Here is a 72,089-nt window from a genome sequence, read left to right on the forward strand (position 1 = left end):
GATAAAATGAAAGAGAAATACCCGGAGCTTTTCGCTGGAAACAAGTAAATTTCGGGACGAAATTTCTGTTAAGGTGGGTAGAATGTAACACCCGTACTTTTTAAAGTACTAATTTAATGTATATCACGAAATAATTAATAAAATTATTTCGAATTATGATGCTTCTCGATAAATGTGCTCTCGGAGAATTATGGTTATTGTGGTTAATGTGAAAAGAAGCGTGCATGTTTATATTTAATTGTGAACGTTGGAGACACGTTTAAGGTCTCGTTGAAAGATCGATGATGAAATTGCTATTCTTGAGCAAACAAAGGAATGTAGTGGGAAGGAATATATGTTTTTATGGATAACGACGCGCGTAAATCGAGGAATGGTTGAAGGAATATTATATTTGGAATAACACCAAATATAAGTTATGCCGGTAAACGTACATTAATTTTGGTTGTGAAGAACGAGATAACAAAATAAATAAAGACCCGTGAATTTTAATTAACGAGGGAAAATGCGGAAAAAATAAACTATGAATTTATTTTGGACTTTTCAAAATAAATTTGAAGTCCAATTAAAAATAAGATAATTTGGATTTTAATTACTCTTTAAAATCCATCAAGTAGTAGTTTTTTTTTCTTGGGCTTGCAACTTATTTATTTCTTTAGCCCAATGGAAATTAAATCATGGAAGCCCAAGTGGATTTTAATTTTAGTGGATCAAGCCCAAGTCTTTTTCCTTTTCTTTTCCTTTTTCTTTCTTTTTCTTCTTCTTTCCTCCTCATGGCCGACGGCCCTATTCTTCATGGGAGACTCTCCAAGTTCTCACCCTTCCATCTCCCACCATCCCAAGAGTCACCACCACTCCTTCATTACCCTCCTCACTAACTCCTCTCATCATTCACACTTCAAGAAAAAAAAAAGAGAGAGAGAGAAGGGCCGAGAGAAGTCGACGGGAAGGAGAGGGGAGAAGAAGGAGTTGGTTTCATTTTTTTGTTCAACCACATCAAGTTTAAGCTCTTGAGGTATACCATTTCTTCCATCCTCAAAGCATGAATTGTTTACTAACTTTGCATGCATATAGCCTTCATTTTATTTTCATAACCAAGCTATGAATAATCCGTAAGAATCAACCAAACGATCGCCGCGCGTAACCGAAACTAAGAAAGAACATAACTTTATAAACATAACGTATGTTGCGGGATGTTTCGGAGTCGTTTCGGAAGAGGAGAAGCCGCCGCCGGCGACGGGCAGCGGCGGACAGCCGTTTGACGTCTTCCCGACGGCAGGCATCTCAAGTTGCGACGGGAGGCAGCAGCGGCAGTGGCGCGACGGCGAGACAGCAGCTCCCGGAGTGGCGAGGCAGCAGCTCCAGCCGCACGGCAGCGGCGACGTGGACTCTCCTCCGCGGCAGCAGCTCCCGCCGGCGAGCAGCGAAGACAGCAGCCTCCTCGGCGGCTCCAGCTGCGGCGGCAGGCGGCTCCAGCCGCGACGGTGGCGAGCCGGAGGGAGAACGACGGCGACGGCAGCTCCACGGCTGTTGTGTGATTGCCGAGAGAGAGAAAGAAGGAAGAGAGAGAGAGTATGTTGGAGAGGGAGATGAGTTTGGGCCAACATTTTATTAAGTTTGGGCCATATATTCTTTTAATTGTTGGGCCTTTTACTAATTAATTGGAACTTTAATTAAATTGATGTTGGGCTTTTCTTTTAATTGATGGGCTCACTAATTGTTTTTTTTTTAGGAATAAGGTGGGCTAAGTTTAGTCTCTTGGGCCGATAATTAAAATTTAATCGGGGAAAATTATTTAATTAATTCCCGGAAGACTTTTGAAGAATGAATAATTTACCTAAGTATGAATTAATACTTTTTCAACGGTAAATAAATACAGAAATTAAAGTATGCGCTTAAATAATTTTTTTAGAAATTATTTTCGACGATTATGGAAAAAATATGAGGAGCCAACGAAGGAAAGAACGAGCGTAAGCGGCCGACCGGCGTCGCACGCGACGCCTTGGGCGGCCGCCGAATAACCGAAAATACACGGAAATCGAGAAAGAAGATTTAAAAGAATTTAATTAGAGTGCATGCATTCTAATTATCATCGTTACCGAATTTTGATATGAATTTTATGTAATTTGCGAAAAGGTGGTTCGCACGCACGCTAAAAGTCGGAACGAGGATTGTTACGGAAAACCTAAGCTTTTGAGGTGGGCTTTATTCTTTAAAAGTTTATTCTTAAATTGATATATTTATGGTGTGATAAGGATGATTTTACAAGTATGTCATGCCGTGTTTATGTTTTGAAACTGCCTATCTGATTGTCTACTAGAATAACACTCTACTAGACTTTGATGGTTAACGAATTCGGGTCTGACTAGGGAGTGAGTCCCTACTCGGACTAGTGCACTGATGGGGATCGTGAGCCGTCCCCCAGGTCGGCCGGTCCAGTGATCGAGTTTGTGGCCACATTCTCGTTTCACATGATGGTTCAGATATGGTATATGATGGAGGATGATGTTAGTCCGCGCGGACACTATTTTATGGAAATGGATTTATGTGCTTCTCGGTCTCTTTAAAAGAAAAACCCGGGATTCACACGATGATGGCTTGACATAACTTAAATGATAAATGTATTTCGGGCATGAGTTCACTGGGTGCATCAAGTACTCAGCCCCTGCATAAGTTTTCTCTATGTGCAGGTTGAGCGAGGTCGGAAGGCGGAGGATGTTGAGTGATGTTATCAAGAATTGGTCCGGTTACTATTACGTCTTCATACGTAGTAGTAACTACACTCTCAAATTGCTTCCGCTATTCAATGTCTTAAGAAACTCTGTTATTTCCGTTATTGTTGAACTCTGTTATCTTTCATTATGAGACTTGGGTTTTGAAACGTTGATTGATTTAAATGGAATTTCCTCTTTGATTGTTAAGTTGTATTGCCTTGAATTGTTTTCCCCCTTCTTCCCCGCTTCTTAAATCCCCCACGAGTCACGATTTCCCGTGCCTCCTATCCTTAGGAAGTGCGGTCGTGACACAAGACCTATGGCCTTTCATCTTAGGTAACCCCCAAATGCATAATGAGGTACCTTTATGCCGAGACCTCTCGTGTGGTCACTCCTATCCTATAAATAGGTGTGAGTTTGAGAGATGAAGGACACACTACAACAAGCATTCTCTCTTCTCTAGCTCTCTACATCCTAGTTCACATTCTATGAGCATTGCATAGCTCGATTCTCGGAACTCCATCAAGTTCGCCGGTGCCTAGCGGGTTTGAGGTGCTTCTACACGCTAGGAGGAAGTCGTTTTATCTTTGGGGGCAATACGCCATTCCGTGAGCACTAGCCGGGGCGTAATTTGTCTTGCGGAAAGAGGGCTTTCCTCGACTCGACTTATAAATTTGGTTTGCTTTATTTCCATTGTAATTTTCATTCCTCTTTTTATTGCAAAGTTTCCTTTCGATTGTAATAGTTAGAGTACCGCCTGTACACGGCTTGGGAATTCCTTCCCATTATTTCTAACATAGAGTTCATCCCAGCCGTCGCCGTGTTACCCAACGGTCGACGTGCATGAGCCAGCGGCCCGCATCAGAACAAGCCAGAATGCGAGAAAGGGCTAGCGACCGCCAAGCCATGTGCCACGAGACCTGAGAGCAGTCTGTGGTCCACACTTGATGTCAGCGATCACCTGAGATTAAGCGGCGAAGCTGTTTAGCAATAATTCAAGTCAATTCCTACTTTGTCGGACTCCAATTGTTACCAAATTAGAGGATGTCTATAAATACTTCCTTTCCATTGAAGAGGATCTAGCTTTAAACACTCAAATTCATAATTCACTTTCATATTTTTCCGTTGTACAAGTTCAGAGCAGTGATCGAGGCAAGAAAAACTAAAGACTTCAAGATTCAACCTCAGGTTTATTCATGTTTAGATCTTTAATTGTTGTATTAGTTACTTTATCAATGAGTAGCTATACAATACTCCATCTGTCTCACTATCATTCTCTTCACATCTCTTACTAGACCAATTGTGTATTAATTCCTGGAACTTTCAAATGCTCATATTTTTATGGAACCGAGGTCACCGTCTATGAAATATTGTCAAAGTTTGACTCGGCACAAATATTAAGAAATGTGAAGAAAAGTGATGTCACACCTAAACCCCTCTGACGTATACTCTTTTAATAAATAAATCCCTTATCATAAAAGCAATCAATACACGTGTCTAATTCCTAGAACACCCATATTATATAAGTTCAAACCAACACTTATCCGATACATATTTCAAAATATCCTGTAAAGTAGTGGAACCCTCTCACCACTCTATATACTATTCATTTATCTACATGCAAAAAGATGAGAAGGAGAAGGTTGCCAATATGCGTCAGCCGCCGAACCTGATTACATGTGGAGTTCCTATGACCCACGTCAGTCAAAACTTTACTGCTATCTTATTCCTGAAAAATTTAGTTGTTTATATGAGCCACAACTCAGTATATATAAATTTCCACCTTTAATCTCACATGAGACAAACATCAAGCATATTCTTTTATGAATACCTATAATCAGAAACAATATATAACATAATTTAAAAACAAACCATTTCATATTCATATGCATATGCCACTCTATTCAGTTTATTATTCTGTAACAGTCAAGCCTGGTATCTGCCCGGGATTTCCAATATGATTGACCCGTAGGTCCCATTATGATTTGACCTGAAGGTCCCACTGTAATTTGACCCGAAAGTCCCAATATGTTTGACCCGAAGGTCCCAATATGATTGACCCGGAGGTCCCACTATGATTTGACCCGAAGGTCCCAATATATCCACTGTGATTTCAGATCCAGGGCAAAACCATCACAGATCCTCTTTAATCCAATGATTCATATAATTGGTATCATAAACATATCATATAATTGGTATCATAAACATATCATTTGCACCAGTAACATATCCATATCATATTCCATCAAATTATCCAATATATCTAAACAAAAATGTCAATTTCAGCAATCAAATATTCATATCATATTCGACCATCAAAATCAAATAATTCATAATCATATCAATTTCACACCATATAATCCAATAATTCACTCCAATTTAACATATAACAATCAACCACATAACACATGTAAAACTAAAAGTGTGATTTATACACACCTTATCACGACAAGTAATCTAACCGAGCACCTGTTCCTGCTTCCCGGCCTACAACACTCGATCCTATAAAATTAAATACATTTAGATTTATACGACTGTTTACAAATACGTTTAACTAACATCTACGTGTAATCAAATATACACTATTATATATATAATATAAATGAAATAATACCTATGATTAAAAACCTCAAAAGAGCTTAAATAATTCTCCCGTACTTGTGGTGGTGAGCGTTCTCTTCCTACTTATTTTTATGTTCTTTCCCCCTATTTTTTCAATAACAATCTCTTATGTGTCGAAAAGAAGTTGCCTTAGCCATTAGTCACCCTTTTTTGTTTTTAAGCAAACACATAAGCATAAAGGTCATGCAATTCCTTTCCTTCTTACACGTGTAGTACCTATTTTCCATGCACAAGACTAAATATTTCTCTATATATGTGTTGTGTCCCATGCACACCCACTCCCATAATATTACACATACTATTAAATATACACACACATTATTATTACACATACTAATTTATAACTATAATTAGTTGTGCATGGCTATACGTAGCCATATACACACATTGATATTGTACACATACTTAGGGATGTCAATCGGGCTGGCTCATCGGGTTTCGGGCCAACCCTACTCGGGTGCGGGTCAATCGGGTTGTGATTTCTTTTGGGTTATAAAAGCTCATCCCTAACCCTAAAAGCTCGGGTTTCGGGCTAGCCCAGCGGGTTAATCGGGTTGCTACCGATAATATTAACATGCGATCAATCAAATAAATAATGATTAAAATTACTAATATTCATACAATGTAAAACATTTAATTATGATATATTTGAGATATATGCTTAAACTCAATCATAAACATGATCAAATACTAATATTTGAGATATTTCGTAGAATTTTAATGCATGTTTTAGAAATTTAAATATTTTTTTGTGAATTTAAAGTTTTAAATTTATTTATCAATTATTATATTAATAAAAATTCAATATATAATTTTTATATTTAATATAAAATTGAAAGTTATTTTTTAGTTAATATTAATCAATGAAATGTCGAATTAGGAGTAAAAAAATAGAATAATAGAAATTTTATCTGGTTTTCGGGCCAGCCCATCGGGTTTTCGGGTCTGACCCTAATGGGTTGCGGGTTAATCGGGGGCGGGCTAATCGGGTTTTGATTTTATCGGCCTAGAAATTTCCAACCCTAACCCTATAAATTTGGCGGGCTATTCGGGTCAGCCCATGGGTTATGGGCTACATTGACATCCCTACACATACTTATTTATATATATTATATACTACTACTTTAAATCCCATGCACAGACTACTACTTTAATTCAATGATTTAATATACTAAACAAATTTATATTATACATAATATATTCATTATTTATTTTGAAATACGGAATAAAATATGCAGTGATGCAAAATGATGTGCGTTTCGGGTTAGGGATGTCACAATTCTTCCCCTCTTAAAGTATTTTGTCCGCAAAATTCGCTTTCCCCATAAACTAATGCATCTAATAAAATCACTAACCCGTAAACAAATGTGGATAGTTCTTTCTCATTTTTTCCTCAATTTCCCAAGTAGCCTCTTCGACCATGTGATTCCGCCAACTAACTTTGACCATTGGGATCTCTTTTCTTCGCAGTTGTTTAACCTGTCGGTCTACAATATTATCTGGTTCCTCTATGTAGCCTAAATTCTCAGAAATCTGTATATCAGGACCTTTCAGAACATGTGACGGATCAGATCGATAACGTCGAAGCATGCTGACGTGGAAAACATTATGAATCTGCTCTAACTCTGGAGGTAATGCTAACCTATACGCCAACGGTCCAACTCTTTCGACAATATCATACGACCCAATATAACGAGGACTCAGCTTACCTTTACGTCCAAATCGCATTACTCCTTACAGGTGAAACTCGCAAGAAAACTTTGTCTCCAACCTCGTATTCCATTTCTTTCCGATGTTGATCATAATAACTCTTCTGTCTATCTTGTGCCGCCTTCAATCTGTTTTTAATGATGTCAATCTTGGAAATAGTTTCTTGAACAATCTCTGGCCCTTCTAGAATCTCCAAGCCTTCTTTATCCCAATAGACCGGACTTCTACATTTTCTGCCATATAATGTTTCATACGATGCCATTCCAATACTGCTGTGATATTGGTTGTTGTAAGCAAACTCCATCAGCGGAATATACTTATCCCATGAACCCTGAAAATCAATAACACAAGCACGAAGAATTTCTTCTAATGTCTGAATAGTTCTTTCTAACTGACCATCTGTCTGGGGATGAAAAGCAGTACTAAAATGTAGTCGGGTTCCCATGGCTGTCTGAAAACTTTCCCAAAATCGGGAAATGAATCGCGGATCTCTGTCTAATACAATGGATATCGGAATACCATGCAAGCGTACTACTTTCTTCACGTACATTTCAGCCAACTGGTCTAACGAACAACCCCATCGTATAGGCAAGAAATGTGTTGATTTAGTTAATCTGTCTACAATAATCCACCTAGCATCATTCCCTTTCCGTGTCCTCGGTAAACCCGTTACAAAATCCATCGTGATACGCTCCCATTTCCAAACTGGAATAGATAAAGGTTTCAATAAACCAACAGGTGCTTGATGTTCTGCTTTTACCTGTTGACACGTCAAAAACTTTGAAACAAATTCTGCCACTTCTTTCTTCATCTTTGGCCACCAATAATGTTGTCTCATAGTATGATACATCTTTGTTATTCTTGGGTGCATTGCATAAGGAGCATTATGTGCCTCATCTAGAATCTGTCTCCGAAGATTATCAACATCTGGTACACACAATCTAGTGCCAAACATCAATGTATCATCTAATAGAATGAACGGTGTGTCTTTACCTTTTCGTACCTCATTAATAAACTCTACAAACTTTTCATCTTTCATTTGAGCACCTTGAATTTGTTGTCTCAACACTGGTCGGATTTCAAGAGTCGCTATTAACCATTCACTCGTATCTAGTTATAATCTTACATTCAAACTTCGAAGATGCATGTGTGCTACCATACTGCTTGACTTCTGACTTAACGCGTCCGCAACAACGTTTGCCTTCCCCGGATGGTATTCAATGGTACAATCATAATCTTTAAGCAAGTACATCCACTGTCTTTGTCTCATATTCAACTCCTTCTGACTCATTAAATATTTTAAACTCTTGTGATCTGTCAAGATTCGAAAAGTTTCTCCATATAAATGATGACACCAAATCTTCAAAAGCAAAAACAACAGCTGCCAATTCCAGATCATGAACAGGATATGAAACTTCAGAGCATCCACAACCGTGCTCTTGCAAGGGAGCACGGTTGTGGGCCCGGCGCCACTATTCATGCCTGCTCTCTGGCAAGAGCACAACACCCACAGCTGTGCTCTTCCGCAAGGACGAGCACAATTCAATTTAAAATTCAATTAAACAAAAACATTTCCATAATATTAAAATTCATTAAAAACCACAATAAATATTACAAATTACAAATAAAATAAAAAAGACATAATTAAAATCCTAAAAATTAAAAATTACATAATTAAAATACTAAAAATTAAAAATTACATAATTAAACTCCTAAAAATTAAAAATTACATAATTATTGGCTAATATTACCCGAGGAAGACTACTCATCCGGCGGCACTAACCCCAATTGTTTTTAGAGACCCAATATCATGGTCCCGTGCGTTTGAAGTTGTGTGGGGGTCATAGTTGACCTATCGGCCATATTGAGTTGGCCTAAGAGCATCCACAGCGAGTTGTTCGGGGGTGGAGGTGGCGCAAAGGGAGCGGGGGCAGATGAAGTCGCGGCGCGACGGCGGTCAGCCGCCGCCTTCTTCCTTCCTTGCGGTCGGCGTCGGGAACCACTTGGTCAGGCGTCGGGGCTACCCAAGTTAGCTCCGGCGAGTTGGCTAGCCACTTCTTCGGAGCCGGCGTCGGATAGGGATACCGACCTTGACCGTTTGGAGGAACCGCTAGATGAGGATGTTAAGCCTCCCATATACTTTGGGTGCGTCCGCGTGTCCTGCCAAACGTTGAGGTACTTGAACGACTTGCCGTTCATGGATTGGTAGGTGCTCAGCGCGAAAGTGATGATGTCGACCTCGCTCCGGCCGCTCCCGGCATTCCGCGTCTCCTGGAGGAAATAGCCATTGAACTTGCCAATTTCTTCGTTGGCTCGGCCGATGGAGTTGCGCACCATACTCTCGTTGTGCTTGATCGTTCCCGGCGGCCGGTTTTCATTGAACCGACGAGAGACGCGCCACCAAAAGTGATCGCCGGATTGGTTCGTGCCAACCACCGCATCTTCGGAGATTTCCAAGTAGGCATTGAAATATTTATCCATCTCCGCCGGAGTGTACGGTGTGCGGACACCGCGAGTAGGAAGTGGTGGAGTTTGGGAGGGGGCGGTCGGCCTAGGCTCCGGTGTCCACCCGTATCGCCCTTCGGAGGCACCTTGGTCGTCGATTGGGTATGGCCGGTAGCCACCCGGAACGCCCGAATCTTGGGTTTGAGGAGGGGCCTAATATTCCGTTTCCGGACTAGGAAACAATTGTAAACCGAACCATTCGGGGTTCCAACCGTGATAGGGCGGGTGGTCATCACCTTGGCCGGACATTGTTATGTTGTAGGGTATGAGAGAATGAAGATGAAAATGGATATGGAGAATGAAGATGAGAATGGATATGGGAGAATGAAGATGAGAATTGTGTAGTTTGATGTGAATTTTTCGGTGTGAAAGTGGGGGTATTTATAGATGAAAGTGTGTATTTTTGGGGGAAAAAAAATTAAAAAGTGGTAAAAACGATAATAAACGGATATATATTTTCGGGAAGTGAATTTTTTTTATTTTTAATCGGTTTTTTAATTAAAAACCGATTTTTAATTAAATAAATAAAAATTCAAAGCCGTTGCCCAATCGCCGCGCGCCACGTGTCCTGCTCGCTGGCACGGCGCTGCTCGATTCCGTGCCAGCGGCGCGGACGGACGCGGGTTGGGCCACCACCGTTGTGGATGCTCTCATGTAATCTTAGCTGTCGTGACGCATAAGCAACAACCTTTCCATTTTGCATCAAAACACAAACAAGTCCTTGCCGAGAAGCATCACTGTACACAACGAATCCTCCTATACCTGTCGAAATAGTCAATATGGGTGTTGTAGTCAATCGATGCTTCAACTCATCAAAACTCTTCTGACATTCTTCACTCCATATGAAAGGGGCATTCTTCCATAACAATTTTGTCATTGATCCCGCAATAATCGAGAATCCTTCCACAAAACGTCTATAGTATCCAGCCATACCCAGGAAGCTTCGAACCTCTGTGACTGTAGTTGGCACTTTCCAGTTGACAATTGCTTCAATTTTCTGTGGATCCACTTCTATTCCTCGACCTGACACTACGTGTCCCAAAAATACCACATGATCTAACCAAAACTCACATTTACTCAACTTTGCATAAAGCTGTTTATCTCGTAGAACTTGTAATACTGACTGCAAGTGATTAACATGATCCTCTGTACTTCGCAAGTAGACCAATATGTCGTCGATAAAAACAATCACAAATTGATCCAGAAATGGTTGAAATACTTTGTTCATCAGTGCCATAAAAGCTGCAGGTGCATTCGTCAGTCCGAAAGGCATAACCAAAAACTCATAATGGCCGTATCGAGTTCGAAAGGTTATTTTCGGAATATCATCTTTAGCAATCTTCAACTGATGGTACCCTGATCGGAGATCTACTTTGGAAAACACTTATGCACCCTGAAGTTGATCAAACAACTCTTCTATTCTCGGCAATGGATATTTATTCTTCACCGTGACTTGATTCAATTTTTGATAGTCTATACAAAGTCGGAATGTACCGTCTTTCTTTTTTACAAGGCGCTCCCCAAGATGAAACACTGGGCCGTATGAATCCCTTATCTAACAACTCTTGTAACTGTTTCTTCAACTCCTGTAACTCCAATGGCGATATTCAATAAGGAGGAATTGAAATAGGTGCAGTACCTGGTAACAACTCAATAGTGAACTATGTTTCCCGATCAGGTGGTAATCCAGGTAAATCTTCAGGAAAAACGTCAGGAAATTCTTTAACAATAGAAATGTCTTTAACTTGATCATTAACCATAGCACAATCTACAACATGGGCAAGATATGCTTCACATCCACTTTGAATCAGTTGAAAAGCCGTTGTAGCAGATATAAGACAGGAGGGAACAATCTGTCGATTGCCGTAAAATATCACTCGATCTCGTCCTGGTGACTCTATTACCACTTCTTTAGCATAACAATCTACCTTAGCCCGGTGACGTGACAACCAATCCATACCCAAGATAATATCAAACTCATGTATGAACAAGGGAATCAAATCTGCCAATAGTTCTACTGAATTGATTCTCACCGCACAATCTTGATATACTGTATATACTGAAATAACTTCACCCAAGGGTGTGTGTACACCTAGTCTGTGATCTAGAGGTTCAGGTTCTTTATGCATATGTGATGTGATGACAAGTGATATAAATGAATGAGTAGATCATGGATCTATCAAGGTATATATCATAGCATCAACTAAATAAAGTGTTCCGGTAATGACCTCTGGTGCTCTAGATGCCTCCTCCTGTGTCATAGCAAACACACGAGCATGTCCCCGGGGTATAGATCCATGTGCCTCTGACTGTCCTCGCCCTCGACACATAGGTGCACTCATAGCTTGTCCTCTGCTACGACCTTGATTAATGCTTGCACTCGATGATGTGGTTCGCACATTCTGTACTATTGGTTCCGTCATTGCTCTTCCACTTGATATCATGTTAGACCGAAGTGGGCATTCCCTATAATAGTGTCCTTGTTGTCCGCAGTGAAAACAACCTCCTGTAATTGTTTGACATTCCCCTGTATGTGGTCGTCCACAGTGCACGCATAAAGGTCGTGCACGTGCTGTCATACCAGATCCTGGTCCCCACTCATAACTGAAAGGTGGTGCACGCTCGCCTCTTTGACCCAATGGACATCCTCTACTGAAACTCGATGCCAAAGAAAAAGAACTATGCCTTTTTGAAATGCTCGAGCTTGATTCACCCCTATACTCCGGTGGTCCCCTCTTTTATCTTTGAATATACACTTGTCTTTCTTTCACTAGTCTCTCTGCTCGTATAGCCACTGCACGTAGATCATTATAAGTACGAAAGTCTGAAGGTGTGATTTTGCTTCTTATCTCATATATCAATCATTCTTCAAAACGTCTGCACTTATCTTGTTCTATAGGTAGCAATGCCGATGCATAACGAGAAAGCTGAGTAAACTTCACTTCATAATCTGCAACTGACATAGATCCTTGTTGAAGGGACAAAAACTCTCTTTGCTTCTCATCACGATACACTGGTGGCATATACTTATCACTGAACTCTCTCAAGAAGTCATCCCAACTGAGTACTGGAGGATGTATCATAGCTCGTGGGACAGTCTCCAACCAATAGTAAGCATCGCCCTGAAGAAGAGACACAGCGTAATCAAAACGTTCTTCTGCAATACAACCCATCTGATTAAACACACGCTCTGTCCTCTTCAACCATATCTCAGCCTCGGCAGGATCAGTAGTCCCAACAAAGTCAACGACTCTCATCTTTCGTAGTTCTTTAAAATTTATACCCCTTGGTCTCATTTCTAGCCCTTGTACTTCTTGTTCAACCCGCCTATGTATTGGCTGGCTACCCCCCAGATGATACAACAGATGTATGAGATGCTTCTGCAGTTAATGAATTTTGCGGAGCGGCTGACCCTTCTCTCCTCGATGACATATGTTCAGGAATATCCATGTTCCTGATAATTCAAATGCAAATACAATTTATAACCAATTATCATATGCAATGCATGGATGCAATGTCCCAGCGGGATCCTTATCCCTGCTCTGATACCACCTAAATTGTCACACCTCAATCCCTCTGACGTATACTCTTTTAATAAATAAATCCCTTATCATAAAAACAATCAATGCATGTGTCTAATTCCTAGAACACCCATATTATATAAGTTCAAACCAACATTTATCCGATACATATTTCAAAATATCCTGTAAAGTAGTGGAACCATCTCACCACTCTATATACTATACATTTATCTACATGCAAAAAGATGAGGAGAAGAAGGTTGCCAATATGCGTCAGCCGCCGAACCTGATAACACATGGAGTTTCTATGACCCACATCAGTCAAAACTTTACTGCTATCTTATTCCTAAAAATTTAGTGGTTTATATGAGCCACAACTTAGTATATATAAATTTCCACCTTTAATCTCACATGATACAAACATCAAGCATATTCTTTTATCAATACCTATAATCAGAAACAATATATAACATAATTTAAAACAAACCATTTCATATTCATATGCATATGTCATTCTATTCAGTTTATTATTCTGTAACAGTCAAGCCTGGTATCTGCCCAGGATTTCCAATATGATTGACCGTAGGTCCCATTATGATTTGACACAAAGGTCCCACTGTGATTTGACCCGAAGGTCCCAATATGTTTGACCCGAAAGTCCCAATACGATTGACTCGGAGGTCCCACTATGATTTGACCCGAAGGTCCCAATATGATCGACCCGAAGGACCCAATATATCCACTGTGATTTCAGATCCAGGGCAAAACCATCACAGATCCTCTTTAATACAATGATTCATATAATTGGTATCATAAACATATCCTTTGCACCAATAACATATCCATATCATATTCCATCAAATTATCCAATATATCTAAACAAACATGTCAATTTCAGCAATCAAATATTCATATCATATTCGACCATCAAAATCAAATAATTCATAATCATATCAATGTAACACCATATAATCCAATAATTCTATCTAATTCAACATATAACAATCAACCACATAACACATGTAAAACTAAAAGTGTGATTTATACACACCTTATCACGACAAGTAATCTAACCAAGCACCTGTTCCTGCTTGCCGGCCTACAATACTCGATGCTATACAATTAAATACATTTAGATTTATACGACTGTTTACAAATACGTTTAACTAACATCTACGTGTAATCAAATATACACTATTATATATATAATATAGATGAAATAATACCTATGATTAAAAACCTCAAAAGAGCTTAAATAATTCTCTCGTACTTGTGGTGGTGAGCGCTCTCTTCCTACTTTTTTTTTATGTTCTTTCCCCCTATTTTCTCAATAATAATCTCTTATGTGTCGAAAGAAGTCGGCTTAGCCATTAGTCACCCTTTTTTTGTTTTTAAGCAAACACATAAGTATAAAGGTCATGCAATTCCTTTCCTACTTACACGTGTAGTACCTATTTTCCATGCACAAGACTAAATATTTCTCTATATATGTGTTGTGTCCCTTGCACAACAACACCTACGTGTCCCATACACACCCACTCCCATAATATTACACATACTATTAAACACACACACGCATTATTATAACACATATTAATTTATAACTATAATTAGTTGTGCATGGCTATACGTAGCCATATACACACATTGATATTGTACACATACTTATTTATATATATATTATATACTACTACTTTAAATTCCATCCACGCACTACTACTTTAATTCAATGATTTAATATACTAAACAAATTTATATTATACATAATATATTCATTATTTATTTTGAAATACGGAATAAAATATGCAATGATGCAAAATGATGTACGTTTCAGTTTAGGGATGTCACAAGTGAGTTAAAAAATTAGTGGAATGAGGATCCCACGTTTATAGTATTAGTTTTATAATTGAATGTGAGTGTATAGTGGAAAGTGAGCTCAATTTACAAAAAATAGAAAGAAAAAAACAAAGTGGAACACTTTTCACGGACGGACTAAAATGACAAAATTGGACAACATTTCACAGAAGGAGGGAGTAATAATTTTGATTAGAATGAGTTAGTTAAATGTGAGACCATTTACTCAAAATGGTAAAAGTGAAATGATGCATTTGTTGGGAACCATCCAGATAAATTTCTCCATATATTCCTTGTTAATAGAGACATTTCTTTTCGGCACAAAGTTTAAGAATAGTGTGTTAAATGGATGATGAGAAAAGTAAGAGAGAATAAAGTAAAAGGGAAAATTACTTTTTGCCAGAAATAAAAATAACTCAATTAACTTGGAACTTTCCAATATACAAAAATAACTCTATTTACATGGAACAGAGGGAGTATGAGACATTTAATGGGGATAGAGAGGAGTACTGTGTTCCATTCATTTTCCGTTGCCTTTACTTATGCCGGAAAAGTAGATTCTAATTCATGTTCCTAAAAATAAAAACTTTTGAAATGATATATGTTTTAAAACAATATTGATAAAGTACCGGAGAGATAGAAAGAAAAAAAGGGTTATCCATTGCCATCTCATCAAAGCACAATGAATTTACTTCCCTACGTCGTCGTTCGATAAGTTGAGCAAGATTACAAAATTAAGGTGTACAGTTAACAATAGGCCTTACATTTAGTGCACAGTCGGCAAATGGACGTGCTCTTTTAGTAATGCACGGCTAAATTCTTGAGTGATGAGTTATGTAAGAAGATAATATATGCAAGTATAGGTCGCTAACTATTTAGTAATTGATTATTGCTAATTATGTCGATAACCTATGTTACAGATTTCAACATAAAGACATTTGTACGTCAACTAAATTTTGTTGACATATAAATATTTTCATGTTGACATGTAAAATAGATGCATTCGTATCGACATGTAAAATATAAGTTGTTGACATAGTTAGTAACTAGCAATTTAAGATAATTAGCAATCTAACAGGACCATGTAAGTATATTACGATATAAAAAATATACTAGAATTTAGATACTTTAAGTTTGGATGTTTTTTTTTATATACATGCCGATAAGTTTACATGTATTTTTTGGTTGCATCTATTCAAAACTATGGACTCTAATTCTAAAATCAAATAAAAATAATACACTCAAATCTCAAACATGTACTAATCGCATATGACTATTAGGGCATCTCCAACAATATCCTAAAACGCAATTTTACAGTGAAAAACACCTCCAATCATACCCCAAAACCCATCTTAAATCGTCATTTTTTTGCCTTTTTGAACAGTGCTACCCCAAAGATGGAGTAGCACTGTAGCGATCGCAAATTCACTTTTCCAATTTCTTGAAATTGCAATTTAATCCTTTCTTGTTCATCTATTTTCAAATAAAGCAAAGAGAGTTACCATATTTATGGAGAATTTGGTGGAACCAGTGATGGAAGAAATTTGCCGAAGTAGAGAAAGAAAAACGAAAAAGAGAGATGAAGAAGACGAAGTCTCACGTTATTTTGGAGTTTAATTTAGTACTATTTTTAATTTTATCTATAAATGGGCTAATTAAGTGGGCTGATAAATTTTTAAATATTGGTATGTATAAATGAATTAATTAGAGATCTCCTTTAGGTTTTGGGCGATATAACTAATTAGTTAAAATTCATTTTATTATATATTTTATATAAATTTTGTATAATTTGTAATATTGTACTCTAAATATAATATGTATATAAGTAAATACACTAAATATATATGAAATTTGGAGTATAAATTATTGATAAAGTGTCGTGGGGTAATGTGTAATTTAAATTGTAACACCCCGACTTTTCGTGCACAGATTTTGGAGTATAAAAAAAATTAGGATGAGGAGACGATTGAATTTATTTTGCACGTGCTAAAATGGATTTAAAGAATGACCTAAGCTTTGTTTGGTTCTTATGCCTCATGGAATTAAAGTGCAAGGAATTCCAAGGTTTGTGAGCTACAATTATTGGGAAAAGGGAAGGCCAAGAATTTCGTACAAGTAGGAATAACGGAAGCTACTTTTCACCTATAATTGGAATGCCTTGGTACATGTGTTATGCAACTAAGGAAGAATCAATTCCTACTTTACAAAGTCTAGTCCTTATAGGAAGATAAATTAAGAAAAAGACAATTGATGAAGGAGGTTGATCTACAAGGTGATCTCTTCCATGTCCATCTCGTTTCCTACACCCCACAACAAGCCAAGGATTTTTCTCCAGCCTATCAAATGAAACACAAAAATAGTAAGATTTTGCCCAACCAAAATTTACAAGTGTACAACAAATCCACCAAATAAAGGAGAGAAATGATGCTTGGTGATTTCTATATCTTCTCAAAGATGTAATAGAGACAAAAGACTAAGTGATGGTGACCTCCTAAACTCTCCCCAATGCTTTACACCGATTAGGCAAGATGCCTTTTTGTCATGTTAAAAGGGGAAGGAACCCATAGCTAGAAATACAAGAGCATCCTTCCCAATGCTAACACCAAAGGGGTAGTAAAGCTTTTATCACAAATTCAAAAGAGAAGGAATATTTATTCCAAATTATCCACGAAATGCTAAGACTTTTCTCCTATAAAAGCAGCCCACCACCACCTTCCTTCACACACCCTTAGACACCTAAAATTCACAATACATAAGAGGAGTAGCAAGGGTCGGGAGGAATGGCAAGAGAGCAATTCAACAAACAAGAGGAATCCACAAGTAAGGTAATCAAAATACTCCTCTCTGCATCATATTAGAACCTCAAGCTCAAGAACTTAGAACGTATAGAATCACAACGAATGCAGTAACATGTGAACTGAGTACCAAATATTTAGAATAACTCAATTAGGCACCTATGGAACCTTAGTGTTGCTCATTAAGGTATAACATGCCTACTGCCCAAGATTTGAAGCATAAGTGATAAAAGGATTTAGAGCACGAACAACAAGCCATCAACAAGTTCAGTTATACTCCCAACATCAAGGAAGTAATCCACCAAGCTACTGCCAGAAAGGAACTCAACATAATGAACTAGATGATGGGATTTAGAGGGCTTAGCTTAGAGCATAGAGCTGTCCGGTAGCGATCGAATGACTACGGGGTTTCCCGGCTACACGACACATAGCTGGAGGCGGCAGACGAGCCTGACAGACGGGGCAGTGATACGGCAGCTCCGACGGTGACCGACCCCGGGTAGTTCGAAAGGACCGACGCTGTGAGAAAAGGGGAGAAGCCACCGATGCTGCTCGCCGGTCCCGAACCTGACGCCGCGAGAGAGAGCGGGCGATGGTGGCGCTGCTACGGCGGCGCTGCCTTGCGAAGTAGCCGGCGGCGGAGCTGAGTCGATGGCGGAGAGATAGGAGACGATCGGCATACCGCCGGCCGAAGAGGTGCAAAGTAGGGAGAGCTGCGGAGGAAGAGCAGTCGCCGGCTGGAGAATGCGCCGATTAACAGAGGACACCGGCGAAGCTCCGGTGACCCGATTGACGGCGGACGGACAGTGAAGAGAGGGAGAGAAATGGAGTCTCTGATTTTGGGGATTTTGATTTAAGTTGGGAAGAGAGAGGGAGGAGGATACGATGGAAATAGTAAAGGAGAAATCATTGGGCCACCGACAATTAGATTGGGCTTTTGAATTGGGGCCAAGAGTTTTTATTGTGATAAGTTTGGGCTAAAGGAATTAAATAAGTAGTGTACCCATTTTATTTTAGTCCAAAAGCTGGGCTGAAATTTAATAAGATGGACTACTTTTTTATTGGACCAAAATGGGCTGCCCCATTTGAAGAGAATCGGGCCAAGGAATTTTCATTGGTTGGGCTGGAGAATAGGAAATTGAAGACATGTTGGATGGAATTAATTCACAAGGAAGTTTGGGCTGAAATTAATTTGGTTTAGAGCCGGAATTCTAATTAAGTTCTTGGGCCATGACTAATTAGGGGCATGCATTCTAATTCTAATTAAAGTTTAAGAATTTCACGAGTCTTATTAGTACGTTGTCGTTTTCAAAAGGCTATCTCCGCAAGTTAAGGGTGGAGTCAGGAAAATTCAAGTGAGTTTTAAGCGAACGAGGTGGGCTTTCGAACTAAGATATTTTTAGTAAGCTTTCAGTTTAAAGTATGTTTACAGTTTTTATGAAAAGTATTTTGTGGGCTTTCTGTTAAAAGGACAGTTTTATGAGAAGTATTTTTTTTGTGCTTCTATTTAAGATGTGATGTTAAGTGCGAACTTGTTATTTAATGTGAAGTATTATGAAAAATGCTACTTGCTTGGTGTTATTACATGATATTATGTGTTGCTTTACGAGTGCTTATGAAGTGTAGCTTTTTTTGAAAGATTTGAGTTCGGCTTTGACCGATAGAAATGAGTTTGTTCCAAATATGTTTACGAGGAAAATGAAGTATTGAAGGTTATGTGTTCGGCTTTTGATAAAAGAAAAATGAGTTGTTCCAAATATGTTTACGAGGAAAATAAAGTTGTGAAAGTTATGCCAAGCCATGTTTTGTTTTGAACTGTGCCTATCTGATTGACTAGCAAGGCGATGTCCCTACTAGACTAGGAGTTTCAGTTTTGTGAATTCGGGTTTGTAAGTGGGATGAGCCCATACATTTCGTTTCACCAGGAGTTAGTGAATTCGGGTTTGTAAGTGGGATAAGCCCATACATTCCGGTTCACCAGGAGTTTCGTGAATTCTGTTCACTAGGAGGTTAGTGGGCTTCTGTTCCCCAGGAGTTAGTCAGATACAACATATGTTCTAGGAAAATAAATCGACAGATCGTTTTTTAAAAAGGAAAAGAAAAAGGAAAATGTTTTAGTGTTCTCGGACCTTTTCCTAAACCCCCGAGTTCACTCGAAGAGTGGCTTGACAAAACTAGTTTTTCAGTAAAATATAATTCGGCACGTGTCCACTGAGTACACCAAGTACTCAGTCTTGCATATGTTTTAAAAATGTGCAGGTTGAGCAGTGATGACGGCGGGTGGTGTTGAGCATAGACGATGAAGATCCTTCGATAAAATAGTACTCGGATGCGACGTGTCTTCATAGACGACGTTATTTGCTCTTGACTCTTCCGCTGCAATGTAAAAGTCAAGTTTGCGTTCTTTGTATCGTGCACTCTGATATATATTATTTGAGTTATTTCGGTTAAAGTTTAAATTGTGCCACAGTTTTCCCCTTTTTTCCCCGCTTCTTTCATCCTCCCCTAGTCGCAATCAACCGGGTTTTCTATCATTTGAAAGTGCGGTCGTGACATAAATAAATATGTAGGTAAGATTGAAAAAGAAAAAAAAATAGGTGAATATGGAATATTCTTTTGGATTTGGGTTTGGTGTAGAAGGTTGGAGTAGAATTAATGTTTGATTTGACAGAACTGGAAAAATGAGTTTGAGTTTGGTGTAAATGGTTGGAGATGGCCTTACTCCCTCGGTCCCTAAAATTTTGTCATTTATTTCCTTTTTCATCCGTCCCTAAAATTTTGTCACCTATCAGTTTTACCATTTTTGGTAGTAGACCCCATATCCCACTAACTCATTTTCACTCACATTTTATTTTAAAACTAATATATAAAAGTAGGACCCACATGCAACTAACTTTTTCAACTCACTTTTTATTACATTTTTTAAAACTCGTGTCGGGTCAAATGGTGCCAAATTTTAAGGGACGGAGGAGGGAGTATAACGAAAACAAAATCAATGTCACATATAGTACAAAAGTCTAATAAAACCACAGGAAATAAAATCTCAAAAAGTATTTGGATTAAATTCCAAGTAAAACAAGAAGTTATGAAATCTCAAATGTATTTGAATCGAAGACGCTTAGCTAAGTGCTTACACCTTATTCCATGCCTTTTTCTCCACGTAATCACCTTCGAAGGGGAAACAGAAAGTAGTGCGGTCGGTTTGAATGATTTCAAAAATAATAAAGGTGGCTTTTTTTCTCAAATCACGCGGCTCGTGGACGTGTGTCAAGTAGTTAGTGGTGAGGGGTCGAATTCTATCACGTTTGATTAAGTTAAGGAGGTTATGCTCTTTTACTACATACTAGATTCTTATTCCATGATGTGGCCTGTTTTAAAAGGCTACTTAAATGTATATAGTTTATACCGTTAGATGCATGGATATTGAGAAAAAAGGAAAAGAAACGATAATGATATTTTTTTTCATTGACTGGTAATAGTAGTTTAGAATAACATAGAAATGGTAGTTAGGTACAGATATTATCTCAATTATTTTGCGCGTTGATTCTGCCAAAGTCTCTATCACATCACAAGTATAATAACAATACACTCCCTTTCTTCCACTCTACCTGGAACATTTTTTTATTATTAGATTTTTAATAATTATTTTATAAGTTGAATGGAGAAAATAAAGTAAGAGAGAGGGAAAAATGAGAGAGAGTGATGTTTTCATTTTTAGAAAAAGTATCATTTCCTAAAAATAAAAATGTGGCATTTAAAGTGAGACGGAAAGAGTAACTTAAATGCGTAGTTGTGTATTTTTCTCATGGTGTTGTTTGTTTGTATATTTTATTTACCGTCGAATTCCGATTCTATGCTTAAATTATTTTGATAAATGTTCCAGTGATAGTAAATATTTAAATCTATATGGATCATATCACAAGACAACATAGGCTCCAGATATAAAATATATAATTACGTCTTTGTATCTAAAAAACTAATGAGACACATAAATATGCCATTCGCTTTGATCAAATAAAGTAGGTTTCCAATGACTGGCTGAGTTCGGCTACATGTTGAAGTCGGCGGGTCGCTAACTTTTTCGCACATTCCAAAGAGCCAACGGCTAGTTGTTGGGTTCGTCATGGTGTTAATCTTAGTGGTTCACTAACATTTTTTGACACTTTGTTTTTTATTCTAGATGTTGCCTTCACCCCTTTTTACTAGTTTTTCTAACCTTTTTATGCACATCTTTCACCCTCTTCAGACATTGTGACTTTTGGTCTTTCTTCCTTATGCTCATTTTTCAAGCTTAAGCCTTTTCCCATCAAAAGTGTATTAAAATAATGCAATTCAAGACTATAATTTTATTCACATCAAATACCCCGACCCTTATTGCTCGCCCTCGAGCAAGTTAGACAATAAAGCACACCAAATGAAAACTTCTTAAATTCTCACATAACTTCCTATCTCGTCACACCAAACACACACGAATCAATGGGGAATCTAGGCTAACTCTGCATTCGCTCGTGAGTAAAACTTTAGCACCAACATTGTAAACAAACTACTCCCAGCGTCCTACTCAAGATGACCACATTTTTGAGTGGCACAGGATTTTAGGAAGTGTTGTTAGGTGGAATAAAGTAGAGAGGAAAAATATAGTTGAATATTTTAATGAGGAAATAGGAGAGAGGAGGAAATTTCCAAAATTGGAAAGTGACCATCTTGACTGGGACAAACAATAAAGGAAAGGTGACCATCTTGAATGGGACGGAGGGAGTAATTTTATAAGAGCTAGCCATCCCAATTCCTCGATCTAATTTCAATTAGTGTCTCTAGAGTCTCAAATCATCATTACTAATTCCTAAAGATAAGTTTTTCTAGTTATTCTTTCTTTTAAACGCATAAGGTTTTTCTTGTAAACTCGAGAAAAACTCATCAACAACTAGTAGACACATATTGATGCATAAATCAAAAGGTCGTTTTCATTTAGATGTGATGAGTCTTTTAGTTAAGGTGGGATATAATATTAGGATTGAAGCTCATTCCATCAACTTAAAATCACTAGCACATCCCATTACAAAATACCTCACATCTTTAAACATTGTGCACACAGTTTGTACATCTAAAACCGAAGCAAACTTTTCTTCCACTCAATTTCTCTTCGATTTCATATTTGCTTTTTCTTCTCTTGAAACACTATCTTTTTCTTTCCATTTTTTTCTCTAAATGAATAACTTTTCGCTTTGTGTTTGTCAAGATCGCACTTTAGTAAAGATATCAAGCTTAATTTATCGTTACTAGGGGGATTAAAAAAGCATGGAAGAAAGGGGAAAATGGGCACAGTCGAACATAAATGAGAATAACTTGGGGTAGACTTGAAAACATATCACGCTTGTTCAAACATAACGTAATTGAACATAGTTCAATTTTTTTTTCTTGTAACAGAAGAGTTCAAGATCGAATGACATTATACATGAAGATGTGATGCATCCAAGCACGATTATATCAAAAGACACTTGTCTCTCCTCAACACTACCTATTGGCATCACCACTCAACCGGCACATTTTTAAAACAAGGCTGGGTACTTGATATACCTACTCAGTGAACAAATGCCGAAATATACATTTCATATAAATTGTTTTGTCAAGCCCTTACTAAGTGAGCTCAGAGTAAATCTTAAAAGACCCGAGAACACTAAAACATTTCATACTCCCTCCGTCCCATAGAAATAGACCATATTTCCTTTTACGTCTGTCCCATAGAAATAGTCTATATCCATTTATGATAACATTTTTCTCCTTCTCATTTACTTTATCATTTATTGGTCCCACCATCCACTACACAATTTCAACTATTTTTTCTCCTTCTTTCGTACTTTACCAATTACGCATTACAACCCGTGTCAATCCTAAATGATCTATTTCTAATGGGCGAAGGGAGTATGTAAATTAAGTTCGATCGATCTTAGTTCCTTCATCATATACCATGACTAAACATGCGTTAACCGAGCATTATATCGGGAGAGCCGAGCATCATATGAGCAAAGCCGAGCCGATATGCAGTTCTTAAAACAAAAACATTGACATGACATAACATTGGTAACATCATTTTCACATAAAAACTTATTTGACACATATGCGTATTTGAAAAAAAAGCCCAAAATAATACGTTGAATAAAAAAGTCCACCTTATTTGCTTAATTTCCTTAAATTGAAATTTTCACTCAAACCTAACTTGTGGAGATATCCCTGCTGATACACACTTGAAACCTTCATAATTTACTGCATTCTCTTTCTCTCGGTGTTTTGGTATTATTTGTGAAAAATAAAAGAAGAGGAAGTTGAGAGGAGACGAATATATACTGTTTGTATTTGTTGGGATTTAATTGTGAACTTTAATTTGTGAATTGATTGCAGATAGTGGTGGAGAGGGTAACGTTTGGAACGACAGATAGTGAATGAAGTGTAATTAGCGTTTTATCAAAGTGGGGCTCAAAAGAAGTGATAATATCGAGATTTGGGCTTCCTCACATTGGGCTTAAGGCCATCCGCAACGCTGTCACTTAACCGTCCCTTAAATTACTATTCATGGGTCCCACTGTACTTTTTTACTCCAACTCTTAACTAAGGGACGGAACCTGCAACCCTCTGTCCCTTAAATTACTATTCATACAATTTCATTTTTTATTTTTATTTCTAACCAAATTCAATTAAAAAAACACACTTCGTTAAAAATAAAATAAAATTACAACATAAAATAAAAATACAACCTAAAATTCAAAAAAATAAAAAAAATACATAATTAAAATCCTAAAAAAATAAAAATGACATAATTTAAAATACAATTTTATAGAAAATAAAAAAAAAACTACTTCATCGGCGAATCATCCCCCGGAGGCGGTGGAGGTGCACTGAAGCAGTGAGGAAGCGAAATTCCGTTAAGATAGGCTTGGTATCGGGGAGGCGTCATGCAGGAAGTGTCTGCCATTGTGGCAGTCATGTACATGGACATAAGGGAGTTCGAGGGTCCCCCCGAGGCCGAGCCCGCCTGGCTTGATTCGGCTCGGCTCCTCCTGCCTCTAGCCGCCTTCGCCGCATTTCTCCCTTGCGGCCGACGGTGCCCACGGGAGGACCCACCGGCATCGTCTGCCGGGGCCTCAACCTCCTGCGAGGCAAACTCTTGTGGCCCGCTGCCCGAACCGCCCTCACCAGACGAGTATTGGCCACCCGTCGTGTGCTTCGTGCGCTTCGAGGTTGAGCCCGAGCTGGACCGGACACCGCCCGCCCACCTTTCCTCATCCTTGACGACCTCCCAAACATCGACATATTTGAATTGTTTATCGGTGTCGTCGAAGTAGACCCGTAAAGCCGACCTCAGAATGTCGGCTCCCGTGGATCCGCTTTGGTAATCAGCCGCTTCATTCTTGTGGATGTCGCAGAATCGTTTGACCTCTCTGTCGACTCGGTCAAAGTGAGCGCGGAGCATCTTATATGTGCGGCGGCGGGACCCCTTCGGCTTAATCTCGTGGTAGGCCTCAGTGACCTTTTCCTAGAAGCACTTCCGGGGTTGTTGATTCTCGACGATGGGATCGTACAAGACGCTAATCCAGGCTTTGTACACCGCCAGCGTTTCTTTGGGGCCGTACGGATGCCGGCCTAGATCCTCCTCCTCCTCCTCGTCCGCCTCCGCCCTGAAGCTTCCACCACCTCGGCCTCCTCCACCGCCTCAGCCTTCTTCCGGAGTGGGATCAACAGAATATTCCTCCCGAATCTGGGATAATCCCTGCTAATACCTCGGGGCGGAGGGACGGGTGTATGCATCCACATCAAAATGGGGTGGTTGGTACCCCCCGGCGTCGACGAACCCTGGGTGCCCGGCGTCGACAAACCGGAACCACCACCGAGGACATTGTACATGCCCCCAGTCGCCGAACGCGTTGATGTCGAACCCACCGGAGCCGCCACCGCCAGAGTTTCCGTCGCCGGACATTTTGTGATGAGAGGTTAGATGAAAATTGGAGAGGAAATGGAGATGATATGGGAAGAGTAAATGTGTATTTGTGTGTGAAATGAGGATGAATTATGAGTATTTATAGAGTAAAAAAAATAAAATAAATAAAAAAATTGAAAAACGGTAATATAACGGTAATATTACTGTTTTACATTTTTTATTTTATTTATTTTTATTTAATTCGAATTTTATTTAAAAAAAATGAATTATTGCATCAGCGTGACGATGCCCACTCGCGGGCCGGCGAGTGGGCGTCACGCATGGCGCCGGAGCGCACCATGTCGCCTCGGCGCGTGGCGAGACGTCTCGGCAACCGTCACGGCGTGACAGAAAGCGGAACGGGCTGGGGACGAGACGGGGCACTGCAACGCGTCACGCCGCCGTCCTGTCCCTTCGTGACGGAATACGGGCCACCCGCGTGACGCGTTGTGGGTGGCCTAACATTTGATTTAATTTCTTTCCATTACTTTACGCCTAAAATTGGGCTCAACATTTATTATTTTGAATTTTATTATTCCCTCCATCCTATAATAGATGACACAATTGGGTAATGACATGATATTTTATGAGATATTGTTTTGTATGTTAATAGATAGATAAAATAGTATATTTATATTAATAAGAAAAAGAATTTTTTCCAAAATAGAAATGTCACATCTTTTTAGGGAAAAAAAAATAAAAGTGTGACTATTATGGAACGGAAGGAGCACTTTATTACTTGATAGGCTAAAATATGTATTTAAATATTTTTAGCTTTAATTTCTTTTGTTATATAAAATTGAGTACTTTGGTGTTATCCCAAAATACATACCCTATCTCATTCTTTGATCACATCGCAACCATCTCTCACACTGGTTATTTAATCAAGTTATTTAAAACATGAAAAGAACTTGAGTTTGTTAATAATTGACGATAAGATTCAAATACAAACATTCGGCTAACATCGACGTCCTTTCAAGAACAACTAAAAATTATAAAAAGCGGGTCATTACAGCATCCCAAGCGTAAAGGGAGTAAAAAAATAGCATACTTCAAAGTAACTTATCTTATTTTGATTTTTGAATAAAATATACTTTTGAATTTACATTAAAATAAATCTAAATCAGCTTTTAAAATTAGTTTGTGAGTATAACAGACAATATTTTTTTAAGTATGAATTTCGTATAAATCATTAGTAAAACTATTATTTAAGTATGACATTTATACTAAAATGGATTTTAATTTAACATAAATGATTAAAATATAACTATTATATAAGTATTTACATTAAAAAGAATTTGAGTGATTTATTTTAAATACTTGAAAGTACACTTGGATCCAAATGTCAACTTTGCATATGCACTAATCTTTAATACAAACACTCACACACAAACCGCAGTTGGCAAGTTCCTGATCGTGCCACGTACACACTATCACCTAATATATGATCTAATTTTTCCAATTCGAAAATGATCAAGGATATATACTAAGTCATTCTAAATAGATGTCGGCATCAACATAAAGTATTTAGTTCGTCAAAAAATAAAGTTAGTTCAGCATCATATAAGTGAAGTAACTATTTTTAAAATCAAATATACTATCTCTGAATTTGAATCAGAATAGTATCAATCGAACCTTGCCACACCTAATCTTTCAAAGCCTTCAACAACCAAACTCTTTTGCTTTTTATTCTCATTATAATTGTAAAATTATCAACATTTTGTGTGACTGATGTCTAGAGAAGTCCTCATCCAAATCAACTCACATGAAAATTGATATTACAAAATTCTAACTCACTATATAAAAACACGGTCTTCAATTTAATTTTGTTCTACCAACTCTAGTCTCTCGTGTATAATATACATGTTATGTAAAAAATAACATGTATTAATCTCGATAGTATCTGTCAATTGAAAAATTATCTAACCTTGTGAATTCTTATTTCTTTTCTATTAATTAAAAACTTAAAAATTATCAAACCTTATGAATTCATGACTCTGAATTCTTCGTTCCTATTTCTCTCCTATTAAAATCTGAAAAAATCATCTAACCTTATCAATGACTGAATTATTTTTTCCTACTTCTTTCCTATCTTCAAGCATATTGGCATATCCAAACATTCTAAGGCTTCATTATTAGAGTTTATGATAACATTAAATACATCACTTTAATCCACAATTAACGCCAAGCCTCAGCTAAAAAGGCCATTACTTTACATGATCATAAAAACTAGATAGTGGAAAAGGTTTGAAAAAAAAATATATGATGAACCCTCATCATGTTTTCTTTCCCTCCCAAATAAGAACCATAACTTTTTCTTTTCATTCTTTTTGAAAAGGTCAAACCCCTGACATGGCTAGCTAGCAACAATTTCTTCTGTATGATTATGGTTTTCAAACTTTCTTTCTTTTAATTAAGTATTTCTTTTTCGTAAGAGTGGGAATTAATGTTTAGTCAACCTGAGAGAGTCAGCTGCAGATTGAGAAATGGATCAAAACAATTAGTTGGCCCTCGACAAAAGCCCGACAATGTGAAGAGCTGTCTGAAATAGGTCCAGATTTTGGCTAGCGATAAACTAAGGACGGTTGATGTTACTGCATCGTACCACTCAAGATGTCCATATTTTCTTTTCAGTTTTCACACCCTGATGTCCATATTTTCTTTTCAATTTTCACACTCGAAATGTCTATCTTTTATATTTATATATAAATCTTTCTCTTTCTCATTAAAATATTCAACTATCTATTTTCTCTCGACTTATTCTATCTAACAACTCCTCCTAATCCCATAACACTCAAGATTGTGGACATCTTGAGTAGGATGGAAGGAATACCTTTTTCTTCCCTAGTTGTTAGAACACAGCTACATAGAATTTTATCGTAAAATCAATTCATGATGTAAGTAAAGTGACTAATGAAACTTAGTATGTCTTATTAATTATGAAACGTTTTTTATACATATTTTAAAAAAATATAATAAAATCTTCTGTATTTTTCTCTCTCTTACTTTACTTTGTCTTTACATTAACTATTTATTATATAATTTTTTCCAAAATACTTGCAAAAAAGAAAACGTTTCATATTTAATGGGACGTAGGGAGTTGTTATTTCATAATTTTAATTTCCCCTAATGTGAATATCATTATATTTATTTTTCTTTTATTTACCAATATCTTCTAGTATCAAAATCTGATGTTGAATCTTAGAACAGTTTTACCTTTTTTCCAAATTTAAAGTTCACTACTATATTAGTGGGTCAATCATTTTTCTATTTCCAGCCTAGATATAGTTGTATTAGTTAAATTTAGCTCACAGTCGGCTATCCGTTTATGTTAAAAATTTATTGGAATTCGTTCTGAAACTAAAAAGGAGTGACCTACAAAACTTATATAGCAGAGTACTATTAGAGCATCCTCATCCATGCTCTTGCCAAATAGCATGGATGTGGGCCCAGACCCACTTTTATTCATTTTTTACTTCCTGCTCTTTGGCAAGAGCACAACACTCACATCCATGCTCTTCCGCAAGGACATGCTCAAGGGTCCCACCGTTCTATTATTCAATTTAAATAAAAACATTTCCACAATATTAAAATGCATTAAAAATACCCAAAGTACTATTACTAATTACTAAAAAATTAAAAATTACATAATTAAAATCCTAAAAATTAAAAATTACATAATTAAATTCATAAAATTTAAAAAAACCCACTACTCGTGGCCGAATTTCACCCAAATGGATAATGAATGTGTGTATTTATAGATGATTTTGGGAATTTTTTTTTAAAATTCAAAAAAACAGTAATAAAATGACTATATTTTTTTGGGAATCCGAAAATATATTTTTTTAATTTTTTGTATTATTTTTTATTTTAAAAAACAGAAAAGAAAATGTCAACGACCAATAGAAACGCGCCACGTCGCCCTGCTCAGCAGCTCGGACGTGCTCGATGCATCGAGCAGAGCCGTGCCGTTGGCAAGAGACAGCGGTGGACAGGGGCATGCCGTCGTCCTTCCCCACAAGCACCGATGCGGATGGTCTTAACTTTTTCACCAATATAAGATAAGATATTTTTATTTTATTTCTCCTTCATTTGCCAACAAATAGTTGGTAGCATCAAAGTTTATCTTACACTTATAATAAAAGTAAATAAAAACAAAAAGGTTATCTTATGATCAGGTTATTTATTTATTATTTACTGATTGAATTTAATACTAATTGGATTAAATCTTAATTCCCCTCTTTCCCTCTCTCTATAGCGGCAGGACCCTATAATGCATGGTGGCATCATGATTAACATGAGGCATTAGTGTGAAATGTGTCTTATCACCTGCCTTGAAGGAATATTAATGGAAATTTTCTTCCACTACAAAAATATACATCACATAGTTAAGTGTCTAAAATGATAATTTATTATATATTCTTTTATGCACTTCTATAAGTTTCACTCACATTTACTTTTTGTAAAAATGTGTGTATAATACCAATATCTTAATAATTGAGCAAAGTAAGTGGATAGAGGCATATAAATGGTGGTGTTCCAAGTGTCCGTATGAGAATCGTGTGATAATTCTCAGCACCTCCAACCATTTTGCTTCCTGCATTATTATTCTTATTATTGACATTTTCGATTATTTAGTATAAATTTTATTAGGGACACGTGGCAACAGTATGATGATTGATGAAAGCTATGGCTCCTAATTTTGTCTGATTTCTAACACTTGCCCATTGTATGTGCAAGTCATGTATGGACTATTGTCATATAATTAATGCTTTTTGCAGTTTAGGTCCGTTCGTCTCAGAAGAAAATTCGAGCAACACTTTTCTTCTTGTGACATCTAATATTGTCATGTAACATATATTTGCGCGTGTTTGTTGGTGTAAGTCATACAGAGGCACAGCCCCACACAAATATAAGAATACGACGACTCGAAAAAAGTTTTTGATAAAAACATTGAATCGTTAAACCGTCGATTTCGAACCAAAACTCCCAAAACTGGAAAAAAACTAGTGGTTTCAAACCTAAACTGAAACTTTCCATTCCGGGCGTAAAACTGGAACCGACAATGCCTTGTCGGGCCGGTTACGGTTCCATTATTTTAAAAATCCAAACTAAGCAGTTTTTGAACCATAAACATCTCTAGAAATGTCAGGTGTGTTTATTTACTTAAAAATGTTTTCTATATAGGCGAATAGACCCAGACAAACTATCTCAAAAACAAATATTCAAAGAATAGGTTGATTGTTCTACAAAATATATCGAAACATTAAAAATTAATCTATAAAAGGAGGAGAAAAGTTGACTTGTATCTTGAGTGGTGTGACCTACCGGAATGGATGACCTAATACATTATCTTCACATGCTTAGGTTAATAATTGGTGTCGACCAAGCGTTTGCATGTATGTAGGAACAAACTATTGCAGGTAAGTAGGACCAAACTACTTGCAAAATATCATTTGCAGCCCTTATACTTGTACTTATGCACGTTTTAAGGTTCTTTTCACTTTTGGCTTTTTTTGGGACGAAAACACCCCCGTATGGGTAAAAGGCCAATTGGTACACTATTTTCTCTCTTTCATCCTTCTTCTTCTTCTTCTTCCATTTTTTCTCTTTCGTCTTTCTGCAAAATAAACACACATTTGCCCTCTCTTCCCTTTGGGGGTGTTTTCGTCCGAAAAAAAGATAAAGAGTGAAAAGAACCTTAAACGTGCATAAGTACAAGTATAGGCACCGTAAATGATATTTTGCAAGTATAGGGACCGCAAACGTGCGTCTTGACAAGTATAGGGCCTAAATATGTAAATCACTAAAATTTATAATTTTAATTTGGGTTTGTTTTATGTAATCCCAGAAATGGATATATTTTTCTCAAAAAGTCTGAAATGGAGTGAGTTTTGCAGTACTATTGGAGCTATTTGTTTATTCATTTTGGGTTTAGAGTACCATGGGAAATGGTCTTTAATACGAACGATGAGGACTTCAGTGACGTCACAGGTTTAATGCGAAAATTGGTAAAGTATGAAGATATAAAAAGAAAAGGTAATTAGAATATTGTTATTAGAGAATTTGTCCCACTTTATAAGCGAAAAAACTTACCAAATATAGAAATAAGTTGATTTTATGGGATGCACCAAAATAGAAAAAAGGAAGACAATTTTTATAGGAAGGAAAGAGTATTAATTACTCAATCAGTCCCATAGAAATAGAGACTCCCAGGATGAGAGAGAGGGGCTATTAATTACTCCAATTCCTCAATAATCAGGCGTCCACCCCAAGCGCAACCCCTCGATCTATATCTTTGATGAGAGAGAGAACTAGAGTAAAGGGGAAAGCACTTTTGGGCTTAAAAAAAATTTTAGCTCAAATTTTTTTATCTTCGCACATGTTGTTTGAGCTAAAGATGTGATCTGATCATGAGCTGGAAGAAGAGTTTTAAAGGGAAGAGGCAGAATATCGTTCTTTATTGTATGTCTTTCGTTAATTGAATTTTTGATATTCGTTTGAGTGCTTCTACAATTATTCAGTCAATTTACAATTTATGGTTTGGTGATGAATATCGATTTTGGTTTGCCACATTATTTAAATGGTTCTCGTACATTATATGTTCTATATACTCATCTATATCTTCTTTTAAAAATATATTTTGCATTATTTAATCCAATATTTACATCACGTGCTGATGTGCTACATTATTCTGGATAATGGTATGATCTGCTACATTTTATGGTCGAAAGTGGTGAAATTCACTTTGATGTAGTGCTTAAATTCACCCTAAACCATCTCTCTAAGTGTGATTTCGACTGTAATGTGTTGTTGGTGAGTGCTTGTCGCTAATTGAATGTTTTTTACATTCAAGTTGTGTACATTATTCACACAAATTGGTACATTAATTTGGTAATGTGCGATTATGGTTATTTAATGTACGATTATCAAACAATCACTATGAGTACTTCTTTGAATTTAATGTGCGACTATGATTGTTTAATGTACATGTCACATTCTTATTAATATAGATTATAATGGGTTTAATGTGTTATGGAAGTTAAATCCATCCCCCAAAGGGTTTAACCATCCATGGGGCTAGGGTATAGTACCGACTCACTAACAAAACCTTCTTGTTCATTATTCTGATATAGATTACTACATTGTACAATCCCAGATGTACATTATTTACCCTTGAACTTGTACAAAGTACATTGATGGAAAACATTAGATTAGTCATTGATATCTTCTGTATTAATATGTGTTATGGTAGTTTGAGTTACACTGGTGAACATGTTCTGTACATTACGTATAGTTGATTATCTACATTATTATTAGATTTACTTTTGTTTGATGTTGTTTATAATGTAATATCATCGTACTTTGGTTTGATATTGTTTGTAGTCCAATCTTCTCAATGTCAATATTTTTGAATAGGTACAAGCGCCCAAAAAATTTTGGTGATGAGGACTGTAAGGAGGACATGCAACCTTCCCCAACCCATGATACATTATACGTGCTTAATTGTACATGACTTCAAAATATCATTCACTGCGACATGATGTAGTTATATATGTACATATATTATTCAGTAATTTAATTACATTAATGTCTGGGATTCATACATTCAAATACCATTTTCATACATTAACATAGACATTAAACTAATTCTTTCGTACATTAAACTAAGTCTTTTGTGCATTACAAAATTATATTCGTACCTCAAGTTCTGTATGAACCCTAAAGGAAAAGAGTTATCTCCCTGCTCTTAGTGACGTTTTCGTTAGTGGGTTGGTACTACAACCTAGCCCAATGGATTGCTAAACTCAAAGGGTATGGATACAATGTGCTACAAGACATTAAACTAAGTCGATAGTACATTAAACTAAGTCGTTTGTACATTACGAAGCCGTATTCGTACATCATGTTCCGTGTGAAACCAAAAACCCAAAGGATACAAACAGAAATTATAGGAAATTATTGGTGATATGCCCTAGACAAATGGATTGTTAAACCCTGGGGGAAATGAGTCATATCTCTGCCCTTGGTGAAGTTTTCGTTAGTCGGTATTACACCCTAGCCCCATGGACTGCTAAACCCTTGGGGAATGAGTTTAATTTTTTACCCTTAGAGAACATATAAAAAACTACATTACTCATTAAAAGACATATATATTAAATGACTATATTCGTACATTAGAATCAGTACAAAACCAATGAACATTAAGTCAAACAGGAACTTTGATGCCTAGGTTGTTACTATGCCCTAGCCAAATATAGATTGCTAAACCCTTGGGAAAAGGATTCATTTCTCTAGCCTTGGTGATGTTTTCGTTTGATAGACGGTACTACAATCTAGCCCGATGGATTGCTAAACCCAAAAGAGTATGGATTCAAATAGACTCAAACATAACTACTTCTTTCGTACATTACTCAGAGAGTGCATATACATTACATAGCCACTTTCGTACATCAAGGATTACATGGAACCTAAAACAAAGAATAAAAACATAATATTTTTATGGTAATAAATAACTAGGTGTGAATTTTATGGTCGATATTTTACGAGAAATCAAACTAAGATATTGTAAATCTTTATATATTAATTTAAGTAAACTAAAGATTGACTATTCAATGTACCTTGAAAGTAGCGTGATTTTAGGTAATTATAAAAAATTAATATAAAAATATCTTTACCAAATTTAATGGAGAGAATTACGGAAATGAATAATAATGGAGAGAATTAATGAATTTAATAAACCGCTGCAAAAAAAACTCCCAACATTACCCTTTTCGATTTTTTTAAATATTTTAATTAAATACATGTAGCACTATTTTCGGCCGTCAGATCTTCAAATTGTGGGGCTGAGATTTAGTTGGAAGAAATGTGCTTCCATTTTTAGTAATAGTTCATCTTGGTTAGGACAAACCAAAAAAGAAAGTGCGTCATCTTCAATGAAATGAAGGGAGTATGTATTATATATATATATATATATATATATATATGGGGGAGCGTTATTCTCCTTTTCACATCTTAGATCCTTTTTCCTTCTTAATAATACGCGTTAGATCTAAGGCATCAACGGATCAGATTGATTCTATAAAACTGGTTCCGTGTTGCATTATAGAAGGTGGTTGTATGCATTACAGGGTTATTATTGACATTTGACGGAAAAATAACTGCCACATTTTTGGTATCTGCGAATAATGCACCACATGGTCACGAGTAATGCATATAATTGACAATATAATGCACAATATGTGAACTGCAATGCATACGAATAAGATGTACCATGTTATGATGTTTGACACACGTTTCTTGTTTCCCCTAAGGGTTTAATAAGCTTAGGGGCTAGGGTATAGTACGTAGACATTACTAAATGCACGTATGTAATCTTCAATCCGTTGATTAACTCATATACACAATACCTCTAATAATGCATAATATACTGAGATAATGACAATTAACAGCTACATAATGCACTACCTAAACCAAATAATGCACATACGTATATTCCAATAACAACAATTTGTTAGTAATGTCTACGTACTATACCCTAGCCCCTAAGCTTATTAAACCCTTAGGGGAAACAAGAAACGTGTGTCAAACATCATAACATGGTACATCTTATTCGTATGCATTGCAGTTCACATATTGTGCATTATATAGTTAATAACATCCATTACTCGTGACAATTTGGTGAATTATTCGTATCGTTTTATAATTTGTTATTAATGCGTACGTACTATACCCTAGCCCCTAAGCTTATTAAAGCCTTAGGGGAAACAAGAAACGTGTGTCAAACATCATAACACAGCACATCTTGTTCGTATGCATTGCAGTTCACAAATTGTGCATTATATAGTCAATTATATGCATTACTCGTGACCATGTGGTGCATTATTCGTAGCGGTTTCCAGCCATTATTAGATTACTATTGTACCCTCATAATTCACAAAATAGGACAAATAATGCAACACGGGGATTAATTACCCAATGTTGATCTTGACCGTCCATTTCTCTAATCTAATGGCTTATATTAAGAAGGAAAAAAGAGGAAATATAGGAAAAGAAAATGAATACATACCTATATATATATATATATATATATATATATAGGGTCATGATCTATGGCAAACACCTCTTAACCATATAACTAGAGAACAAATAATAGCCACAAGATCAAAAAAATCAAGGGCTAGTATTAATTTTTGAATTTAAGGAGAAATTAGTTCCCTCAATCACAAATTTACTCTACAATAACAAGGCAGGGGTATAATGGTCATTGCATATCCAAAAATAGGATACGTCGGCAAATTAGAATTCATCTCCTCTTCTTCTCTTCTCCATCCTCATCACCGTTTTGTACCTGCCGTTGTCGCAGCGGCGGCAGGAGATTCAACCTCATTGTGCGATTCAACCTTTTCTTCTCTCTTCTGCAAAATTCGCGCGATTCAACCTTTTCGTCGATGTTGGTGTCGCCGTCGTCACGTTCTGCAGGAATCGGACGCTGAATTGGAGGAAAAAGGCGTCGCTGATGGTGGAATTGGATGCTAGAGATGAGCAAATCCAGGTTTTGGAAAGGATTGTGGAGAAAGTAGAATCGGAAGATTTGGCAGAGTGGGAAATGCAGATGTGCTTTGATGAGAAGGAGATGGTGATTAGGGAGATCGGCGGTGGAAGGAAGTGGATGGTCACAGCCATTGCCACTGCTGCTGCTGTCATATTCTACTTCCATGCTCACAGAAATCATTGATTTTTGTTGATTAGAGTTTCAGTTTTGGATAATTGTTGCTAAATAATGCACTTAATTTGCTTCAATTTTGTGTTTGTTGCACTGGCATATATTTTTGATCACTACTATTATGAGAATTTGATTTCTTGAATCTTGATGGTGCTTGAGTTTGGAATTACATCACTTCATATTTATGTGTTGTTCTTTGTGTTTTGTAAACAAGAGTGAAGTAAAATAAGAATAAGAGTGATGTAATTTGTAAACAAGAGTGATGTAATTTGTAAACAAGAGTGAAGTAAAATCAGAATAAGAGTGATGTGTTTTGTAAACAAGAGTGAAGTAAAATCAGAATATGAGTGATGTGTTTTGTAAACAAGAGTGAAGTAAAATCACAATAAGAGTGACGTGTTTTGTAAACAAGAGTGAAGTAAATTAACAATAAGAGTGATGTGTTTTGTAAACAAGAGTGAAGTAAAAGAGTGATTTGTTTTGTAAACAAGAGTGAAGTAAAATCGGAATAAGAGTGATGTGTTTTGTAAACAAGAGTGAAGTAAAATCAGAATAAGAGTGATGTGTTTTGTAAACAAGAGTGAAGTGCTTTCTGAACAAGAGTGAAGTGTTTTGTGAATAAGAGTGAAGTAAAATCAGAATAAGAGTGATGTGTTTTGTGAACAAGAGTGAAGTAAAATCAGAATAAGAGTGATGTGTTTTGTGAACAAGAGTGAAGTGATTTCTGAACAAGAGTGAAGTGTTTTGTGAACAAGAGTGAAGTAAAATCAGAATAAGAGTGATGTGTTTTGTGAACAAGAGTGAAGTAAAATCAGAATAAGAGTGATGTGTTTTGTGAACAAGAGTGAAGTGTTTTTTGAACAAGAGTGAAGTGTTTTGTGAACAAGAGTGAAGTAAAATCAGAATAAGAGTGATGTGTTTTGTGAACAAGAGTGAAGTAAAATCAGAATAAGAGTGATGTGTTTTGTGAACAAGAGTAAAGTAAAATCAGAATAAGAGTGATGTGTTTTATGAACAAGAGTGAAGTGTTTTCTGAACAAGAGTGAAGTAAAATCAGAATAAGAGTGATGTGTTTTGTGAACAAGAGTAAAGTAAAATCAGAATAAGAGTGATGTGTTTTGTGAACAAGAGTGAAGTGTTTTCTGAACAAGAGTGAAGTGTTTTGTGAACAAGAGTGAAGTAAAATCAGAATAAGAGTGATGTGTTTTGTGAAAAAGAGTGAAGTAAAATCAGAATAAGAGTGATGTGTTTTGTAAACAAGAGTGAAGTAAAATCATGCTAGGAGTGATGCGTTTTGTAAACAAGAGTGAAGTAAAATCATGCTAAGAGTGATGTATTTCAGGGTTATGAATTGGAAGGTATCAAAATCCATTTGCCTTTGCTGAATAATTAAGCTACTTTTTGCCCGATTCCTCTTAATTTGTGCAATTTTTTTTAGTTTCATCTTCATAATCTTGCAAATATGCAATTCACAAGTGCTTAACAAACTGCGAATCTTGCAAATCATACAATTCACACGCACACAAATTCCTACTTGTATTCCAATCACAACATACAATTTTCAGCTGCGTAGATCAAACAATACCAAAATAGTTCATACTTACAATTTACAATAATCATCCAATGAAATTATAGCCATGTATCACAAACTAGAATCGCCATTAACGAGGTGCTATCACAAACTAGAATCGATCAAAATGTTCTATTCTATGAACAGTGCAAATGATCAATTTCATAGTAATCTTAATTTGAATAACATAAATCGCATGAATCCACCATAGTTCTTTCTTATTGAGATCAGATCTTGCAGATGCGATCAAATAATTGACGAAATATGGATGAATTGCAATTGCTAACTGCCGCTGTAACGTGGCGAATGCGCCGGGGAGCCTTGCGCCCGCTGCACAGGTTGAAGGTTTGAGCGTGGTGTTGGTAGGGTGGAGGCGGATGATGAGTTCGGCGGCGGAGCCTACATCGTCGCCGCCTTCATCGGTGAAGAACAGCGAGTCGCCGGGGGAGAATACCATTTTCATAATGAGAATGAAAGGAATCTGCGTAATTCATTTAAATTTGATAATTTAATTTCCAAAAATACCCTTGGCCTATTTTACATTATTAAAATAATTAATATTTATTTCATTAAGATGTGTGGCTGAGATTTGTTCTCTAGTTATACACTTAAGATTAGTTATACCTTGATCACTACCCTATATATATATGTATATATATAGGGATGTATTCATTTCCTTTTTTGTATCTTTTGTTCTATTGTTCTTTTTAATCTCAGCCCCACGATTTTGTCATCCGACGGTTAGATTGATGCCACGTGTCATTTAATAATGCAGATTTTCAGTTGAATAATGCACACCGACTAATAATGCAAATTTTTCATCAAATAATGCAGATCATCACAACCATCCAATTCAAGGATCCAAGGGTTGTGATTAAAAAGAACATTGGACTGAAAAGCTGCGAAGCACCTTAACACACCCCATATATATATATATATATAGGGTTTTGATCCATGCAAAACCATTCTTAATACAAAAATGCAGAACCAAGCATACAAAAGTCATTTTTAGGTCATTGTAAGCTTATTTTTACGTCATTATAGTAAGGATGACATGAAATGATCTTAACATGACCTCAAACCCAAAGTTTATAATATGACCTAAAACTGCTTTACAATGACCCTCCGTGTTTTTGTTTAATTATTGACCATTGGATTGTCAAATCTCATGGTCAGGATTTGGTCTGGATTTTGTATTGAGATCAAGTTTTGTATTGATCATTTTCCTATATATATATATATATATATATATATATATATATATGTGGATGTATTCATATCCTTTTTCTAATTATTTTTCATTTTTTCAACTAAATCTCAGCCCCACTATTTGAAGATCTGATGGCCGAAAATAGTGCCACATGTATTTAATAAAAATATTTAAAAAATTCAAAAAGGTCATTTTGGGAAGCCACAATGCAATCGGTTATTTCATTCCCATAAATCTCTCCCTCTAATATCAACATATGATTAATGAAGATTGATTCTAATTTCTTTTTCCTAAATTAAACTAGATTTTCTCTCTCATCTCTTCTCTCCATTGTATACGTCCGGTGTTCTTCTCTGTAAGTCGAATTCTATTGTCTTTTTTGTTGTCTTGATTAATCGCAATCCTTGATAAGAAAAACAAAAACCATTCACCAAAAACATAGCTGGTGAGAAAAACTGATTATTGTTTTAGATAATCAATATCCATTACTTAATTAATCTCGATGTTAGCTCTTTAGCTATGTACTCCCTCTTTTTTAAGGAAAGTGAATCATTTTTTTCACATATTTTAAAAAATAATAATGAATAAATTTGATAAATAAATTTAACAGTCTAAATATTATCTACAAAACGACAAGTAATTTATATATAATACTCTCTTTGTCGGTTCGTCCGTTAAAAATAGAGACACTTTCCTTTTCCTTCCGTCCCATAAAAATAGCTTATTTCTATTTATGCAAAGTTCTACCTAACACATTACCCATATATATCAATTTATTTATAACTTATACCAGTATGACCCACAATTAAACACTAATAATAATGTGAGTCATACTATCTGTTAGGTTTAGTATACTGAAAAACATGTTTCGAGCAAGTTCGCGCGAATAGAATCTTGCTTGTATACGAAAAAACTCTACAATCCACTTTTAACCCGATTCAGTATTATTCGAGCAGTTTGCACGAATAGAATCAGTATATTATTACATTGTGTTTACTTGTGCATTTATAAGATGTTTAATAAACATTTAAATGCATAAGAAGTAAACAAAGCCTAAGTCTTTTGCTTAGTAGACTGGTTGTGGGCGCCGTCCACTTTAAGGTAACTACAGTCGGTTCTATGCAATGCTTTGCAAAAGAAAAAGAAGAATTTCACAACCTAGATAGGCTTTGACTACCTATCGCGAAAGGTTGCAATGTCAGTCCGATTATTTCTAAGCCATATTGAAATAAGATGACGTTGGTGTGGTATAGCACTGAATGAATCTAACAGCAAGACGTGTCTTTATGCTATCTACTGAAAGACTAGGTCTTGATAAAATACTATTTCTTAATATACATACATTAGCATTGAGCATACGGTATTGATTATGCACTACTCTGACTTATCAAAAGGTGCGGGTTATTCGCAACCCAATAATCCTGATATATTGGGTTGTGGTGATTAATATCTAGCGGTGCTAGGATTGCTATTATGTTGAATCGTGCGCAAGGTGAGTCTCGTTTGATAATGTCCTCAAGAGGAGCTTGAACAAGGTTTTATTATTCGGAAACTGGTCAGTTGGAGTTTTATTACTCTATGAATAATATATAAGTGTTTCTTGCTAAGTCCACTCTTGGAATTAATAAGATGTTAATTAATTAAGTCCATAGCAGACTTTAATTAATTAAATGGATATATATATATATATATATATCTTAAGCGCGGGAAATAAATAATAAACAAAATGGAAACCTAGATTACTTGTAATTTCAATATTACTTCTGTAGTGGTTGCTCGTAATATTCCAATATAAGCTTGTATTAAATTGTGGGTTCAATTTAATTAGTAAAAAGCTAATTGGGGAAACTCACATTCAAAACCTTCCATAGATCCTTGACTGGGCCCAATATGAACTATTATAAATAGGAGATTAAAGGAGACAGAAAAATACAGTTTTTAGAGACAAAGTTTTTGCCCCCCCCCCCTCTATTTTGAGAAGTGCTCGAAAATTCTCTCTTCTCCTCCGTGAGGAATTTGTGTCTTCTTTATTCGAGTCCTAGTATTTCGATAAGATCAGCCCACACTGATTTCGGAATACAGTTCGGGACACCAGTCAGAAGATCCGTGGTCTAGTATTGAAGATCATCGTGGAGAAGGCGCGAGCAATGGACGATTCTTTGGAGAATCAAATCGGTAACTCTAAACCGTAGAATTCATGTTTTGGGATTTATATTCTTTAAGCATGAATTATTTGCGTTCTAGCGTGCAATTCTGTGTTAACATATGAATAGATTAATCCCATAATCTATCAAATAGATCCTACATCTGATTTATTTGTTTTGTACAAGTGTTCCGTCATGCAAGGGGCTCCAGACCCCAACAATTGGTATCAGAGCCAATTTTTGGCTCTGATTATGTGGATTAATTTCATGTTATGTGAATTATGCATGAATTTCTTCGTTTGATTTGAGTTGTTGAATATCACAATAACGAAGAATTGTTGAATGACGATGTGGGTACATTCGATGAGGACATGCAGCCGGCGCTTGCGCCGGGGCTGCACGTCGTCGAACATGCAATTCAACATCGAGGAGAGCTTCCTGATCAAGCAGCAAAATAAATATGCGCTGCAATGTTGGAATCTTTTATAAATTAATTCTAATCTAATGTATTAAGTAATGATTACTTATGTTGATTACAAATTGTTGCAATTACTTGCACGAGATTTTGTGAGAAAATCGCGCTTATAGGGTACTTTACGTTTAAAATAACGTAAATGTAATCATTTTGTTATCTCTTCCATATATGGGAAAAACGCCACCCACATTGGCGTGTTTATAAGTGAAGACGCCACATGCACTGGCGCTTTACAATTTAGAACCGTATGTCGTCATATTTTATATAAGTATAGGTAAGTCAAAAAACGCCGACGGGGTTGGCGTGTTACCTAAAACACGCCACAGACGTCTGCGTGTTTTATGCCTAAAAACGCCACAGGTGTAGGCGTGTTTTATGCCTAAAGACGCCTATGGAGTTGGTGTCTCCTACTCAAACACGCCTACCCCGTCGGCGTGTTTGGCTTGAACCAGATATCAGTGGGAACTCTCCCACAAGCGCGAACCCTAATCACTTTCCCTCCCCCAAATGCGAAAAACCCTCCCCAAGGCGAAAACTCGGAAACCTTTGCTCGGGTCGACCCAGTGATGGATTTGAGTGTGGATATTTCGATTTTGGCTCATTCTTCCAAACATTAGTCTTCCTATTCGGTTAGTATGTCTAATTTTTACAGATTCTTCCAAACATTAGTCTACCAATATTTGATGGATTGTTATGATAGTATATATTGTAGTGTAATTTATATAATTATTTGATGGATTGTTATGGTATTATATGTTGTAGTGTAATGAATAGAAATATTTTGACAAATTGTTATGGTATTATATGTTGTAGTATATCTAAATTTTTACCAATATTTGATAGATTGTTATGATAGTATATATTATAGTGTACTTAATAGAAATATTTTGACCAATTTTTGGATCACTCTACATAATGATGAATGTGAAAATAAAACATATTTATTTGTGTTTTACATGATTGCAGATAGTATGACGTGGTGTGTCAATTTATATTGGGGTGGAAAGATAATTCCCGGACCAATTATTTCATATGATCCTCCTTTTGCAAAATGATTCATTATGTTGGATGAAAGTATTTCTTACGATCAGCTTGTGGAAACAATTTGTGAAAGGATAAGGATAAGCATATTTGAAAACAAAGTTCAAATAGTATGGAAACGTAATATATTCTATGGATCTTCAGTCACGTTTATAGGTATTCTACTAGAAGAAGTATGCATGCCACTAATGTTTAGTGAGAGTATGGCTACATGAGGTCAAATTGAATTATATGTTGAGTATTCGGCAATTACTCAACAAAATAGTCATCATCTCATAAGTTATGATGTTGGTACGTCTACGAGAGGCCAAGAACCATGTTTCGCTGCAACACAAGATTTTGATTTTGGAGGCGTGCATTTAGGGGGCAATGACAATTGTGATGTGGTTGAGGACATAATAGGTCCTGATAAAGCCGACTTTCTTGATCCACAATCACCTTATAATTCTGAAGATGTCGACCCAGATAGTACAGACTCAGATGGTGATCCGTCGGATGATGAACAATTTGTTGCTTCAAGACCATCCATTCCAGTTGGAGAAACAGCAGTTGAAGAAACATTGGTTGGAGAAACAACAGTTAGAGGAAGAGCAGTACGAGGAAGAGTAGTTTCACAGTTCCCACAGCCTGGTATGAACTATTTCCGCACCTTACCAGGTCCATATGATACTTTTGATCCAAAGAACTTTGAGTCTGCTGATCCCGATGTGCATTATTGGAGTGAAAAATATCCTAGCAATGTCGGTTTGCATACTAAATTTAGAACGAAGTTGGAATTGAAGGCAGCTGTGACTTTTTGGCATTTGGAAAAATCTGACTATATACAGTTGCTGAAAGTAAAGGAAAGAGATGGCATGCAGTTTGTAAGTGGCCACAAGGAAATCCGAAGGATGCCACATTACCGAAATGTTTGTGGGAGTGCCGAGCAACATTGAGAAAGCATGATGAACACTGGCAAATTAGAGTGTTTAGCACTGCTCATACTTGCATGGGGGATCGTAATTATAATGGGCATGCTAATCTTTTGTCGGGTATGATAGCGTTGAGTGTTCGACATCAGATAGAAAACGATCATTACTACAAGGTAAAATCAATTGTGGCGGATATTGAAAATAGATTTCATGTGAAAGTTAGTTACAAGAAAACGTGGTATGCTCGGAGGACAACGTTCTCTAGATCCACCCAAAAAAAATCATCTTGCACAGACGACCGCGGTGGAGAAGCGTGGACATCACTGAGGCCAATATCTTCTCCGGTACCACCAGTGTGGCTGACAGATTGACGACCTCGAACTGTAGATCTAGGTGGAGGTGGATCCACAAAATCGTCATCGGAGTCATCTACCAACTGAGCATCCATCCTTGAAGATGACGACTCTCCGCATGCAGTTTTCTTCTTGGTTCGCCGTTTTCCCTTTTGCCTCACGGTCATCTCCATGTCCAGCGCAGAGCGCTGGGAAGGACGGTAGTCCATCAGCTCAGCCTCCACTGATATCTGCAACCCATCTTCAACCATCCTCGAAATGGTTACCAAAGCCGGATGTTCTGTCATATCTTGGCAACTTATAAAGTGGCGTATGTTGTGAAGTGTCTCCACCTACAATTTTCAAAGTTAATTACATATCATTATATGAATTTAAATAATTAATAGTTTTTTCAATTTACCGCGAAGTTATGAGAAGATGCCGTTTCAAGGAAGCCCTCTTCAGCATGCACACCAGGTTTGGTTAAATACACCACAGTTATTTGGCGAAACCAATTCATATATTCACCGGTTGCAATAGGCTCCATAGTGTACTCCAGATCAATCCACACCAAGTTGTGTCTATTGTCCCACTTCTGTATATGATGGGCGTGGTAATCAACCCAATTCCGACCAGCTTTTCCACGGCGATCCTGTTTCGTAAAATCAGAATCATGGAACTGGTTGATGAGCGGGACATAGGGTTGGACAATCCCAAATTATCACAACACTCGTTGTTGCAAGTGTGGCTCAACCATATTCCAGCAAATAAGAGTTGTTATCGACGTCCATATAGGACGACCGTTAACACAACATTCCGGCAAGGTCCGCTGGACATAAGGCCTCCAAATAAAATACATGTGAAACAAATTTACTCAAAATAAATTCAATCAAAAATAACAAACAAAAAACAATTTAAGTTATATAAATTACTTGGTTGTCGTGCATTATGGAGAACTGATCTCAGAAATTCTCAATGCAATGCCCTGGTGCTTTGACATATGACGCCGGCCCATTCCATCTAAAAATTTTAAATTATGAGCGAATAACATGGAAATTGATGAAAATTATGCTTAAAATGAATTAGTGAACAACTTACGCGAATGCACATGGTGCGTAGTCCCTATGATCGGGATTTAGCATCATCGGTCTAATATTTGAGATTTTCTCCCAAGCCCACAGCTGTAACAAAGTTAAAGCTCCCCCGACATCGGTCCTCCTACCAACGGCAGCTTCACATAAATTGTGGTACAAGCAAGCAAGCGTCGCACCACCCCAGCTATAGGTAGAACACCGTTCTACATCCATGAAAAATTGCACATAGAAGAACGAAATGTTATTTCCGGAGGCGTTCGGGATCGTCAGACCACCAAGTAATAGCAGACAATAAATACGAGCACGCTGAACATATATGTAGTGGTCGTGATCATCACTCAGCTCAATCCTCAATTGATTTGATAAGCTTGTTTCCAAACCATTTCTTTCAACTCAGATGCGTCTGGTACAAATCCTAGATAATCCAGACACAGTTTCTTCCAATATCCCACATCCTTCGTAGGGATGTAACCCGTCACAGCTTCTCCGTCAACTTTGAGGCCCCATAAGACCTCCACATTCTAATGTCACAGTCGCTTCACCGACTGGAAAGTGAAACGTGTGAGTCTCTGGCCTCCAACGTTCAATCAACGCGGTGATAAGATGGTGATCAATGTCCTTTGGTTGACCACACCTCAATATACCACCGAACCCCATCTGGTCCACTACTGCCAAAACATGAGGATGTATGGGAACATCCCAAATGATTCCTTTATATCTTCGGCATCGGACGTCTTCTGATGGAACTCCTACCCATATATTATTAGAGACGTGTTGTCTCTGAAGATACAATACAGAAGGATCCGCAGGACCACATAAGAGCCGACGGCGAGAAGTAGAAGATGATGGAACAAACCTAAACAATTTCAATAATTAGATACACAAAATGGAACACCAATATCAAATAATGCACAATACACAAATTCACCTACACAACATTGCACAAAATCACCTACACAAAGTTACACAAAATTAATAATAATTCACCTACACGATATTACACAAAACAAAATAAACAATATACATCAACCTAATCAATTTCAATAATTTGTCACCATTGAACCCAAATAATGCAATACACTTTAAAACCCATATAAACCAAAACAAGTTGCCCAATTTTTAAGCTAGAACAACATTAGGGTTTAGGTTTTTAATCCAAATTTATACCCTAACTAAACACCAATATCTCAACTATTAATCAACAATAACGTCATTCAAACAATCCAATATGCTAAATAATAATTCAGCACAATATTTCAACTCAATTCATAACCTATTACAAACCCTAGCTAACTATCCAATAATTCCTCTAATAATGTAAAAGATAAGTATACTAACTGAAAAAAACATACGAATTTGGGGAAGAATAGCACCGATTGATGAATGGAGGACGAAATCACGGAGAGGAGGGCAGATGCGCGACGAGGGGGGCTGCTTTGGATAAAATCGCGAAGTGTGTGGTGTGAGTTTTTCGCGATTTGGTGGAGGCGAGGCTGCTATATCAGTCTGTATAAACACGCTACTCATGTTGGCGTTTTTCAATTATAAAACGCCATCCGTGACGGCATCTTTATCTAAACACGCCATTCCCTTCGGCGTTTCTAATTTACTAAACACGCCAACCAAAAAGGCATTTTTTAATTATACACGCTAACCTAGTTGGCGTGTTTTAACTTAACTGTATTTGGAGAAAATACGAGTAAAATAAGACGACATTGTAAAACGCCAACTATGCTGCCGTCTTTACTTATAGACACGCCAATGCGGGTGGCGTTTTTCCCATTTATGGAAGAGTTAACAAAATGAGTACATTTTCGTTATTTTAAAGGCAAAGTAGCCTATAAACCCGATTTTCTCAGAGTTTGTATCCATGTTGCTGCTATCGTTTTTGTTCGTGATTGTGGAATCATATCGAGTCTCGGGCAGCAGCGACTGCAGCCGAGAAGAAACAACGGCGCAGCAGCAGCACTGGAGGCGAGATCATGGCTGTTCCGTACAACAGCGCCGATGGATGCAGAGACGATGACGTCGCAGTAGCGACGATGATGCAGCAGCGGTAATCAGGCAGCAACTGCGGCGACACAGCAGCAGCGGGGATCGGGGAGCGACGGGTACGACGGCGCAGCGACAGCAGCGTCGGTATCCCGCAGTGCAGCACCGACGGCGACGGAGAGCAGCGGTTGTGATTCGAGTGGGAGTCCTTCGCGGGCAGCTTCCCAGACTCGAGTTCGACGCCGCATCGTCTTGCCCATGAATTCGCTTTCCAATTTTGATTAGGGTTTCCAAATCCTTGGATTCAATTTTGAAATAATTCAAGATAAATTTGGAAATAAGATTTGAATATATTTATTGTGGATTTTATGTATTATATGAGATTTGATTATGAATTAAATCATGGATTAATTAGATTATTTCCTTATTTAATTGATTTATATGGATTTTATTCCTAGATGAATCCTAGTTATATTTGGAAAATAATAATCTAATTTTTTTTTATCTATATCCTATGGATTTATGTAGATTTATTCCTAGATGAATCCTAGTTGGATTTAGATAATGATAATATTATTTTATTCTTATCCTATGAATTTATTCATAGATAAATTCTAGATGGATTTGGATAGTGATAAATATAATATTTTATTCTTATCTTATATATTTATATGGATTTGTTCCTAGATAAATCTTAGATATAGATTTGAATAATGATAATATAATATTATCTTATTCTATGGATTTATGTTGATTTACTACAATATAAGTAGGTAACAAATAAATTAATCCCACAAGTAATTAAAAGGCATATGGGCGAAAATTATGTAGAATAGCATAGAGATAATTTGGTTTGGATTTAATTTAGATAAATATCCCAAAGCAATTAATTAAATCCAAGAAAGAAAGTATTATTTCCAATGGATATGAGGGCCGAAAATTCCAAATAATATGGCTAGAAATATATGCATGATCCCACTTAATTTAATTCACACATTGGAAGCTTAATCACATTAGCTCACACAACCAACAACAACTAATTTTACATAATTAACTCAAACACATAGAGACTCAATTTCCACAAAAGAAATTCTTATTCAACATCCACATTAATAAAAAAAAGCCATCAAATAAAAATAAAAAAATAAAAAGTCACAATTTTCCGGGGTGCTACATCCTTCCCCTCTTAACAGAAATTTCATCCCGAAATTTGTTCGTCTCACAAAAACAAATCGGGGTCATCTTATCTTCTAACTCCCACGTCATAGTACTTTCACACATAACACACCTTTATGACATCACACAAATCGGGGTCATCTTATCTTCTAACGCCCCGCTTTTCGAACCCTAATTTTCGAACCCTAAGACGTTGTATTTATTGCTTTGATTGCCGTAATTAAATGACGATTTATTATGTGTATACTTTGGTGACCTAATTTGTTTTGACCAAGTCAAAACCGTTGATTTTATGACGTGGTTATAACTAATTGATATGGAATGGAATATATTTTTGCGGTGAATTATATTATCTTTGGGGAGTGAGATTTAAATAGAATCATAAATAATTACCTTGCCCCTTTCATGGTAGAATTTTCGACCACTATTATTTTAAGGAGAGGAATTCTATTTTCTTGGATTTAATTATTTACTTGGGATAATTATCCAATTAAATCCAAAGCCAATTATTCTTTATTTCCTTCTTGAGGAAAAATCGGCCCCCACTATTATTCCTAAGGAGATTTCGAAATCTCCTAGCTTGTGGGAGAAGAAATTATTCATTATTTATTTTGATTCCTCAATTATTTCTTTCCATGTTTAAATTGGAATATCCTAGCAAATCTTTCCCTATCTTATTTTATTAAAGATTTGGAAATTATTCCTTGTGGGGGAATATATTTCACACACCTACTACCTTATTTTATGTGGGAGGATTTTAATTATTTTCTGCTCCGTATTATTTTATTCTGCTCCGTGAAAATACCAAATTAAATTGGAGGCTAATTAAATAGCCTTAATTTTCGAAAATCCTCCTTATTCTTTTCCTCAAATTCACGCCATTCTCCTCCCCTCAATCTCTCAATCTTTATTTCAATTATTTTCCCATATCTTCTCAATTAATGGTGAATATTCTATTCCTAAATTCTATAAATAAAAGACTCCTAAACCTAGCACCTCAAATCACACGCCTCTCTCTCTCAATCTCACGCCATTCTCTCTTCTCCACTGTCCCACACTTGTTCTTCCACTCTACTCAAGATCCCGCCAAGAGTTTGTTGAAGAACCAAGAGTTTAAACGTTTCTACCGATTGTTTTGTTCAAGAAAGGTACATTCAAGCCTCTATTCTTCATTCCTCTCCATCCCAACTCTTCTTTTGTTCCCTCATGCATCTAGTGGGTGTAGGATTTCAAATCTAAGGGTTTTAATCGGTGGGAATTTGAGATTTGTGTATATGATTGCGTTTTGAATGCGTTGTTTGATGATTTAATGAATTTATGGCGAATGATATGTGATGTTATGAAAGCATGAGTGTAAGGACTCTTTTGAGCATGTTTGTATGTTAAAACCATGAAAAGGTTGATTTTGAATAAGTGGGGGTAAACCCTAATTCGAAATTTCTAAAAGCATGAGGAACTGTGATTCCGAACAGTATGTTCCAACTCGTTTTTGACCGACCAAACTTCATGATGTGTTCTGTGTTGTGTGTGAATTTCAACTCATTTTGACGAAAGATGAATTTTTGGTAAATTTTTAAAGTTTACTGCGCATTTCTGGCAGAAAGTGTTTTCTCGACCAGTAGGTTACGTTTTCGATTTGACCGACCTAAAATGGTTATTTTGATATGAATTTTTAACTGGAAATTAATTGATGAGTATACTGCCTTGTGGTAAAATTTTAGCCCCAACGGAAGTCGGGTGAATTTTTAGTAAATTTTATAAAATGGTTGCGCAGTGCTGCCAGATTTCTATCTTTACAAAAATACTATGTTACTATAAGTGAATTACATGATTGATATATGTGATGACGTGATGTGATGTTCAAAGATGGGAAAAGGAAAAACGATAGGGACATGCATAATATTAAGTCAATGGTTGTGACTGATAAGTTATATATATTATCTAAAGGTGATAACTCGTGCGCGAAGCGTGATAACAAAGGAAAGGCAGTAGTTGAAACCAAAACGGTCGAGGTGGGCTACTTTTCTACCCTACACTATGTGTGGGTTCTCTTTTATTAAAAACTCTTTTACGTATGACTGTGGAGCTATAAGGGTGGTTTTAAGCGATTATCATGTCGTGATTTGTTTTAACGTGCCTATCTGATGTGGCTGTTGCCACTGTTATATAAATCGAATTCGGGTCCTCGTAGGGCCGCAAACCCTACTTGGATTAGTGTACACCTATGGTAGACTGTGTGCTAGCGTACGGGCTAGCCGGTCTAGTGACCTGGTTTGCGGCCGCATTCCTTGTCATGTATTGGCAGATATGGACGACGATGGGGAAAAATGACTGTGCAGTCGCTATTTTGAACAATGGAAAATATTTTGGTGCCTCGGGCCTTTCCAAAGTAAAACCCCGATGGTTACTTACGTATGGCATGATAACATATACTTTTATTTAAAATGTTTTCGGGCATGAGCCACTGAGTATTATTTTTATAGTACTCAGCCCTGCATATGTTTTCTCTATGTGCAGGTTGAGCAGCGACGAGCGGTTGGTGGTGTTGAGCAGAAATAATAATATGGTTGTTTTGAAACTTCGAGTGTCATTGTGTCTTCACACATGACTTCGCTCTTCTCTTGGATGCTTCCGCTGTGATATTTTCTTTACGTACATTTTTACTTAACTATGAATCTTTTTGATTAAATGTTGAGAACTCGTTACCCTTTTTATTAATGTCAAACCTTTGGTCTTTTCATTTATTTTAATATAGATATCATCGGTCGTTTAATTATTAGACTTAAATTTTGGTCAGACTTTTATCGAAACCCTAGCCTTCTAAGCCCGTTCATTTAAACCCCTTTAAGTCGCGATCGCCCGCTTTTATTAACCCTAGGGGGCGGTCGTGACACTTAATCTGAAAGAAGACTCTCGGACCAGAGCGAAAGAACGAAGCTCTGATACCACTTTGTCACGACCGCCCTTACTAAGGATAGTGAAGACAGGGAAAACGTGACGAGGGGAGGGACTAAGGAGCGGGGAAGAAAAGGGGGACGCAATGAAAGACAACAATAAAGGACGAGATTGAATATGAAAATCCAATTAACTTCAAAAAGAAATATTTTGGTCTATCGAATAGTTAAACAACAAATTAATGTCTCAAGGTAAATAATGTCATAACGTAGTGTGGGGAAAAACGAAAGACTTTATCAAGAACGATTCGAAACAAGGCAGCGGAAAAACAAGTATCAAAGGAGAGTCATAGGATGACGCCCACCTCGATTGCTTAACAACACAATTCCAACTTATGCAACTCTCGTTCCTCGAGCTCACGTATACTCAATCACCCTTTCCAGTGACAACACAATCAGCTTTCCATAAACTTATGTTATCATGCATGTCTTATTGTTCCTTTTTATCGTTTCCCTTAAATTACTCATCCCATCATTCATCGACATAAGGAAAAAATGCCATAATATTTCTCAACGTGTCACACATAATCACGTCATAGGATACTTTCCCAAATCATACATGCATCATATAGTTCATCAAACTTAGCAACAAGTGATATTTTCACATAACAACAAAACTGACAGAACTGCGCGGTTGGTTTGTAAAAATCACCAAGAATTCATCCGAGCTCATATGAAGCTAAAATTTGGTCACAACACATTAAAAACATTAAAGTTCATTCAGGTAAAGTTTCACACTCAAATAATGTCATTTGGTCAGTCAAAACATTAATACCACTCTCTGGTCGGAATATAAAAATTATGGCAGCATTGCGCAGTTCATTTGAAAAATTCACCATAAATTCATCCGATGTCCAATGAGGCTGAAATTTTTATACGACTCAGAAGACACTTCAAATTTTCATCTAGTTCAGGAATAACATCAAACGGAGGGCATTTGTTTGGTCAAACAGAATACGAAACTTTCTGGGCGAGAACATAAGTTTCTGGCAGAATTGCGCAGTCAACTTCAAACATTTATTAAAAATCCATTTTTCGACAAAAAGGACTGAAATTCACACGAGACACAGAAAACACCTTGAAATTTACTCGGTAAAATTTTCATATAAAAATTCGATCATTTGTTAGGTCAATTACACATCAGAAACATCTGTTCGAACGTCACAGATTTCAGGCTCACAAATTCGAAATTAGGGTTTCTTCCTCAATCATCCAAATACAATTTTTCATGCTTATTACACACAATCATGCTTAAAAAGGTTCTCATAATCATGTTCTCATATAATCACACATCATTCTCCAATGAATCATTCAAACTTCACACATATTCATTCAAAATCGCATATTCACAAATCTCCTCATACAAAACACAAATTCCCACCGTTTAATTATGCGATCTATGATTCCTACACTCATTATATGCATGAGGGAATCAAGAACAAGGATTCAATGGAAAAGATGAGAAAGAGAATTCAAATATACCTTTCTTGTTCAAAAACAATCGGTAGGAAAGATAATTGATGTGATTCTTCAATGAATCTTGAATTTCCAACTCCAAATTGATGCAAGAACAAAGGATTGGTGAAGAATTGGTGGAGAAGGAGAGGAAGAGAGGAAAAAACGTGTGGGAGAGAGGAGAGGGAGAGAAAAAGGCGTTGAAATAATGGGGCTAGGGTTTGGGTTTCTCCCTTTTTATATTCTAGGATTAATTCTCCACTTAAATAAACAAAAATAAAAAATAAAACAAATCATGGAGTGAAAATAGGGAAAAGGGACGTGTACAAGGGGAGTATTTTAAAATATATATATTTAAATCCTCAATTAAATAGGAATAGGATTTAAATTGGTAATTTCTTGTAGGAAAAGACTCCCACAAAATAGGTAACAAATAAATTAATCCCACAAGTAATTGAAAGGCATATGGGCGAAAATTATGTAGAATAGCATAGGGATAATTTGGTTTGGATTTAATTTAGATAAATATCTCAAAGCAATTAATTAAATCCAAGAAAGAAAGTATTGTTTCCAATGGATATGAGAGCCAAAAATTCCAAATAATATGGCTAGAAATATATGCATGATCCCACTTAATTTAATTCACACATTGGAAGCTTAATCACATTAACTCACATAACCCACAACAACTAATTTTATATAATTAACTCAAACACATAGAGACTCAATTTCCACAAAAGAAATTCTTATTCAACATCCACATTAATAAAAAAAAGCCATCAAATAAAAATAAAAAAATAAAAAGTCACAATTTTCTAGGGTGCTACAAGATTAAATAATTTACGTTAATTATCCTGTGTGTTTAAATGCAATGCATTAAATGGAATTATCTGTTTATTTGGTGTTATTTATTTTAAGTGGATTATCTGTCTTATCTGCTTATGTGATAATTATACAAAAACCATATAAAATATCTAAGCGATAATTACAACAAGTGCGCTGTATATGGTCTCCATCGATTGGTTTGCAAATTTTATGAAGTCAATTTCTAATATTATCGCCACCCATAATGTGGGGACAATAATCCTAAGAAATAGCGAGTTCATGAGGGCGGACTTCTCAAAAATAATTAATATGAACTAGAATGTGGTTTTCAATATTATCGCCACCCATAATGTGGGGACAATAATCCTAAGAAACTGCGAGATTCAGAAGTTCACACAAGATTTATGAGATAGCTTGATCTTGTTAGGAGCACATAAGCATTGTTATGGGAGTGTGTTGTAGAAATGAGACTCTGTAATGCTAAATTCGGTGGTCTTGCTTAGGCAACATTAGGCGACCATGCCATTATGTAGCCTCTGGTCTATTCGTCGGTGTTATGACCAGTAAAATTGTAAGATTTTAATGTGTATTGACTTCCTCTAGAGGGTACCTGTTTTGATTTTACAGTTGCAAGATACATAATTGTTTTGTGGTTATTTGCGATTATGTATTGAGCATAAGTATGTGATAATAAGTTTATTTGCCAAATCTTCATTATGTCATTCAATATTTTGTCTGCGATCCTTAAATAAATAAACTCGAATGCCAAAATTATGTAGACTGGAAACGTAAATGGATAAGATTCTCATCGCTTAAACTTGGAGTTTATACTCAATGATTCATGTCCTCCATTTCCTCGACATAATTCCATGAAGATTGTTCGAGAATGCATTTTGCATGAACTTGACAAGTTGTTTGAGGAATAAGGTGAAGCTATTTTCTTTTAAGTAGCACGACAAGTCTTGGTTAGTGACGATGAAAGATGAATATCAATAGAATCTGTCAAGATGATTCGATTGGAATATCCTAGAGGGACATAATGTTTTGAGAAATCTTTTGATCACTCAAATAGTTTTCTGACTCAAGTAATCGCCTAAAGTAATAAGAAATGACTACAAGAAGGTTTAACTGAAAAGTAGAAAACCTTCAAAATATTAGTCGTTATATTACTTTTAGAGGAAAGTAACATGATAGATGACGAATTCATAAAGGCTGCATTTTTCCTAAGTCCTAGTTCATTTGAACAAAAGACTAGATATGGAAATGGGAGAGCCCGAATTGTCATCAAAGTTTGTTTAAAGCGGGTGAAGATGCTTTGTAAGTTGGATTGACATCTTTTAGAGAAGGACAATGACTTACATGACAATGCAACTTCTAAGTAAGAGATCTTGATCCAGTTAGGCTTTTGTTGCAGTAGGAGCTTTTAATGCTCAATTATTATTTTATGGTTGATGTTTAAGGCATCACAGTATTAAAACAATATAAATGCAACAAGGTTGAGTATTAAACAACACATCAACTTCTTAAACAGTGAATGATAAAATACTTATGGCTCTTAGTCTTAAGGCCAAGAAAATACTTAGCTATTGTTCAAACTGATCTAGACTATCAAGATTTTAACAATATGCTTGAAAGTCGAGAATGTCTGTTTGATGCACTGTAAGTGAGAATCGTTCGATTCAGATCACTTACAGAAGTGCAACATAGAAAGACTGGCAAGTCTCAATGGTTTACACCATAAGGAGACAAGTAGTGGGTTATGATCAGTAGTGGGAGTCTAATCTCCATTGACGAATCCAAGCATTCTTCTGAAGAATGTGATAGTTATGTAAGAAAGAATCGAAGTCTTTCTAAGACAAGTTTGATTAATTGATGAGTTATACTCATGAAAATCTTATCATTGATGGGATAAGTGTTAGATATAACGAGATACACCTTAAAGAAACTACCATCATCAGTACCTTCTACAAAACACGAGTTGTGCACTAGAGCGACTCTAGTCTAGCACATCTCAAGGTGTAATGTTATTCCAATGCATGTTGGAAAGGTATCTAAGTAATTGCAGTTGAGTACTGATCCGGCATGTTTTAAGGTTGTCCCAAATGATGTAAGATTATAAGTTCTGTTATCTTCAAAGATAGAATTCTTGTATGAAGATCAAGAGAGGGGCTGAAAGCCTAACAGCGTGATAACTCTCAGGACAAAGAGAGATATCGAATTTTCCACATTACCAAGGAGTCATACCATTAGAAACTTTTGCACTAATAAAATCAATTTCAACACCTAAGATTGTGAGAACCATGTCATAGTGGGAGGGAACATAACAAGTTCATGGGTCTAAGAGTGTCGCAAGACTCGGTCTTAGATTAACTTGAACATAATCCCTTTAACCACAATGTAGAATTGGTTCATTTGGATATTCATCCTTGAAAGGGTGATAGATTCCAAACTACAATCTTAGATAAACAAAATGTTTTACAAGACTTGCAATACTACCTACAGGCTGTGTCAGTCAGTGGGGGCTAGTGTAAGTGCAAATGTAAATGTGGATCTCAAATGGATAGACAATGACAATGGGCTATGCACAAAGAGAAATATCATCTTCTTGGTGTCGTTGTACCAAGATTTGTTCGATCCTTCTGTCTATCAGAACTTACATACATTAGAATGTATGTATTATGATTGTCAAGACAGCTTTCTATTAATAGAAGTCTTGAGGAAATCATCTACAATGAACATCCTAATGGGTATGTAATATAGGGCAAGAAACACATGATTGGAAGCTTATGAAGACCTTTCTGGTCTTAGGCAAGCGTCTAAGTCAGAGTATATGTGTTTTATCAAGATTGTTAAATGTTTGAAATTTGACATGTGCCCTTAAATGTGTTGTAAGCACAAGGAAGTTGAAAGTGCATTAAATATGGAATTATTGGTACTCTACGATGATGAAATCTACAAAAGTTGCAGACAACTAAGATTGACATCTAGCGTAGGAAACTGGTTGTCTACCCAGTTTAAGATAAAGAATTTAAGAGAAACTAATTACATTCTAAGCATCTAATTCTTTAAGATTGCTAGAAAGAATGTTGAGATTCTCTTAGGAATTCAATATATATACATAGCTTGGAACATTTTAGCATTAGAATTTCCCTGCAAAGGTTTTTACCTTTCAAGATGGAATTGTCTTGTCTCTAGTCAAGTGTCGTTTGACGCTTAGTGAGAACAAGAATTATGAGACTAGTTTTGGAGATAGATGTCTCATGTATGCTATGATGTGTACTAAGTTTGATATTAGTTGTGCTTTTGCATAGCAAGTATATATCATATTAACCATGGCGAAGGACTTTGATTGAGGTAATGGATATACCATAGTACTTGAGAAAGACTAATCGCTATATTCTAGTTTACCAGTCATTCATGTATAATGTCCTTGGGGTTACACTGACTAAGTCTTATGACTAATCAGTGATCTAGTAAGTCATCCTCATTATATGTGTTTACATTAGGAGTATACTCCTAGTAGCTTTGATCGTAAGTTTGAGTATGCCTATGAGTGTTTTTACTCTAGCAACGGCTAACTCAAGGGACACACGAGATCATAAGCTAAGAATTCACATAGAGAGATGAAATTAATTAAAGATCAAGTACGCAACAAAGACATAGTAGTGGAAAAGATATTATCAGAGAACAACCAAGCAGATTTTTCACAGAAAATGCCTTTGTGACAACATGTTTCAAACATGATGTAAAATGAATGATAGTTCGATATATCTAGCTCCAAGACATGTTTTGTGTATAAGTGGGAGAGTTTTTGGCAGTGGGTATACTCGAAAGCATGTTTTGAGTATAAATGGGAGATTGTTAGGTTTAGTATACTGAAAAGCATGTTTCGAGCAAGTTCGCACGAATAGAATCTTGCTTGTATACGGAAAAACTCTGCAATCCACTTTTAACCCGATTCAGTATTATTCGAGCAGTTTGCACGAATAGAATCAGTATATTATTATATTGTGTTTACTTGTATATTTATAAGATGTTTTATAAACATTTAAATGCATAAGAAGTAAACAAGCCTAAGTCTTTTGCTTATTAGACTGGGTGTGGGCGTCGTCCACTTTAAGGTAACTACAGTCGGTTCTATGCAATGCTTTGCAAAAGAAAAAGAAGAATTTCACAACCTAGATAGGCTTTGGCTTGCAATGTCAGTCCGATTATTTCTAAGCCTTGTTGAAATAAGATGACGTTGGTGTGGTATAGCACTGAATGGATCTAACAGCAAGACGTGTTTTTATGTTATCTACTGAAAGACTAGGTCTTGATAAAATACTATTTCTCAATCTACATACGTTAGCATTGAGCATACGGTATTGATTATGCACTACTTTGACTTATCAAAAGGTGCGGGTTTTTCACAACCCAATAATCCTGATATATAAGGTAGTGGTGATTAATATCTAGCGATGCTAGGATTGCTATTATGTTGAATCGTGCGCGAGGTGAGTCTCGTTTGATAATGTCCTCAAAAGGAGCTTGAACAAGGTTTTATTATTCAGAGTTTTATTACTCTATGAATAATAAATCAGTGTTTCTTGCTAAGTCCACTCTTGGAATTAATAAGATGTTAATTAATTAAGTCCATAGCAGACTTTAATTAATTAAATGGACATTTATATCTTAAGCGCGGGAAATAAATAATAAACAAAATGGAAACCCGGATTACTTGTAATTTCGGATTTGGATAGGGAGGTCAATATTACTTCTGTAGTGGCTGCTCGTAATATTTCAATATAAGCTTGTATTAAATTGTGGGTTCAATTTAATTAGTAAAAAACTAATTGGGGGAGCCCTATCCAAAACCTTCCATAGATCCCTGACTGGGCCCAATATGAACTATTATAAATAGGAGATTAAAGGAGAAAGAAAAACACAGTTTTTAGAGACAAAGTTTTCGTCCCCCTCTATTTTGAGAGGAGCTCGAAAATTCTCTCTCCTCCTCCGTGAGGAATTTGTGTCTTCTTTATTCGAGTCCTAGTATTTCGATAAGATCAGCCCACACTGATTTCGAAATACAGTTCGGGACACCAGTCAGAAGATCCGTGGTCTAGTATTGAAGATCATCGTGGAGAAGGCGCGAGCAATCGACGATTATTTGGAGAATCAAATCGGTAACTCTAAACCGTAGAATTCATGTTTTAGGATTTATATTCTTTAAGCATGAATTATTTGCATTCTAGTATGCAATTCTGTGTTAACATGTGAATAGATTAATCTCATAATCTGTCAAATAGATCCTACATCTGATTTATTTGTTTTGTACAAGTCTTCTGCTGTGCAAGGGGCTCCAAACCCCAACACTATCCACTTACACTATTTTAACTATTCTTTCCTTCCCCTCTCTTACTTTATTAGTTATGCATTAATTCTCGTGTCGTCCCAAATGTCCATATTTATATAGGACGGAGGGAGTAGTTTTTAAAATAGGCATTATTCCAAATATCAAAACAGATAAATACTTATGATATAAGCTCATGATAAAGACAATGATAATGCTCTTTTGCGCATTCTTGGGTTTTCTAAATCGAGATATAAGCGCATGATGAACACTATCTGCATGATGATAGTGTTAGTGGAAGGTGTTGAGACCTGATTGTAGCCGCAAAAGAAAGGCAGAAGATAGATTGCGACAAAACTCAACTGATGAGACTGTGGAAAAAACGAAAGGACTTGTAATTTTAATGCAAGACATATAAAAGGATGTGTGCTTTCCATAGGAGTGCGAATTTGGAGATATTCTACTATATCGGTATTTATGCATGAAAATCGAGAAGATAATGCAAAAGCCAATGATAATGGAAATGATCCGGAAGAGAAGACTAAAACCTACTGCTAACAATTTTTGGCCACGACGCGATAACCTCATATGAACACGCACGAAGTTAATGAGTCTGAGTTAAGTCTTATAAGGTTTGGCTCCTTATCGCGTTGTCCCAAAAAAACCCGATGATTTCGGAGTTGGTCGGGTTAGTTCGGGTATATGTTAATAAATGAAATTATTTTTTTATTTTTTTAATTAATAACATATTTTATTTTAATTTTATTGTTTAAATTTAAATCATAATAAAATTTTAATCATATTATAAGGAAAGTAGATATTCATGGATATCCTTTGCCAGACCTAATATCCAAGGGTCCTAACCTCCTAAACAGCCCACATATCTCGCCTATATAAAGAAGACTACATGCCTGAAGAAAGGGCCTAGCCATAGTTTAGTTTAGTTTAGTTTTCCATTCCAAGAGTTTAAGTCAACCAACCTGGCCAACTTATTGGGTTTCGGGTGAGCTCTACTCGGATTATGAGTTAACCGAGTGCGAGCTAATTAGGCTGGAATCGCATTTGATTAAAAATTTTTAACCTTAATCCTCGAAATTTAGTGAGTTATTTGAGATAGTCCACAAGTTTTGGGTTGCATTGATATCCCTAATAATGAAAAATAAGTGCATCTTTATGAATTCATGGTCATTATTTAAATTTTGTATCTTATCATAAAATATATTCCCTCCGTCCTATCTAAGTGGAGGCAAAAAAAAATTTAGCAGAGATTAAGAAATTGTGTTGAATGGATTAAATAAAAATTAAATAAAATATGAGAGAAGAAAAAAGTTGAAGAGATAAGAGAGAGTAAAATAAGTAATGAAATAAAATAAAGGTAATTAAACATTTTATTTTTTATTATAAAAAAATGACTAACTTAATTAGGAATACTACTCAACTTCTATCCACACCTTATTTTCATTGAAATTATTTGAACTCTAATAAATTAATTAGAGGGGGAGGTATTGTCCTTCGTCCTTAGAAACTTTGAAATTCGTACCTTTCAGATGTGAGGGTTTATTTTCATTAATGGGATGGCATTTACCGAGTGGTTGATAATCGTTTGATTGTAAAAGTTGTCTCTACATTATTTTCGTACGTTTGGGCTATTAAAGGAAATTTTTGAAAGTGTCTCTACATTATTTTGTAACAAAAAGTATAAAATAAAATGATGAAAAAGAATAAATTGAAGTTCTAAACCAATGTTCATCTTGACCCGAAACCTACTTAAAGCATTACTCCTAATAAGTCATGCTTTATTAATTGAGTAAAAATTTCTATAATAACACGATTTCGATGCCGTATAGAATATAAGTATTGAATTAAATTCGGTCTCGGCGATTTATAATTTCTAGAACAATGTTAGCTGTAATCTTTGAATAAAATTCCAGTTTGGTAAAACAATATTAGTAAAAATAACTATAAACATCACGTAATTATTTATCCAATCGCGTTCGAGAGACTCCGTTTATTACCCAAAAATACCTTTTCCATTAAATTGGAAATAGTATTGTCATTATCTGAGTTGGGGGGTGGGGTCTTCAATAGCAAAATTACAATAAAGTAATTTAATTTGAATGTAGATGTATTTGTTGTTGAAGGTATTGTCTTGATTTAACTGTTTTGGGAAATATCGCTTTTGTTGATAGAAGTCCATGTGCCTCCTCAGATAATAGTATTGTGGATGTCCCATCAACATACATATTCACCAATCCCACCTTCTGCAGATTTAATTCATAATACACCCGTCATTTTCATATAGTGGTCGTATCATCCTTATTCCTTTATTTATTTTTCATTTTCATTTCATTTTTTAAAGTCTCCTATTTCTTTGATTATACTCCATTCTTTTTATAAAAATAACTGTATTTTAAAATAACACATATTTTAAAATATCTAATCTATCATGAAGAAGCCAACTATGAATGTCTTGTGGTGCCGTCTCTAGAGCATGGAGTCATCTACCAAACCCATAAGCAAAAATGGGACAAATAATCGGCAGCAAAATTTCCTTCTCTATGCACATGATGGATAACCACTGAATTAAAATCTTGAATCAAATAACGTACCTTTTGCACAATGGCTCGACAATTAACACAGGCATCATAACGTCCCAAAATCATTGATACTCCAACAAAGCTGTCACTCTCCACCTCTAACTTTCTAAAACCTAAATCTGTTGCCAGTTGTAGACCGTAGATGCACCAAAGTTCTACAGTTAGAATAGAACACTTCCCAACATTGACAACAAATACATATCTCTAAACACCTAGATTATCACAAGATAATCCTCCACCAAAAGTTTGTCCTAAACCTCCTTCTAGGGGGGCATCCATGTTGACCTTTAATGTATCTCTAGACGGTGGCCGCCAACTAACTAAGATAGGCGATCGAGAAATACTCAGAGCTCTATTGTCCCCTATCCGAGCCTCCACCACCCATTTGGCCATATTAATGATCTCCATCATAACAACTTCATGTCCTCTCCTAATTCCTTTGAAAATAAAATCACATCTCTTTTTCCAAATGTACCAACATCCTATTCCAAAAATTTAACTCCATATAAGACCATTCCCCATCAAACTCTAAGAGCTAATATTTTGAATCAACCAATTTGTCAGACTAAACGACTACTTAAAGAATCTTTCCTCCCATCATATCTCATAATGCCTTTCCATGTTCTTAGAGCATCGGTACAGTCTCGTAACATATGTAAACTACTCTTAGTTCCACAACCGCACATGTCACAAGAATCTTTCCTCCCCACCATATCTCAGAATGCTATTCCATGTTCTTAGAGCATCGGTACAGTCTCGTAACATATGTAATCTACTCTGAGTTCCACAACCGAATATGTCACAAGAATCTGTCTCCGATAGTCGCATCCACACCGCTTCTTCATATAAGATTTTATGTCTTTGTATTTTAATTTCTCCTCATTCCTTATTCTACAATGATAAATATAAATTGATTTCGACTTAAATGCAATAAATCAAAATTCGAAAAGTGTTTTTGGTATAGTTTTAGTGTTAACCTAAAGATAAGTATTTTCTTCAAAATACTATAATAGGATTGGTTTTGCAGTACTGTTGGAGATATTTCTCTACTGCATTTTAAGTTTTGTAATACTGTTGGAGATAGTCTTAACACGAATAATACATAAAATAAAATATATTTCCATTAATGCAAAAGAAAAACTACATATTAACATAATATTCATTTCTTGTACTCTCTCTGTCCCCTAAAAATAGAAACTCTTTCCTTTTTGGTCTGTTCCCTAAAAGTAGAAACTTTCTATTTTGGGAAATTTCTTTCTCTTGAATGAGGTGAGACTCATTTCACATATACACTTTTCTTTCTATCTCTCTCTTATACCAATTTTGAATTAAAACTCATATCATTTCAAAAAAATGTATTTTGAGGAATGGAGGAAGTATAATTCAGGGTTAAATTCTCACACTAATTGGTGAAAGGATTAGTGGTACATGACACTCATTAGTAGTATTAGACCAATGGGACTTAGTACTTGTGTCAGTTATGATATTGTTATTACTTATTTATTTTATTTGCCAACACCCTCTTTTAGTTTCTTCAAGATGAATCTTGAAGTAGTTGAACTTTTGATTCGGTTGGACCATACCTCTATGAAACATGTCTAACTTTAAAGCTTAGATATACTGCTGAGTTAGTTATTTTTCAGATTTAGTCTGTATATATTGTTGAATTAGTTAAATTTAGTCTATAGTATTTTAACCACTTTGATACCATGATCTAATTCCAACATCCTAAAATTAATTAGTGATAATAAGAATAATATATGTTAGTAGTTTTAGTTATCTCTTTACACAACTATCTTGGATATTCTATAATATTTTTCATTTGCCAGCATATTTTCTAAGTACTATTAGATAGTACTTATAAGCCAAGCAAATTAATATTAGCCAAATTCTAACGAATCTGAATTTATATATATTAAAACAACATGCGCTTTGAAAAATGTAGCACCATGTATGTTGTTGCATATAATAAAAAAAGATCGGTTAGAGCCAAAATGCTATGCGCCAGTCAAGCGCTGCTGGAGAAGATATGGCGTTAGAGTTTAGACACACATGCACATGTACATGTATTTGTATGTACATGTGAGGCTACACATGCAATTCAATCAAGATTTTGATTCACGTGTTACAGTTTATAGTTAGAAACTTTGTAATAATAGAAAATCAAACATTATGTCAGGTCAGGTGTATTTATTTTTTTCCAAAGTTTCAAAATAAAACACTTCATAATCATGTGACGAAGTAATTGATCATCCAACCATAGGCGTAAGGTTTCTTGAGATGCATGCACCAACATTCTCCCTACTTTTTCTCCCTCTTACTTTATTTTCTCTACAGAACTCACAAATCAACGTTAAATAAAATCTCATACCGAATAAGAAATGCTCCACTTATAATAGGAAAACGAAAATATTAAACAACATATAATCTCCCAAGAAAATTAAGTTTCTTAATGCCATGACCAACTCATGATTTCATAATCTTATCAGCAATATTCACTTTTAAAAAAGTATAACCACACTATAATTTTGTTGTTTACTAATCTCTTCGTCCGTCATTAGAGTCTCATTTAAGTTCTGCACGAATTTCAAGAAATATAAAGGAAAATGGGTGGGAAAATATAATGGAATTTGAGACCCATTTTTATATGTTAATTTTATAATAAAATGTGAGTTAAATGAGTTAGTGGAATATGAGGTCTACCAACCAATTATAATAGAAGTGAATTGAAACTTCTAATCGCGGACGAACTAAAATGATAAATCGAGACTCCTAATGGCAGACAAAGGAAGTAACATATACCCTTCTAATTTGATATATCTTCAATTTTCATTCTCTTTAGGGTTTTCTCACTTTAGCTTACAAATTCAAGTATCAAATACTATATACTACCCGTTTCGTCCCACAAGGATATGCACTTCTTGTCACGACCGCTCATACTAGGGGTGTTACAAACGAGGCGATCGTGACCTAGGGTCAAACATTTAAGTATAGCATTTAAGGATAACAGTTCATAAGAAATGCTCAATTAGCTTAAAAGAATAGTATTTTAGTTCAAAAATATATATAGCAGCGGAAATAAGGTTTCAAAGAGAGTCAAGGATGACGCCTATGTATGAAGACACAACGCATCCAAATTCCCTATGCCGACTCAACATCCACCGCAACATCCCGCTCAACCTGCACATAGGGAAAACACATGCAGGGCTGAGTACTTGTTGTACTCAATGGGCTCATGCCGAAAACATTTTCATAAAAACAGTTATGTCATCCATACTAGTGATCTCGAGTTTTATGTAGTTAAGAATTATCACGAGAACACAAAAATATTTCAAAGTCTGGCCAGACAATAAATCTCCCCACTTTCTCATCAATCATTCAATCACATTCTCTTTCCATAGTGCGACGAAAGTGTGGCCACACTATTCGCCCACGAGACCGGCCGACTAGCAAGGACGGCTCACGATCCCACTTGTGTACACAGCCTGATAGGGTTTGCGGCCCTACTCAGACCCGAATTCGTTTCATTCATATCCATATAGCCTAACGGAGTAAACTCAGACGAACTAGGCATCAGGCATACAATCTCAATCAAAACAATCCATGGCATGACATAACACTTTAAACCACCCTTATTACACCATAATCATACTTTTGAAAGCGTAAAAGGGTTTAGTAAAAGAAAGCTCACCTCGTTCTCTTAGCAATTCACACCCCAACTTAGCAACTCTCGATCCACGAGTTCACGAGTACACAACACCCTTGTCAATGACAACACAAGTCAGCCTCACACAACATCATCTTACTATGCATGTCCTATCGCTTCTCTCTCGTCGTTTTCCTCAATTTCCCAAACCCAGCATACATCACATAGGTGTTAGACACGCGTAACACATTTCAACTGATCACAAGTGATTTCCACATTTAAACACGTTTCTTGGACATACATGCATCATATAACACTTTTAAATCTTGAAACTAGGTGTCATTTAAATAAGGCAGAAAACTGGCAGAATTGCGCGACCGTTTTGTAAAAATTACTATAAAATCACCCAACCTCAAAAGATGCTAAATTTTGGTCACAATACAGAGGACACATTCAAGTTCATCCATGAAAATTTTCATATCGAAATCACGCCATTTAGTCAGTCATTTCACATATTGAACTCTCTGGTCAGAACATATAATTTCTGACAGTATTGCGCAGTAAACTTCAAAAATTCACCAAAAATTCATCCTTCCTCATATGACGCTAAAATTTGGTCACAACACATTAGACACATTAAAGTTCACCCAGTTAAAATTTCACACTGAAATCATATCATTTGGTCAGTCAAAACATTTATGCAACTCTCTGATCGGAACATAAAATTCTAGCAGCACTGCGCAGTTCATTTGAAATATTCACCGTAAATTCATACGATGTCCAATAAGGCTGAAATTTTCACACGACTCATAAGACACTTCAAATATTCATCTAGTTCAAGAATCACATCGATCGGAGGTCATTTGGTCGGTCAAACAGATTTCGAAACATTCTGGCCGAGAACACACGTTACTGGCAGAATTGCGCAGTCAACTTCAAACATTTTTCAAAAATTCATATTTCGACAAAAAGGGCTGAAATTTATACGAGACACAGAAAACAACTTGAAGTTTACTCAGTAAAAATTTCATAGAAAAATTCGTTCGTTTGTTGGGTCAAATACAGATCATAAGTCACTGGTCGTGCATCACAGATTTCTGGTTCAAGTTCGAAAATAGAGTTTTTAAAACTTCCACAACACAAACACCGATTTTTCATGCTCGATAACACATAATCATGCTTACACGTTCCTCATACACATATTTGCACATAAACTCATATTATTCACCAAATATTTCAATCCAACACACATGATTTCAATCAACAACGCAAAATCAAACAAGTTCTTACGAAACACACTTTCCCTCCCGTTAAACTTGCGATCTATCAAACCTACACCCTCTACATGCATGTAGGACTCAAGAACATGGTCAAAACGGGTAGGATGATAGAAAGTGAACAATATACCTTCTTTGACACAAAACGAATCAGTAGAAGAAACGTTGACACGATTCGTCCCTCTCCCTTCACCGCTGCCGCCGCTGCCACGAATCCGCCATCGCGGATCCGCCACCATCGGCTCCTCCCTCTCTCTTCTCTCTCTCTGGTTCTCGATTCGTTCGTAGAAGTAAAAGAAATGAAAGAGGAGGGAGGTCATATTTATAGAAAAAAATTTCATAAAAGACAAAAATTCACGTTTTTTCATTTTGATGTGACGAGTAATTAATGCGGCGTTGAAAAACGTGCCTGATGCGACGTGGTTCTTATCCACTTGGAAAACGTGCCTGATGTGACGCGATTCTTATCCAACTTTTCGTCTCGATTTGTTGTCGAAAGTGTATTTGATACGTGGTTTATTCTTTCGTGTAGGTAACGATTTAGCGGGTCGTTACACTTCTGGTCGGACACGGGTTTTAATCCATAATTATTAAAGTAAGAGAGAAGTAGAAAGAAAAGTAATTAAATAATTGTTAGTGGAGAATGAATCCTGCCTCATTAGAGAGAGTAGAGTTTCTAAATTTAGAAGTACATATATTCTTGTGAGACGGACTAAAAAAGAATGAGTGTATATTCTTGTAGAATTATAAGAGCATACGACAATAATATACAAATTCAAGTGTCAATGTAGTATGACTTGATCGTACAAGTAACAAAAGTTTAAAAAACGGTATAGAAGTGATCTGCACTTTAAGTAAATGATCGTGATTTATAGGCTTTCTTTAAATCGATTCATAGTGAGTGATAAATATAAGTGAATTAAAGACTGTCAGAGTTATGATATTAATTAATTTGTTTATTAATTCCACACTATAAATAAGCCTTTTGAGTGATAAATATAAGTGAATTAAAGATTGTCAGAGTTATGATATTAATTAGTTTGTTTAATAATTCCACACTGTAAATAAGCCTTCGTTAATCATGGTTTTTAAGATGCTTCAATAAGATGTAGTCCCTCCGTTTCATGGTAATAGAGACATTTCATTTTCTGCACTCGTTTTAAGAAAATGATATTAAATAGTTAAAGTGGAGATAGAGTAAAGTAAGAGAAAAAATAATGTAGATAAAAGTCTTATCTACAATATTCTCTCTTTTACTTTAATTTTTCTCCACTTTAATTATTTATAATTAATTTTTAAAATGAGTGTGCAAAATTAAATGTCTCTATTACTATGGAACGGAGGGAGCAATAATTATGTGCACGGGTGACGAGTTGTAAAGCCACATTCGTAGTCACTTGCCTCACCTCATGGTAGGTATGTGGACATTTATTTCAAATTGTTTTATGAAATATTATAAATAAAAAATAGTATATATATAGGATTGAGTCATTTTTAAGATTTTATATTTTCAATTATGATTCGTATATATTCGTTGGGAGATTTTAGTATTACATAAATATCAAATTGTTACTATTTATAAAATAAATTTATACATTAAAATTTAACTTGTTGCAACTGTTGTTTAGATGATTCATATAAGGAGGAATTAAAAAAAAATAATTAGTATAAAAATAATTATAATTATCTTAAAACTAGATGAGAGATTATTAGAATATAAGATTTGTAGTTGTAGGTAGAGATGCACACGGTTCAAAAATCGCTGGTTCCGAGAAATTCCTTGAACCTGAACCAGTCCGGATAGTTTTTGATAGTTCTGGTTCCGGTTCAAAAACCGCCGGTCACGACGGCAGTTCGGGGGCGGTTCGGTGGTTCGTTTTTATTTTTATTTTTTGTCTTTTTAGTCTTTATTTATCTATGAAATGTGCGTAACAAAAATTCTAACAATAAGGATGAAAATTACAATTTTATTGATATAAATTTAAACGAGACTACAAGTTACAACGATTACAATTTACAAAAGGCTTGAAGTCTTAAATAATAAATTTAAACACTTGTAAATTTCAACGATACTACAACGAGACTATTTACAAATTACAAAAAAGACTTGAATTTTTGAACAATAAATTTATAAGTATATATTCTTAGTCGTCGAAGGAGATGTTTCGACATACCTAAATTGAGGATACCTTTAGCAATTCAACCTTAAATGTTGAGTTTAGTCTAATAATGAACAATCATGGTAGAATTGTCAAAAGTTTCTCGGATTTAGTCTTATAGAGAAGCCTTCTTCACCGATTAGAGTATATACAAATACAATTATTTAATTGTATTTGCATATTTTTAGAGTTGAAACAAATGAAAAAAAGAAATAAAAAAAATGTCTTGAGCTCAACTTAAATTTAAAATTTAAACTGAGGTGCCTACGTATCCTCAATACTCAATTGCATTGGGAATCAAAGCCCACGTAGTTCTTTTACCTGACTTACCTAGTTGGCGGTAGGGGCATGCCCATATTCTATTGGATGAATTGTCTTCATATGACGGATGAGAGTTCGATATCCCCCACCATCATTAAATTTGTAGACTTTGTTGTTGTAGTTAATACATGCATTAAACTCTGATGTCATCTCTTGAGATAACGGATCAGCACTACTAGACACTATTGGGACCATCTTGTAATGTTTAACAAATATAGACTTCGTTGATGATAACTTAGAATTTTTACTGCTTTGTGGTACAGGCGGAGGAGAGGGATGCATGTCCTCATCGCAAGAAGAAGACATGTTGAAATTGAAGTATGAGAATGAGAGTAGAAAATAGAGACTAAGAAGAGAAATCCTTGTCAATAGAAGAATGGGGTGGGTAGAAATGATGGGGAATGAGGTATTTATAGGAGAAAAATTGAAAAAAATAAGATTTAAAAAAATAATAAAAAATTTTAACCGATGGAATCGGCAGTTTAAGGGTGAACCGGTGGTTAAGTCCACGGTTTCTGACCATAACCGTCGGTTTCTAACTGAAAACCGGATGTTTCCGACCACTTTTCTGCAACACTACACCGAAAAAGCCTAGGACCTAGCCAGAAAACCTACTTGATCCGTTGAACCGGCGGTTCTGATTTCTCAAATTCTTGAACCTGAACCGAACCATTCGAACTGCCGAACCGTCCAGCGGTTCGAACCACCGTGCTGGTTCCGATTCCGGGTTACGAACCGGCGGTTAACCGCCGGTTCGGTTCGGTTTTTGCATGTCTAGTTGTAGGCTTTATTTGGCCCGGGTTAGGCTATGCATGGGCTTAGAGTGGACTTTGGTATAAACTACGAGCCAATTGGAGTCTACTTCAACTAATGAACCCAACCTTAACCACTTCGTTTTATTGATGGGCTTGGTATGAGCGACATATACCGGGCTTGGTGGGCCATATTGTGCTCCGATTTACAACTTTACTTTTAATGTTATATGCCGAACATCTTATTAAACTTATCTTATATATATAATCTGTATATTCAAACAATATCATGAAATTCATACTAATTTAATTTTAAATAAAATTTATTATACTTTATTACTTACTCTAGCTCGTGAATGTGAGTGCATGTGCAAGTGATGCATTTGTTTTATTGGTAAATGAACGTAAATATAAAGGATATGTCATGGTAGACTCCAACTCGTGACTTTTGCTCCGGGCAATGCACTTTTTACCAACTAAAATAAACTACAAATGTACATTGTTATTATAGTATAGCTAAAGGTTAGTACGAATATCGTATTCACGAAGACTAATATTCTAATTCTCAGTACTGCAATTTAGGATTCTCTCAGAACTTGATCAGCGGAGATTTGTTCCATAATGAGAGTGGATCTGTTACATGTTTGACCAAGACAACAGAAAATCTGCCATCAATCGGTGACTCATTCTCTTCTTCATGAGAGTTATTGAAGAGAGTGAATCTATTACGCGTTGAACCAAGACAATAGTAAAAGTAAAGCCATCATCTAAATCTTTATGTCCCTCAATGTTCGTCTTGTCTTCATTTTCTCAAGTCCACCAGTGGCTCCACCATAAGCGTCTCAGTAATGAGGCTCTCTTCATTGTCGACAAAAGGGATGAGGAATATCCATGAGTTTGAATGAAAGCGAGTTCGAGAATTATAGCACCGATTAATACGTATAACGAATGAATTAATACGTATTGGGGAAATTATTAGAATAGAGAAGGAAGTGAAGAGGGATCAATTTCTCCAAGAGGTAGAAACCTTAAAGTAGGGAATAGTAAATTATTTTATTTATTTATTTCTAATTATAATGAAAAAAAACTCCGCACATTCTGATATGCGATAAAAAAAAAATTAAACTCCTATAATTAGAAAAATAAATTAAATCTAAATAAACTAATTGAATCCAATCCTAACAACCTATGGAAATAAATAGTAATAAATAATAATAAACTTTATTCTGTATTTATAAACAAATTAGATGAGGTGCAATAGATATTTAAATCCTTCCGACCTATTCTAAGTGGAGCATTTCTAATTCGACACGAGATTTTATGTACTACTCCCTCCGTCCCGGACTACTTGCACTTATTTCCTTTCTGGGCGTCCCAAGTTATTTGCACTCTTTCCATTTTTAGTAAAAATTATCACCTACAGCCGCAATTGTTGACTTTGCTATACACTCATTCCTTAATCTCCGTGCCGAAAAGGAAATGTGCGAGTAGTCCGGGACGGAGGAAGTATTATTTTATGAGAGCACTCACAATGGGAGCCTTAAATCTGGAGTCCATCTCAGAGTCTATCTCCATTTCCTCCTACCACGTCAGCAGCCCTCTCAGAGCCTATATCTCTACAATGATAGTCCATCACAGAGCCCATCTCATTTTTACATCAACACTATTTTCTTGTATTTTTAATGTCAATGTCTAAATAATTTAAATTAAAATATATAATAAGTTAATTCTCTAGTTACATTTTTCTCTCACACATAATTAAGGATGAGGTATTTATAGGGGAAGAAATTTAATAAATTAATTTTTTTTAGAAAAATTGAAAATCGGCCCCGGTACCCCGCAATGGGGAGCCGATGGCGGATCGCCTATGGCGATGTCTCGGCCTTGGAGCGGAGCCCATGGTGAGTGGAGATCGATCCTAGCTCCACAATGGGGGGCCTTTGAGAGCCCATGGGGTGGCTGATCGCTCGGCCCTTGCGAGTCGGCCACCATTGTGAATGCCCTGAGTAAAATAGAGAGAATAAAGTAAGAAAGTAGACAAAAGTAATGAGTGATATTTTTATATTTAGAAATGTGTTATTTAGAGTGAGATATCTAAAAAAAATGTCACTCGAAATGTGGACTGTGGACCGAGAGAGTATTAAATAATCCCAATTAGAGAACATGCGTGTAATAGAGGCCAATAGAGCGCACACTATTTCTGTCGAAATTTGTAAACTGGCCTGCTTTTACGCCATAAAAATGGCTGTGAATTGGTACTTATAATTAGTCAATCAAACTAGTGGTTGGGAGGTTGCTTTTGTCTGTTGTAGTTAGTTTTTTCAGTTAAATGTCGGTTGTTTATTCGTTCTTTTTAGCAATTCCTCATGTCATAGTTTGGTTAACAATACTGTGAAAATTAGTCAGATGC

General features: G+C 36.1%; 2 protein-coding genes and 2 long non-coding RNA genes across 4 annotated transcripts; 2 read left to right on the top strand and 2 right to left on the bottom strand.

Moving 5' to 3' along the window:
* Positions 1–12,409: 12,409 nt before the first annotated feature.
* LOC121784226 lies at positions 12,410–12,805 on the bottom strand. Its single transcript, XM_042182388.1, has one exon. It carries the CDS (start codon positions 12,803–12,805, stop codon positions 12,410–12,412), a length of 396 nt encoding a protein of 131 aa, XP_042038322.1.
* A 4,089-nt stretch (positions 12,806–16,894) lies between these two features.
* LOC121783689 lies at positions 16,895–20,170 on the top strand. Its single transcript, XR_006046618.1, has 2 exons — positions 16,895–17,748; positions 19,978–20,170. It is a non-coding gene; the product is annotated as an uncharacterized LOC121783689 (long non-coding RNA).
* A 17,928-nt stretch (positions 20,171–38,098) lies between these two features.
* On the bottom strand, positions 38,099–45,209 carry LOC121784227. The gene is made up of 4 exons (XM_042182390.1): positions 45,198–45,209; positions 44,521–44,751; positions 44,003–44,452; positions 38,099–38,467 (listed from the first exon to the last, which is right to left on the bottom strand). Exons 1-4 carry the CDS (start codon positions 45,207–45,209, stop codon positions 38,099–38,101), a joined length of 1,062 nt encoding a protein of 353 aa, XP_042038324.1.
* Positions 45,210–50,325: 5,116 nt separating this feature from the next.
* Positions 50,326–51,096, top strand: LOC121784560. The gene is made up of 2 exons (XR_006046728.1): positions 50,326–50,373; positions 50,879–51,096. It is a non-coding gene; the product is annotated as an uncharacterized LOC121784560 (long non-coding RNA).
* Positions 51,097–72,089: the final 20,993 nt, after the last annotated feature.

This window comes from Salvia splendens, chromosome 21 (assembly GCF_004379255.2).
Source record: "Salvia splendens isolate huo1 chromosome 21, SspV2, whole genome shotgun sequence".
In the NCBI taxonomy this organism is placed as follows: Eukaryota; Viridiplantae; Streptophyta; class Magnoliopsida; order Lamiales; family Lamiaceae; genus Salvia; species Salvia splendens.

Bases quoted from the DNA above. Each gene is read 5' to 3' on its own strand.
- LOC121784226 (XM_042182388.1), bottom strand. From the start codon at position 12,805: ATGAGAGTCGTTGACTTTGTTGGGACTACTGATCCTGCCGAGGCTGAG.
- LOC121784227 (XM_042182390.1), bottom strand. The intron at 44,453-44,520 runs GTAAATTGAAAA...TGAAAATTGTAG, and splicing joins CATCTTCTCATAACTTCGCG to GTGGAGACACTTCACAACAT. The intron at 38,468-44,002 runs GTTTTCTTGTAA...TGAATTACGCAG, and splicing joins TTGTCCTCCGAGCATACCAC to ATTCCTTTCATTCTCATTAT.